Source organism: Triticum urartu, chromosome 4A (assembly GCF_056163025.1).
Source record: "Triticum urartu cultivar PI428250 chromosome 4A, HENAU_Tu73, whole genome shotgun sequence".
Classification (NCBI taxonomy): Eukaryota; Viridiplantae; Streptophyta; class Magnoliopsida; order Poales; family Poaceae; genus Triticum; species Triticum urartu.
The window spans coordinates 256,114,147-256,186,235 of NC_141876.1; the positions used below are offsets into that span (position 1 = coordinate 256,114,147).

General features: G+C 47.3%; 1 pseudogene; it reads left to right on the forward strand.

Moving 5' to 3' along the window:
- Positions 1-14,013: 14,013 nt before the first annotated feature.
- Positions 14,014-26,230, forward strand: LOC125554777 (uncharacterized; annotated as a pseudogene).
- Positions 26,231-72,089: the final 45,859 nt, after the last annotated feature.

Sequence of the window (72,089 nt, forward strand, 5' to 3'; positions counted from 1 at the left end):
AGGCTAGCTTCTAGGGTTTAGCCTCTCTGATCTTGTGGTAGATCAACTCTTGTACTACCCATATCATCAATATTAATCAAGCAGGACGTAGGGTTTTACCTCCATCAAGAGGGCCCGAACCTGGGTAAAACTTCGTGTCCCCTGCCTCCTGTTACCATCCGGCCTAGACGCACAGTTCGGGACCCCCTACCCGAGATCCGCCGGTTTTGACACCGACATTGGTGCTTTCATTGAGAGTTCCTCTGTGCCGTCGCCGTCAGGCCCGATGGCTCCTACGATCATCAATGGCGATGCAGTCCAAGGTGAGACCTTCCTCCCAGGACAGATCTTCGTCTTTGGCGGCTTCCACTGCGGGCCAATTCACTTGGCCATCTAGAGCAGATCGAAAGCTACGCCCCTGGCCGTCAGGTCAGATTCAGAAGTTTAAACTACACGGCTGACATCCGCGGGGACTTGATCTTCGATGGATTCGAACCACTGCCAAGCACGCCGCACTGTCACGACGAGCATGATCTAGCTCTGCCGCCGAACAGAGCCCTGGAGGCCGCACCCGCATCGGCTCCGACCCCTAGTTCGGAGCCGACCGCGCCGATCGAGGATGGGCGGTTGGACGCCACCTCGGGGGCTGCAATCCCAACGGCGGTTGAGCCGAACACCAGCCCCGTACTCTACAAGACTCCTGACTCCATGGAGCCGGATTCTTCTCCGGACTCCGAACCCTCCACACCCCTACCGAGCAACTCCGATTGGGCGCCGATCATGGAGTTCACGGCCGCGGACGTCTTTCAGCACTCGCCTTTCGGCGATATCCTAAAATCACTGAAGTATCTCTCTTTGTTAGGAGAACCCTGGCCGGACTATGGTCAGCAAGGTTGGGGTACGGACGATGAAGAAATTCAAAACCCACCCACCACCCACATGGTAGCCACTGTCGACAACTTAACCGACATGCTCGACTTCGACTTCGAAGACATCGACGGTATGGACACCGATGAAGGAGATGATGAAGAACCAGCGCCCACTAGGCCCTAGAAAGCCACCTCGTCATATGACATATACATGGTGGACACCCCAAAAGAGGGAGAGGGTGATGGAACAGCGGAGGATGACCCCTCCAAGAAACAGCAAAAGCGCCGGCGTCAGCTGCGCCGCTCAAAATCCCGCCAACACAAAAATGGCGATTCCAGCATGAGAGATAATAATACCCTGGAAAGCGCCGAAGAACATCCCCCCGAGCAAGATTTAGCACAGGAGGATGGAGAAACCAGCCCTCATGAGAGAGCGGCCGACACAGAGGTCGAGGACAGTAATTGTATGCCTCCCTCCGAAGACGAGGCAAGCCTCGACGACGACGAATTCACCGTGCCAAAGGATCCCGTCGAACAAGAGCGTTTTCAACGCAGGCTTATGGCCACGGCAATAAGCCTCAAGAAAAAATAGCAACATCTTAAAGCTGATCAAGATTGGCTAGTCGATAGATGGACTGAAGTCCTTGCGGATGAAGAGCATAAACCCGAACGCCCCTCCAAGTGCTACCCGAAGCGCAGGTTGCTACCCCGATTAGAGGAGGAAGCACTCGACGCGGCCGACGGGCCACCTCGTGGCCGCGACAGAGAGGCCTCAAGGCCCTCCACCCAAGCCGCACCCCGTACTAAGGCACAGGAATATGCGCCGGACTTATGAGACATGTTGGAGGACAAGGCAAGGCAAACAAGATCTATCTACGGATCGTGTAGGCGCCCCATGGCTCGAGACGATAACCGTCACGCCGGCCACAAATTCGACAGGGCCGAACATAGTAGACAAAGCTCATTGGAGCTACGTCATGATATCGCCCAATACAGAGGCTCCGCACACCCATTATGCTTCACAGACGAAATAATGGATCATCAAATCCCCCAGGGTTTCAAACCCGTAAACATCGAATCATATGATGGATCAACAGATCCCGCGGTATGGATCGAGGATTATATCCTTCATATCCACATGGCCCGCGGTGATGATTTCCACGCCATCAAATACCTCCCACTCAAGCTTAAAGGACCAGCCCGGCAGTGGCTTAACAGCCTGCCAACAGGGTCAATTAGCTGTTGGGAGGACCTGGAAGCCGCATTCCTCGACAATTTCTAGGGCACTTATGTGCGACCCCCTGACACTGATGACCTAAGCCACGTAATTCAGCAGCCAGATGAATCGGCCAGGCAATTCTGGACACGGGTCCTAACAAAGAAAATTAAATACTCGACTGTCCGGACGCAGAGGCCTTAGCAGCCTTCAAGCATAATATCCGTGACGAGTGGCTTGCCCGGCACCTACGACAAGAGAAGCCGAAATCTATGGCAGCACTCACGGCACTCATGACCCGCTTTTGCGCGGGAGAAGACAGCTGGCTTGCTCGTAGCAACAATATGACCAAGAACCCTGGTCGTTCGGACACCAGGGACATTAGTGGCAGGTCGCGTCGCAACCAACAGAAGCGCCGCATCAACGGCGACAATGCTAAGGATACGGCAGTTAATGCCGGATTCAGAGGCTCTAAATCCAGTCAGCGGAAAAAATCATTCAAAAGGAATCCCAGGGGCCCGTCCAGCTTGGACCGAATACTCGACCGCTTGTGCCAGATACATGGCACCCCCGAAAAGCCGGCCAATCACACCAACAGGGACTGTTGGGTGTTCAAGCAGGCAGGCAGATTAAGCACCAACAATGAAGACAAGGGGTTGCATAGCGATGACGACGAGGAGCCCTGGCCGCCGAACAACAATGGACAGAAGGGTTTTGTAACGCCCTCAATGCGGCTATATCTCCCACGTGTCGAAGCACGACTTAGAGGCATAACCGCATTGAAAGCAATGTCGCAAGTGAGGTAATCTTCACACAACCCATGTAATACATAAGGGAAAGAGATACATAGTTGGCTTACAATCGCCACTTCACACAATTACATGAATAAAGCATTACATCAACCAGATACAATCAAGGTCCGACTACGGAACCAAAATAAAAGAAGAACCCCAAATGCGACAAGGTCCCCGATCGTCCCGACTGGGCTCCACTACTGAACAACTAGAACGAAACAACACAAGGACAAGATCTTCATCGAGCTCCTCCTGAGCAGGGTTGCGTCATCTGTACGGACTCATCGGCACCTACAAGCTGGTTTTGGAAGTATTTGTGAGTCACAGGGACTCGGCAATCTCGCACCCTCGCGATCAAGACTATTTAAGCTTATAGGAAGGGTAAAAGGTATGAGGTGGAGCTGCAGCAAGCGACTAGCATATATGGTGGCTAAAACATACTCAAATGAGAGCGAGAAGAGAAGGCAAAGCACGATCGTGAAACTATGATCAAGAAGTGATCATAGAACAACCTATGTCAAGCATAACTCCAACACCGTGTTCACTTCCCGGACTCCGCCGGAAAGAGACCATCACGGTTACACACGCGGTTGATATATTTTAATTAAGGTCAACTTCAGGTTTTCTACAACCGGACATTAACAAATTCCCATCTGCCCATAACCGCGGGCACGGCTTTCGAAAGTTCAAAACCCTGCAGGGGTGTCCCAACTTAGCCCATCACAAGCTCTCACGGTCAACGAAGGAATAGACCTCCTCCCGAGACGTTCCGATCAGACTCGGTATCCCGGTACAACAAGACATTTCGATAGGGTAAAACTAAACCAGCAACACCGCCCGAATGTGCCGACAAATCCTGATAGGAGCTGCACATATCTCTTTCTCAAGGCACACTCAGATTGTCTTAGGTACGGGTAGGCCAGCCCAGAGTTGCCCCTGGTGGTCACCGGCAGCTGACAGGTTGGACCAACACTCAGAGGAGCACTGGCCCGGGGGGGTAAAATAATGATGACCCTCAGGAGCGCGACTCCCAAGGGAAAAGAAAAGGCTAGGTGGCAAATGGTAAAACCAATGTTGGGCATTGCTGGAAGAGCTTTACTTAAGGCGAACTATCAAGGGGTTCCCATTATTACCCAACCGCGTAAGGAACGCAAAATCTGGGAACATAACACCGATATGACGGAAACTAGGGCGGCAAGAGTGGAACAAAACACCAGGCATAAGGCCGAGCCTTCCACCCTTTACCAAGTGTATAGATGCATTAATTAAATAAGATATATAGTGATATCCCAACAAGTAAACATGTTCCAACAAGGAACGGTATCTCCATGTTCCAACAAGGAACAAACTTCAATCTTCACCTGCAACTAACAACGCTATAAGAGGGGCTGAGCAAAGCGGTAACATAGCCAAACAACGGTTTGCTAGGACATGGTGGGTTAGAGGTTTGACATGGCAATTTGGGAGGCTTGAAAGCAAGTGGTAGGCATCGTAGCATGGCATAGCAAAAGAGCGAGCATCTAGCAAAGCAAAGATAGAAGTGATTTCGAGGGTATGATCATCTTGCCCGAAATCCCGCTAGGAAGAAGAACGCGTCCATGAAGAAGACAAACGGACGTAGACGGACGGTTACTCACAATGCAACTTTATCGGAACTAACCCGAAGAAGCAACACCGGAAAGAAACAAACAATCATAGTAAACAACCAACACAAGAACATGGTATGATATGCGAGATGCGGTATGCGATGCATATGCATGATTGGACAAGGAATGCATGAACCTGGCCTCAACTTGGAAAATCAAGTGTGCCACTGGAAAGATGAGATGAAATCGCTTGAAAACGATGTAAAGATCACCGGAATCGGAGTTATGGTTTGGAAATGGCAAGCAATTCAAATATGGCATCGATCTGTGATTTACAGCAAGTAGCCATCTAAAAGCAACAAGATGAACATGCTACAGCACTCAAACATGACAACAAAATACATGGCAGGGATCCATTCATGATGCTTAACAAAAGTCTAGCACTGAGCTATGGCTAATTCATCCATTAACAGGTTCAAACAAGCATGGCAAAATTGCAAACGGTAAACAGATTTCAGACTTAGTGAAATTAACACAAGCCTGGAATTTCAGATCAGATAGCACTCTTCGGAGCATAAAAACTATATGCTACAGGACGTGAACATGGAAAAGTAAAGCATGGCATGGAACTACTCAAAGATCTTAAAAAAAGTCCCTTAGTGACCTTGAGCCAAAAGGGATCAGAAAATACAATTGCAAGCATGTGAACATGGCAAAAACATAATCAGATTACAGACTTAGTGAAAACTAGAGCATGCTGAAAACAGATATCAAGCAGGCATGTTTACGAGCTCGATGCACTCACTACATAGCAAGGCATGACAATCTAAGCATACACCCATCAAGAATACACAAAATGCAAGCTAGACATGGCAAGAACAATAACATAGCATGCACGGATCAACTACAACATCCTCGGCAAAATCGCTAACAAGTAGACAATCTGCCCAGATTCACGAAGTGGCAAAAGTAGAGCTCGATTGACTCAAGCTAGGGTGCTCCATAAATGGAAACAAAGACATGTATGGATAGAGCACTACAATATGAACAAAACATCCTTACTGATCATCCTCAAAAGAGGCACGGATCACTAGGAAACAACATGAACATATGGCATAATGAGATAAACAGGTCAAGGACTTAGGGGAAATGCTAAGTCCCTGAAATCAGCATTACCAAGTGCCTCAGTTGGCAAGCTTGTGCTAGTCACCACACACATCACAAAAATACATGGGTTGCACCTCTGGAAAGATGACAAAACCCTTAACAAAACATATGTAGGGCTCAGGGGCATATCATGCACACAATAATCATGGCAAAAATGACAAATATCTAAATGGAGCAGCAGATGTGACAATTATCTCAAATAGTACTCTTCCAACAGCATTTCGGGCATCAAGATGAACTCAAATGAAAATGATGCAATGAGATGAAATGATATACCCTCTGAGACGAACATTTTGATATGCTATATGCCCAAATCGGAGCTACGGGTGCGGAGTTATAGCATGATGAAGATGGCACAAAAAATTAGGGTTAGGGAGGCAAAAGTCAACCTCCGAATTCCAGATCCAGATCCAGCACGCGGACCGAGGAGATCGCCGGAGTTTCCTGTAGCCACCGGAGAAGAAGAGGCGGTCGGCGAGGGCGCGGTGGTCACCGGAGCTTCAAGGAGTCGGGGAGCTCGCCGGACGGTGATGTCGGCGGCCGGGCGGAGAGGCGACCATGGCGAGGAGGCGCAGTGGAGGACGGCGGGGTGGCTCGCCGTGGCCGGTGGGCAACTCCGGCGGCGACCGAAGCATGCGGCGGCGCGGGGCACCCGAGGCGGCAGGGGGCGGCCGAGGTGGCAGGGCCGACCAGGCGCGGGGCGGCGGCGCGCGCTTGCGGCGACCGAGCGGTGGCGGAGCGGATCGGGGCCCGGGCGGGCCTGCCCTGGACCCGGCGGGCTGCGGGAGGTGGGAGGCGCGCGGTGGGACAGGTGGCGTTGTCCGGTAGGCTGAGGCAGCGGAGGCGATGACGTGGCACACTCCGATTGGCTGGAGTGATGTGGCCGGCGAGATGGACGCGTCCGCCGGTGGGCGGACATGTCCGGCGGCGCGGAGGAAGTTGGATCTAGGGTTGGACTGCGAGATTTTTCGGGGGAGGCCACATATTTATAGGTAGAGGGAGCTAGGAGAGTCCAAATGAGGTGCGGTTTTCGGCCACGCGATCGTGATCTAACGCTCTAGATGATGGAGAGGGTTTTGGTGGGTTTTGGGCCGAATTTGAGGGGTGTTGGGCTGCAACAAACACGAGGCCTTCTCGGTCCGTCGGTTAACCGTTGGAGCATCAAACGAAGTCCAAATGATACGAAACTTGACAGGCGGTCTACCGGTAGTAAACCAAGGACGCATGGCAAATCTCGGTCCATCCGGAAATGTTTAATCCCCACACGAAAGAAAGGTAGAAATGACCACCGGAGGAGAACGGAGCGCCGGAATGCAAAACGGACAACGGGGAAAATGCTTGGATGCATGAGACGAACACGTATGCAAATGAAATGCACATGATGACATGATATGTAATGCATGACACGCAAGCAATGACAAGGCAACAACAATGAATAACTGGAGGACACGTGGCACATCGGTCACGGGGCGTTACAACACTCCACCACTACGAGAGGATCTCGTCCCGAGATCTAGAATGGCACCAGAGGGACAACGGAAGAGAAAGAGAAGAGGTAAAACTAAGTTGCTTCTTTTACAAGCGACTGAAACCAAAGAACCTTGAAAAGGTTGAGCAAAATGAAAGAAAGAAAGCAACGGAGAAGAGCAAAGTTGAAAGCACTCCGTTAAGAAAGAGGAATAAGAACAAACCGATTCGGGTAGCACTTCGGTTGAAAAGAGATGAAGACTTGATAAAATGAGAGAGCTTGAGCAAAAGGGACACAACACTCCGGTTAAATTGATAAACCAAGAAAAGAATAGGATCCTGACAAGAACAATAAGAAGGTTTGAAGAGAGCAGCAACACAATGCCTCCGGAACAAAAGTAAGAATGGAATGAATGAAGGGAAAAAACAAGAGCACGCTTACAACAAATGCTAGAATAGAATTGTTGGAAAACCAACAATGAAAAGAATAATCTTGATATGGTCTTATCGAATACATCTCAGATTATGAGGTGACAACCTGCCACTCACGGGAAGAAGAATTGAATTGATATGGACAAGGAGACGAGAAAGTATTTCACCGGAAGGATAAAGAAGAGCTTGGGTGAAATATAAACACCATGATAGCAACAATCCTCAGGGAAGGCTTTAGGTGAAACATGACACAAGATAACTCCAACGAAGAGATTGATGGACTTAAAAGACAAAGCATCTCAAACCAAGAATGTGGTATGAAGAACCACCGGAAATAAGGAATTAATCAATTGGATGAACAAGAACAAGAATTATGTTATGCGTATCCTTCACCAATTTAAATTTCATGACAAACAACGGATTTGGCATACTACTTATTCTTGTAGAAAAGTATTAAGATAGATATCGCGCCAACTTGGGAAGGTATAGAACGAACCACCGGAAGGGTTTGGGAGAACGAACGAATTGATATGATAACGAATGACGAGAACTCTTGAACGAACCACCGTAAGAATTAAAATGACCGAAGGGAAGATAAAGGAACACCGGGAAGAATTATGTAATGAACGAGGATACTTGAGAGAATTTAGATACAAGTGAACGAAGGGATCATGAACTGATTAGAGATCACTTGCACTAAGCACCGGTAAGATTTGGAGAACCATAGCTGAAAGCTGAGAATGAATAAATTCTGAGATGATGGGCTCCGGAGAACAAACTGAGAAGACTCTTGTATTACTCCGGATAGGTGAAAAGAATTCTCACGATCAAAACAATTACGAGAGGATGGCAACAAGCTAGAATCACGAATCTTGAAGAGAATGGAGCAAGATTAAAGATAAACTCTTCTTCGGTCTTCAAAAGCTGATAATGACGACGAGAAACACCACCATGAATTGTTGAGATGCTCTGGAATGAAGAAGAATGGAAAAGTTGAAACAACGATGAAAAGAATTTGGAAGATCTTGGAGAGAGGCATTTGATTGATGATAATTCATTCTTACGTCAAACTTCAAAATGAATTTGAAAAGCTCCGGGAAAAATAAGAAGAGTCAGGTAAGATCCTCGGAAAAGACCTGTGGGTTAGGCCACTCAAAAGAAACACAGTTGAGATGATTTAAAGAGAGAGATTGCACCGGTTGAATTAAAATACTTGAATGAGATAACATCCTCGAAAGAGCTTGAACAAATGTAGAGTGGAAACACGAATCTTCGAGATATCTTGACCAGTCCGGAACAATTGAATAGCGAGAAGTGGATGATTACAAGGTGCACCAGTATGATAAAACTTCTGAAACGAGGAAAGGATATGATCAACACCAAAAGCTTGAATTGAATTCATCGAAGATGAAAAGAATGAAGAATGACGAACTTGAAGCTCCATTAGAATCTTCCTGAGAATCACCGGATAAGAACATTGATGGAGAAAAATGGAGAGACTTCATAACCAATAAGATGGATACTTGACTAAGAAAATCCGAGTCCTTGACAAAACAAGGGTGGGTGGGCAGGAAAACAAAGACAATTTGGGATGGATGAAACGAACACCGTTGAGAAGAACTGATAATTGATCTTGCGAATGTTGAAGTGATCGGATCCACTTGAAGAGAAAACACGCCGGTTGAAAAGGATTGACATGACAATCTCGATGATCGAGAAGGATTGGTATCCACATAGAAATATGAGAACACCGTTTGGAAAAGGTATGGAATCAACATTTGACTTCGAAGCAACTCGAATACCACAACTCAAAACAAAACAAAGGATTGGCTTGCAGAATAAGCCGGAACAAACATATGATAGAGATTTCGTTCGAAGTTTTCGTGGTGGGGCCTACACGGGCTCGATCGTACAGCACCATCATGTACAAGGCAGTGCACATGACATACGAAGCGTCCCCAAGTCGGCATAGCCAAGGACTCTTTAAGACACAACGAGACCACTGTAAAACCGACCGTGAATAGGCGGACCACTAGACGTCGAACCCCAATTTCATATCATACATCTGTCGGAAAGATATCCTAAGAACTACTTGAATTCCCACTTATAAACTCCCGAAACTTTCCGGTTATGCAATCAGGTGTTGGGGATACAGGGGAAGCATAATATCTCACCCAAAACTAGCAAATCCTACATCCAGCTGTATCCATCCTTCAACACATAACCAATAAACCTTCGGAAATCATCTACCTCAACCTTCGAAAAGCATCCGTTATACAAGTTATGGCAATACTCCCGAACTCCCGCCCCAGTACTGGGTGGCGTCGAGGTTATCTCACCAACGAACTGCATAGAAGAGATTTTCGATGTCGGCATACTAAACTCAGGTATTCCAGAACTGCAACGATAAAATTATGATGACAACACCTCAGAGCTCAACTCCCCGGGACACTTCCACAAAACCCCTGACAGGAGGCACCAAGACAATGTTCTCGTCATAAAACCATCGGAACAATTCCAAGATACCCGCGTGATCCTAAAAAAATTTAGTGAAATTTGAGAAGAGAAGAGTCAAAACTCTACGTCAGGATGCCTTACCAGAGCGATGAGGAGACTGGGAAGTAAAAAGAATTCCTAAACTCTCCGGTATATAATTCCTAAATGACTCAAAACATTTTTCTAGACACAACTCGGCCGCTAAAAACAATCAAGCAATGGGGGCTCCTATGGTCGGGGAAGGCTCTGATTACCAACTTGTAACGCCCTCGATGCGGCTATATCTCCCACGTGTCGAAGCACGACTTAGAGGCATAACCGCATTGAAAGCAATGTCGCAAGTGAGGTAATCTTCACACAACCCATGTAATACATAAGGGAAAGAGATACATAGTTGGCTTACAATCGCCACTTCACACAATTACATGAATAAAGCATTACATCAATCAGATACAATCAAGGTCCGACTATGGAACCAAAATAAAAGAAGAACCCCAAATGCGACAAGGTCCCCGATCGTCCCGACTGGGCTCCACTACTGAACAACTAGAACGAAACAACACAAGGACAAGATCTTCATCGAGCTCCTCCTGAGCAGGGTTGCGTCATCTGTACGGACTCATCGGCACCTGCAAGCTGGTTTTGGAAGTATCTGTGAGTCACGGGGACTCGGCAATCTCGCACCCTCGCGATCAAGACTATTTAAGCTTATAGGAAGGGTAACAGGTATGAGGTGGAGCTGCAGCAAGCGACTAGCATATATGGTGGCTAAAACATACGCAAATGAGAGCGAGAAGAGAAGGCAAAGCATGATCGTGAAACTATCATCAAGAAGTGATCCTAGAACAACCTACGTCAAGCATAACTCCAACACCGTGTTCACTTCCCGGACTCCACCGGAAAGAGACCATCACGGTTACACACGCGGTTGATATATTTTAATGAAGGTCAACTTCAGGTTTTCTACAACCGGACATTAACAAATTCCATCTGCCCATAACCGCGGGCACGGCTTTCGAAAGTTCAAAACCCTGCAGGGGTGTCCCAACTTAGCCCATCACAAGCTGTCACGGTCAACGAAGGAATAGACCTCCTCCCGAGACGTTCCGATCAGACTCGGTATCCCGGTACAACAAGACATTTCGACAGGGTAAAACTAAACCAGCAACACCGCCCGAATGTGCCGACAAATCCTAATAGGAGCTGCACATATCTCTTTCTCAGGGTACACTCAGATTGTCTTAGGTACGGGTAAGCCAGCCCAGAGTTGCCCCTGGTGGTCACCGGCAGCTGACAGGTTGGACCAACACTCAGAGGAGCACTGGCCCGGGGGGGTAAAATAATGATGACCCTCAGGAGCGCGACTCCCAAGGGAAAAGAAAAGGCTAGGTGGCAAATGGTAAAACCAATGTTGGGCATTGCTGGAAGAGCTTTACTTAAGGCGAACTGTCAAGGGGTTCCCATTATTACCCAATCGCGTAAGGAACGCAAAATCCGGGAACATAACACCAATATGACGGAAACTAGGGCGGCAACAGTGGAACAAAACACCAGGCATAAGGCCGAGCCTTCCACCCTTTAACAAGTGTATAGATGCATTAATTAAATAAGATATATAGTGATATCCCAACGAGTAAACATGTTCCAACAAGGAACGGTATCTCCATGTTCCAACAAGGAACAAACTTCAATCTTCACTTGCAACTAACAACGCTATAAGAGGGGCTGAGCAAAGCGGTAACATAGCCAAACAACGATTTGCTAGGACATGGTGGGTTAGAGGTTTGCCATGGCAATTTGGGAGGCTTGAAAGCAAGTGGTAGGCATCGTAGCATGGCATAGCAAAAGAGCGAGCATCTAGCAAAACAAAGATAGAAGTGATTTCGAGGGTATGATCATCTTGCCTGAAATCCCGCAAGGAAGAAGAACGCATCCATGAAGAAGACAAACGGAACGTAGACGGACGGTTACTCACAATGCAACGTTATTGGAACCAACCCGAAGAAGCAACACCGGAAAGAAACAAACAATCATAGTAAACAACCAACACATGAACATGGTATGATATGCGAGATGCGGTATGCGATGCATATGCATGATTGGACAAGGAATGCATGAACCTGGCCTCAACTTGGAAAACCAAGTGTGCCACTGGAAAGATGAGATGAAATCGCTTGAAAATGATGTAAAGATCACCGGAATCGGAGTTACGGTTTGGAAATGGCAAGCAATTCAAATATGGCATCGATCTGTGATTTACAGCAAGTAGCCATCTAAAAGCAACAAGATGAACATGCTACAGCACTCAAACATGACAACAAAATACATGGCAGGGATCCATTCATGATGCTTAACAAAAGTCTAGCACTGAGCTTTGGCTAATTCATCCATTAACAGGTTCAAACAAGCATGGCAAAATTGCAAATGGTAAAAAGATCTCATACTTAGTGAAATTAACACAAGCCTGGAATTTCAGATCAGATAGCACTCTTCGGAGCATAAAAACTATATGCTACAGGACGTGAACATGGAAAAGTAAAGCATGGCATGGAACTACTCAAAGATCTTAAAAAAGTCCCTTAGTGACCTTGAGCCAAAAGGGATCAGAAAATACAATTGCAAGCATGTGAACATGGCAAAAATATAATCAGATTACAGACTTAGTGAAAACTCAAGCATGCTGAAAACAGATATCAAGCAGGCATGTTTACGAGCTCGATGCACTCACTACAGAGCAAGGCATGACAATCTAAGCATACACCCATCAAGAATACACAAAATGCAAGCTAGACATGGCAAGATCAATAACATAGCATGCACGGATCAACTACAACATCCTCGGCAAAATCGCTAACAAGTAGACAATCTGCCCAGATTCACGAAGTGGCAAAAGTAGAGCTCGATCGACTCAAGATAGGGTGCTTCATAAATGCAAACAAAGACACGGATGGATAGAGCACTACAATATTAACAAAACATCCTTACTGATCATCCTGAAAAGATGCACGAATCACTAGGAAACAACATGAACATATGGCATAATGATATAAACAGGTCAAGGACTTAGGGGAAATGCTAAGTCCCTGAAATCAGCATTACCAAGTGCCTCAGTTGGCAAGCTTGTGCTAGTCACCACACACATCACAAAAATACATGGGTTGCACCTCTGGAAAGATGACAAAACCCTTAACAAAACATATGTAGGGCTCAGGGGCATATCATGCACACAATAATCATGGCAAAAATGACAAATATCTAAATGGAGCAGCAGATCTGACAATTATCTCAAATAGCACTGTTCCAACAGCATTTCGGGCATCAAGATGAACTCAAATGAAAATGATGCAGTGATATGAAATGATGTACTCTTTGAGACGAACATTTTGATATGCTATATGCCCAAATCGGAGCTACGGATGCGGAGTTATAGCATGATGAAGATGGCACAAAAAATTAGGGTTAGGGAGGCAAAAGTCAACCTCCGAATTCCAGATCCAGATCCAGCACGCAGACCGAGGAGATTGCCGGAGTTTCCTGTAGCCACCGGAGAAGAAGAGGCGGCCGGCGAGGGAGCGGTGGTCACCGGAGCTTCAAGGAGTCGGGGAGCTCGTCGGACGGCGAGGTCGGCGGCCTGGCGGAGAGGCGACCGTGGCGAGGAGGCGCGGTGGAGGACGGCGGGGTGGCTCGCCGTGGCCAGTGGGCAACTCCGACGGCGACCGGAGCATGCGGTGGTGCGGGGCGCCCGAGGCGGCACGGGGCGGCCGAGGCGGCAGGGCCGACCAGGCGCGGGGCGGCGGCGCACGCTTGCGGTGACCGAGCGGTGGCGGAGCGGATCGGGGCCCGGGCGGGCCTGCCCTGGGCCCGGCGGGCCGCGGGAGGTGGGAGGCACGCGGTGGGACAGGTGGCGTTGTCCGGTAGGCTGAGGCGGCGGAGGCGATGATGTGGCACACTCCGATTGGCTGGAGTGATGTGGCCGGCGAGATGGACGCGTCCGCCAGTGGGCGGACATGTCCGGCGGCGCGGAGAAAGTTGGATCTAGGGTTGGACTGCGAGATTTTTCGGGGGAGGCCACATATTTATAGGTAGAGGGAGCTAGGAGAGTCCAAATGAGGTGCGGTTTTCGGCCACGCGATCGTGATCGAACGCTCTAGATGATGGAGAGGGTTTTGGTGGGTTTTGGGCCGAATTGGAGGGGTGTTGGGCTGCAACAAACAGGAGGCCTTCTCGGTCCCTCGGTTAACCGTTGGAGCATCAAACGAAGTCCAAATGGTACGAAACTTGACAGGCGGTCTACCGGTAGTAAACCAAGACCGCATGGCAAATCTCGGTCCAATCCGGAAATTTTTAATCCCCACACATGAAAGAAAGGTAGAAATGACCACCGGAATAGAACGGAGCGCCGGAATGCAAAACGGACAACGGGGAAAATGCTTGGATGCATGAGACGAACACGTATGCAAATGAAATGCACATGATGACATGATATGCAATGCATGACACGCAAGCAATGACAAGGCAACAACAACGAATAACTAGAGGACACGTGGCACATCGGTCACGGGGCGTTACAAGTTTTCCCCCACAAGTGCGGACGGTGAACATGATATACGCCACCCACGTCCCCAAGAGGGAGCGGAAGCGCGCGTTAAGGGACGTATATGCGGTAGAGCCAGTCGCCCCAAAGTTCAACCCATGGTCCTTCTGCCCGATCACCTTTGATCGAAGAGACCATCCCACTAGCATCTGTCATGGCGGATTCGCCGCATTGGTTCTTGGCCCAATTATTGACGGATTTCATCTCACTAGAGTCCTTATGGACGGCGGCAGTAGCCTGAACCTGCTTTACCAGGATACAGTGCGGAAAATGGGCATAGATCCCTCGAGAATTAAGCCCACCAAAACGACCTTTAAAGGCGTAATACCAGGTGTAGAGGCCAGCTGTACAGGCTTAGTCACACTTGAAGTGGTTTTCGGATCTCCGGATAATTTCCGAAGCGAGGAGTTAATCTTCGACATAGTCCCGTTCCGCAGTGGCTACCATGCACTGCTCGGGCGAACCGCATTCGCCAAGTTCAATGCGGTCCCGCACTACGCATACCTTAAGCTCAAGATGCCAGGCCCTCGAGGAGTAATTACGGTCAATGGAAACACCAAACGCTCCCTCCGAACGGAGGAGCACACGGCGGCCCTTGCAGCGGAAGTACAAAGCAGCCTCTCCAGGCAGTTCTCCAGTCCGGCCATTAAACGTCCGGACACAGTCAAGCGTGCCCGGAGTAACCTACAACAAGACCGCCTGGCACGTTCCGAGCAGGCGTAGCAATGCGGCCCCAACCCCAACCCCCGCAAAAAGGCGACGCCAGTACTTCGCGTACATAACTACGCCCTAGAAATACCAAGGGCATAGGGGGAGGGGCGCCATCACGGCATGCCCAAAACACGGCTTAAACCGCACCAGGGGCTGCCGACTTTTTTTATACTTTTCTCTTACTTCCAGGACTCTACTCTTTGGAAGGCTTGTTCGGCAGTTCAATTGCCGCACAAACGATGCAAGGACCAGGGAAGCAGACAAGCCATGCCTCATTACGGAAATCCCAGGTGGTCTCTATCACGAGCAGTATACCTGTTTCGCATACTATCCCGCAGCTTGCCCCTGAAGCAGACATGTTAAATAGTCCAACTTTTCGTTTATCACATCACTTGTATCGTTCTGCTTTGATCGCAGCTATTTTAATGACCAATGCATAGCTTTTGTCTATTTTTGCATTACCTTTTTTTAATATATATATATATATATGTTCCTTCATGACATGTTGCACCCGTACACTTTGGTACGGCCAAAATACGCCAGGGGCTTCAGTACCCCTCAACACGGTGTGAGAAGTCCGAACACTTTAACAAGTGCGGCACCCCGAACTTATAGCATTATATGCATCGGCTCCGAATCATGTTTTGGGTCAATAGTTGGGTTTGCCCGGCTCCTATGTTTTGGTGCCTTACGTTCCGCTATAACGGCTAAGGTAGCACTAAGAGAACCACTGCAATTGTGCCCCAGTTGAGCTGGGCCGAGCACCTCAATGGAGAAAGCTAAAACTGACTGTCATGATGAAGCGAGAGTTGGTCGCTGTTCGAGAGGTTTTTTGAGTCCCTAAAGACTTATGCCGCTTCGGGCGAGGAGTCGGCTCTGTCCGGCCAAGGCGTGGATAGCGCCCCGAAATCGGTCTACCGAATACTAGGGGCTTCGCCAACATTTAAAATTATAGAATTCTATGGCTAAGTGAGAGTGTTCATGCATTATAGTCCGATTGCCTCGTTCGTTGGGCTGAGCTCCTCCCTCGAAGGACCCAAATATGGGAAAAAGAGCGCCCAGGTTTATCCCCGAACACCCCAGCACTAGCGGCATGGGGGCAGAAGCCGACGACTCGCCATCTCTTAGTATTGATAAACAGCCGCACAGAAGGTAATATTTTAAATTCAAGCAGCATTGCTTAGCACATATGAACAAGTTTTCAGCGCACAGGATAACACGAGTGGGTTTTACTCAAAAAATACATCCTTGGTACATTCATCCGCAACAAGGCAGGCACCCTTCAGAACATCCTTATAATAATTCTTGGGCTTGCGATGCTTTTTCCCCGGCGGTGGCCCGTCCCTCACAAGCTTCTTCGCATCCAGCTTGCTCCAGTGCACCTTAGCACGGGCAAGGGCCCTACGGGCACCTTCAATGCAGACGGAGCGCTTGATGTCTTCAAGCCTCGAACAGGCCTCCACCAGCCGCCGCACCAGCCCGAAATAGCTCCCAGGCAGAGCCTCTCCAGGCCACAGCCAAACTAGGAGGCCCTTCACGGCCTGTTCAGCCACCTTGTGGAGCTCGACCAGTTGCTTCAGCTGGTCGCTCAGGGGCACGGGGTGTCCGGCCTCAGCGTATTGAGAACAGAACACCTTCTCCGTCGAGCTGCCCTCCTTGGCTCGATAAAATGCGACGGCATCAGATACACTCCGGGGAAGATCTGCGAACGCTCCTGGAGAGCTCCGGATTCGGGTAAGTAACAGGTAACTCACATTTATGTGTTTGCTTTGCATAAAGAATGCCTTACCCACCGCAATCTTCTTCACCTCATCCAACTCCTGGAGGGTCTTCTGGGACTCGGCCTTGGCAGACTTGGCATTTTCTATAGCTGCCGCGAGCTCGGACGCCCGCATCTTCGAGTCAAGCTCCAAACTCTCATGTTTCTTCATGAGAACCTGGAGCTCTTGCCGCACCTTGCCAACCTCATCCTCATACCTCTCCCGCTCGGTGCGCTCCACGGCCGCACTCTTCTCGGCTTCGAGCAGCGCTTGCTTAAGGGTCGCCACCTCAGACGTGGCCCCTACAATAGACATGTTAATCCTGTCATTTTTTGCAATTGCACCTTTTTATATACATTTTCAAACAGGGTATTTCTTACCTTCCTTCTCCTCGAGCTGCTTCTTGGCACGCCCGAGCTCTTGCTCGGACTTCTCGAGACTCTGCTTCAGCACGTCCACTTCCGCAGTCAGTGCGACGGACGCTAGCAGAGAAGCCTGCATACGCATATTGACTCCTTTTGTTAGACTCCTGCGAATTCTTTGATCCTCTATTCGGCTTTTCTTCCCGAACGCCCAACAGAGCATCAGGGGCTACTGTCTATGCGGTAACATTATTTGAACATTCTTTACTTACCTCAAAGCCTGTTAAAAGGCTTGTACAAGCTTCAGTCAGTCCGCTTTCGGCGGACTGAACCTTCTGGATCACCGCACTCATAATAGTGCGGTGCCCCTCGTCGATGGAGGCACCTTGGAGTGCCTCCAACATATTGCCCGGTGCCTCCGGTTGGACGAAGGCCACCGGCACGGTAGGCTTACTCCTCTTGGAAGGAGGTCGCCCACCGGACTCTGGAACCCTTGAAGATTCCGGAGCTGTGTCCGGCCTTAAGCCGGACTTGGAGCCCTGGGGGGTTTCATCCCCTTTACTCCTGGAGTCCGGGAGGTCGCCTTGCGGCGCCTCCAGGACCACCTCCTCCCGGCTTGGAACCTGTTGGGACAACACTTTGGTGTCGTCCGCAGGCCGGGGGGATGAAGCCGTCGGAAGCGAGTTCACCTCCGACGGGTCCAGTGAGCCGCTCGACGATGCGTCGAGCCGGTCTTTGGGTGGGCTGCATAAACATATTCGACATAAGGAAAAGTTGTGCGAAAACGAATACTATGAATTACACCGGTATCCGGACACTTATGATTTCGCCAGGGGCTTGGCCCTGGGCTGCCACTCCTCTTCGTCGTCGTCGGTGTTGGTGGAGCAGTCCGGAGGAAGGGTTTTCCCCTTCTTGGACCCTCCAGCCTCCTCGGAGAGGGCGGCCTTCCTTTTCTTCTCTCCTCCCGCTGGAGGGGGAGGGGTCTCTTCTTCTTCCTCCTCGTCTTCACGAGAGGAAGGGGCTTCGGGACCGTCGGATGACTAATCCGACACCTCCTGGCGCCGGGCACTCTTTCGAGTCCCCATGGCCCTTTTCATGGCCTTCTTCTCCGGCACCACATAGGGCGCCGGAACCAGCAGCTTCGCCAAGCGAGCATCCGCTGGGCCTTCAGGCAGAGGAGCCGGACAGTTGATCTGTCCGGACGTCGCCACCCAATCCTATCAAAGATAAGGGAACTCAGATCCCGCATAGAGTCAAACTATGAAAAACTGATACCCTGTAAAAGGACAAAAACGGCTTACCACATGAGCGTGATGCTGAGTACTGAATCCGCGGTCCTCGGCAGCGGATGTGGGAGCCTCGACGCCCTTGAAAAGCACCCTCCAGGCATCTTCGTACGTCGTGTCAAAGAGCCTGTTTAGAGTTTGATGCTGCGCGGGGTCGAACTCCCACAAGTTGAAGGCCCGTCATTGACACGGGAGGATCAGGCGGATGAGCATAACCTAGACTATGTTGACAAGCTTGAGCTTCTTGTCCACCAGGGTTTGGATGCATGTTTGGAGTCCGGTCAGCTCTCCTTTTTTACCCCACGACAGGCCGGTCTCCTTCCAGGAGGTGAGTCGCGTAGGGGGTCCGGACCGAAACTCGGGGGCTACGACCCATTCGGGGTCGCACGGCTCGGTGATGTAAAACCACCCCGATTGCCACCCCTTCAGGGTCTCCACAAAGGAGCCCTCGAGCCACAGGACGTTGGCCATGTTGCCAACCATGGCACCGCCGCACTCCGCCTGGCTGCCGCACACCACCTTCGGCTTGACGTTGAAGGTCTTTAGCCATAAGCCGAAATGAGGGCGGATGCGGAGGAAAGCCTCGCACACGACGATAAACGCCGAGATGTTGAGGACGAAGTTTGGGGCCAGATCGTGGAAATCCAGGCCGTAGTAGAACATGAGCCCCCGGACAAATGAATGCAGAGGCAAGCCCAGTCCGTGGAGGAAATGAGGGAGGAATACCACCCTCTCATGGGGCCTGGGAGTGGGGATGAGTTTCCCCGTTCCGGGAAGCCGGTGCGCGATGTTGCTAGCCAGATATCTGGCCTTCCTCAGCTTTTTGATATGTCCCTCCGTGACGGAGGAGACAATCCACTTGCCTCCCGCTCTGGACATGACTGGAGAAGGTCGAGGTGGTAGTGCGGACTTGGGCGCTGGAGCTCGAATGTGCAAGAATGGATAGGCAAAGGACGAAGAAGGCGTGGGTGAAAAGGTGGATCCTTATCCCCTTATATGGGTGGGCGCGACTACATGCCCCCACCAGCCTGGTAAAACTTGCTTATCTTCAAGCACCGTAATCAAAGGCACGGTTGGGTTACCCACGCCCGTATTGATGAGAATCCCGGAATAAAGGGACACGGTCTCTGCTTTGACAAGACGTGCCAAGGAAACCGCCTCGCATGACGCGCTGAGGTGGGATAATGAAATGATTTGGATAAAGGCTTGGCCATGGCGTGTCGCACCACGGAATACGTCAGCAGATTAGATTTGTGTTAATATTATTATTCTCTCTATGGCAATATGTGGAAACTTATTTTGCAGAGAAGGACACTATCTTTGTGTTCAAAATCTTCTATGGAGTGCTTGGAGGAGGAACCCGCCTTGCAATGCTAAAGACAATTTGCGCGCCGGACTCGTCATCATTGAAGCCTGGTTCAGGGGCTACTGAGGGAGTCCTGGATTAGGGGGTGTTTGGATAGCCGAATTATACCTTCAGCCGGACTCCTGGACTATGAAGATACAAGATTGAAGACTCTGTCCCGTGTCCAGAAGGGATTTTCCTTGGCGTGGAAGGCAAGCTTGGCGATACGGATGTTCAGATCTCCTACCATTGTAACCGACTCTATGTAACCCTAACCCTATCCGGTGTCTATATAAACCGGAGGGTTCTAGTCCGTAGGACAACATACACATCTACAATCATACCATAGGCTAGCTTCTAGGGTTTAGCCTCTTTGATCTCGTGGTAGATCAACTCTTGTACTACCCATATCACCAATATGAATCAAGCAGGACGTAGGGTTTTACCTCCGTCGAGAGAGCCCGAACCTGGTTAAAACTTCGTGTCCCCTGCCTCCTGTTACCATCTGGTCTACACGCACAGTTCGGGACCCCCTACCCGAGATCCGCCGGTTTTGACACCGACACTTATAGTGATGAGCATTACCGAGAGGTCCCGGAGATACCTCTCTAACAATCAGAGTGACAAATCCTAATCTCGATCTATGCCAACTCAACAAACACCATTGGAGACACCTGTAGAGCATCTTTATAGTCACCCAGTTATGTTGTGATGTTTGATAGCACACTAAATGTTCCTCCGGTATTCGGGAGTTGCATAATCTCATAGTCATAGGAACATGTATAAGTTATGAAGAAAGCAATAGCAACAAACTAAACAATCATCGTGCTAAGGTAACGGATGGGTCAAGTTAATCACATCATTCTCTAATGATGTGATCCTGTTAATCAAATGACAACTCTTTGTCCATGGCTAGGAAACTTAACCATCTTTGATTAACGAGCTAGTCAAGTAGAGGCATACTAGTGACACTCAGTTTGTCTATGTATGCACACATGTACTAAGTTTCCGGTTAATGCAATTCTAGCATGAATAATAAACATTTACCATGATATAAGGAAATATACATAACAACTTTATTATTGCCTCTAGGGCATATTTCCTTCAAACCCATCACCGCCCAGCAAGCCTACGATGGAATTACTCACGCACGGCAAGCATCATGAAATTGGTGATGGAGGAAGGCTGGTGATGATGATTGCAATGATTTCCCCTCTCCGGAGCCCTGAACGGACTCTAGATCCGTCCTCCCGATGAAGAACAGTGGGTAACGGTGGCTCCATATCGTAAAACATGATGAATCCTTCTCCCTGATTTTGTCTTCCCGAATGTGAATATATAGAGTTGGAGTTGAGGTCGGTGGAGGTCCAGGGGACCCACAAGGCAGGGGGGCATGCCCTATGGGGGGCGCCCCCACCCTTGTGGACAGCTGGTGGATCCCCTCTAGTTGATTCTTTCGCCAATATTTTTTATTAATTCAAAAAATATTCTCCGTGAATTTTCAGGTCATTCCGAGAACTTTTATTTCTGCACAAAAATAACACCAAGGTAATTCTGCTCAAAACAACATCAGTCCGGGTTAGTTCCATTCAAATCATGCAAATTAGAGTCCAAAACAAGGGCAAAAGAGTTTGGAAAAGTAGATATGATGGAGACGTATCACGTTTCCACTATACCAAAATCTTTACGTGATGTGCTAGGCCTTCATGATTTGGATGAATGTTCCCTTAATTTTCACTTAGAGGATTCCACTATTAAGAAAGTTTTGATAGAATAAATGATGCGCTTATTCTTGCAAATAGAAATTATGTGCCCATCGATTTCATTTTCCTTTATATTGATTGTTATCGGTCTTTTCCTATAATACTTGGTAGGCCTTTCCTATGTACCATAGGTGTTATTATTGATATGAAAGAAGGTAATACAACATTCCAATTTCCATTAAAGAAAGGAACGGAACACTCCCCTAGAAATAGAATTAAGCCACCATATGAATCTATTACATCGGATTGATCTGATAGGAGATCATTGTATTGAAAATAAAGAGAGAGAGAGAGAGAGAGAGAGAGAGAGAGATAAAGCCATCCAGCTACTGCTATGGACCCGTACGTCCTGTGGGAACTACTCACACATCATCATGTAGGCAGCAAGGTTGATGAAGATGGCCTCCCCAATGGTTTCCCCCTCCTGCAGAGTATCGACAAAGGGCTCCAGATGGGATCATAATAGAACAGAGGCTTGCAGCGGCGGGAGAATTATTTCAGGTCCCACTTCGAGGATTTTGGAATATTAGGAATTTATAGGCCATAAATTAGGGCAAAAGGAGCATCAGGGGGTCAACAAGCTCACCCAACGCGCCTACCACCCAGGGCGTGCCACCAGGGCTTGTGGCCCCCTCGTGTCTTTTGGTCTCTCCCTGAAGCTTCTAGGACCTCTTATATTCTAGAAAAAACCACTGTAAAGTTTCATCGTGTTTGGACTTTGATAGGTATGGTTTTTTTGCAAAACAAAAAACATGCAAAAAAATAGGAACTAACACTAGCTAGGGACTAAGTTAATAGGTTAGTCCATAAAAAACATATGAGATGGCATATAAAGCATAAAAAGCGATAATATAATAGCATGAAACAAAAAAATTATAGATACGTTGGAGATGTATCAACGACCGGGGCCCGGAAGATAAACTCAAAGAAGAAGCATCATCATCTGTCCAAGTGCCGCACCTATGAGGACTAAAAGAACCTGACCTAAACTACTAAGCAAAGCAAAGACACCAGGATTCCACTCCCTACCGCCGGCCGTTGGAGCGGGAGGTAGAGGGGAGGTGAATCTATGGATTCCATGGCGAAGCCTGGAGGGGTTTGCCCTAGCCGCTTAGGTTTTGTGGGAGGAAAATGAGAGGAAGTCACATACAACTCTCATATGATCCTTTGTTTCCTCCCTTTACCATATCACCTTCATGATATTACCGGCGCACTGAGCATACACGCATGGTTTGGTGTAGAGAGGGACCTTCAATAGTGCCTCACCAACATAGTGAGATTAAAGTCATTGAGATATGTAAGTCCCATGTCACATTTCTTCTTTGGCACACACATCCTCCACTGAAAGAACCAATGCATACAAGTATGAGCATCATTGCGTCCCACTATAATTGTGCCATTGTATGTGTTATTCCTTGCACACTCTTTTCAGAATTTTGAAAACTAATATATTTGCTTGCCACCACTTTTAGCAAGATTTCTTTGCAGTCTAAAAACAAAGTGTATTCCTTCCATCCATTCGGCTTTAACATATAGGCCTTGCAAATGTTCAAAGCAGTTACTATGGCCAACTTCTAACATTGTAGGTGAAACCAAGATCTAACACATGGCATATGTTTGCTCCAACTTGAACCTCGTATTGGGTTGAAAAAATATTAGATTTTGCAACCCACACCAGTTGTCCAGAGTAGAATACAGACAATAATCATCTAACGCTTACCATAGTGAAGTTGCATTATCCATGTCTGCCCTTGTTAGAACTAGAGATCATGCTTGCATTTTCTGCTTTATTTTCTTTATTATATACTCCATGTGTCTCAAAATATAAGACTATGGTACAAAACCTTTTCCTTCAAACAAAACCGACCGTAAATTATCTTTTTGACGAGGGGTATATAGAATAGGAGTTTTTGCCACAAAGTTATCACAAGTCGCGCCTTACTCACGTGATCGCACGTGACTTCTATATCGCTAACCTAGTTGCCCCCTATCTCCAAAGCCGGAGGAGCACGAGGAGGATATGGAAGCGTCGGAGGTGGAAGGGGAGGATGTGGTGGTGGGGCAGATGCCAACGTTCATGGTCCCAAAGCACATCAATAAGCGCGCCCTCAAGAACAAGGCCCTCTCCGTCTCCCTCGACAATAAAGCCCTCAAGTACGGTACGCAACCTCCTTCGGTTCTCTGGGCTGTAGCGGCACAGTGCGATTTGTGTTTGCGTGGGCTTTTAATTTTTTCTAACGTGAATCTTGGATCTATAGGGATTTCGTGACTGGGTTTCACAAGAGAAAGAAGAAGAGGAGAAAGGAGGCGCAGAGGATTACGTAGGAGAAGGACAGACGGAAGCGAATAGAGGCTCGCAAGAAGGTGAGAAGCTCTCACACGGCATTCTACTTTTCTGTGTTCTTAGAGCATCTCCAACGGATGGTTTAAATTTTGGTGCCAGTTGTTCCTCTCCATGTGCACCATCATAATCAAAGTAGTATCCTCCCCTTCGGCCCACTCATATTCCTCTTCGGAGGAGGAATCATCCCACAAAGAGAATTCAAATGAACTCATCTACAACACAATACTTTCCATCACAATCGACTCCTACATCGCAATAAAAAACGAAAAAATGAATTATTTTTACCTTAGAGGCTTTTTGCCGAACACATAGTGGGCACCGAAGGAGCAGCGGTCGCCGGCGCAGCTAGGAATGGGCTCAGGGGTGGTGCACCGAAGGAGCAGTGGTCGCCGCTGTAGCTAGGAATGGGCTCAGGGATGGTGCACCGAAGGAGCAGCGATCTTTGTGACGTCGACAAGCTGGGGGTAGCGGCAGGAACCGCCGTCGCCTCGTCGTCTGGCAGCTGAGAGCTCTGAAGGAGTAGTAGCTCTGCGGTGGTAGCGGCGGTCATGTGGGGGTCACGGCGGCCACTAATGGATCTCCAAGGCGAGCACCGGTACTTCGCGGCCATTTCGGGCGGTGGTGGGCGGGGGACGGCCGGAATTGCTGCAAATCGGGCTTCGGTGGATCCTGAACCAGCGACGGCGGCGGGGGTTGTTGCGGGCGTTCGGAGCGACGGGAATGGGCGGTGGAGTGGCGGCTGGGCCGGGGCGGGTGGTGGACTTGCGGCGGTGGCTGCAACGGCGAGATCTAGCCGGAATCGATGTTTGGTGGTGGCGGGGGAAACTTCAGCGTGGCAGTTGCAGTTCACGCAGCTGTGTTTGTGTTTTGAGGAAGCCGGTAGATATTTGCAGCACTTGGGCCAAAATTTGGGGCTACTCAAATTTTTTTGCATCACTAAATAGATCATCTTCTGCTGGAGCTGGTTTTTTGTGCCAAGTGCCCAAATAACAGTTTTTTGGGCACCGCCGCTGTTTTACGTCATCTGTTTGAGATGCTCTTATTATTCTTTGGATGTTTTATTGATTTAGTAATAATTGGTCAAAAGCAAATATTTTCAAGAGAAGGTTGATTGACCATCGTTTCCTCTATTATTATGTGCCCACCGGACTGTAGGATCCTTAGGCGCCAACATTTGGAGAAGTCTAGGAAGAAGTGTATCATCAGAATGAATGAAAAGCTGAATGGTTGTATCCTACATGGGGTGCATTTTTCTTGGGTTAATGCTACCAATAACTGATAGGGATCACTAGTGGAACATTAGGTAAGGGTACTGCAAAGATTTGTTGTGTTGGGTCATTGGGTGGTATGTTGAAGGGAAGATGCCTAGAGCTGTGGAATACACAATGCATTCCTCAGAGCTCGACCATGTGCTTTCTGGTATGGGAAAACATGCAAGAAACCAGTTTTCTCTGTTAGACTGAAGGGTGATTTGATGAAACAGGAATGGTAGGGACAGCACTGAATCTGGGCTTACTGTCATTTCAAGTAGATTATCTAGCGTGTTCCTGTCACATAAATAATATGGACAAGACTTGAAGGGTTTACTGACCAGTTTCATTTTATGTATTTCCAGAGAAAGCAAGAGAAAGAGATTTCTCTATACGATAAAGTCGTGTCATCAAAAAATGCGGATGGTCAAGACGGTGATGGTGATGGTGATGAGATGGATGCAGCTGCTCCTGGTGAGTAAGAGGGATGAGATTAACTTTACAGCAGTTACTGGCATGATGTTTGTTAATCCTATTGTGCCTTATTTGGTGCTTATGTAGAAATCAACACATATGAAGATGGCGGGACTAGAATAACAGTAGTCACCAGTGAAATTACTCATGGAGAGGAGGATGACCAGAAACCCGTGTCAAGGAGCTATGCTAAGAAGAGTTGCGGTGTGGTTAGTGCCAAGAAGCAGCCCAGTTTAGGTGTGAAGAAGAAGCCGCCATCAAAGAGGCAATTCGGCAAAAGCAAGAAGACTAAGAAGGTTAACATGAGTAGACGGAAGAACAAAGGAAAGCATTGACGTTGTGTATGCCTGTGGCTGTGGACGGACGGGCCTGAGTTGCATTTATTTTATTTTAAGATAAAGAAGATAACAAATTTGGTTATGAATTGAGTTCCTGTTGCTGCATTTGTGTTGTTCTGGCAATTTCCTTGTCATGGTAGGACAAAGGCAACAGACGCCTTGGTCGATGCCAGCGAGGGCGCTCCCCTTCAGTACTCTGGCCGATGCTGCACTCTCTCATCGTCTCCTCCCCGACCCTTTCTTCTCCTTCCCCAGCACAGGAGCCTGGGGTCGTTGTCTCGGTCAGTAGTTTGCCTCCACACTATTTTCCCTTCGGTTGCTCTTCTGGATTGAATCATCATCTATTGTTACCCTAGAATACTGGGGAGTCAAAATGTTTTGGCGTTCGCTCTGCTACCTGGTTTGTGTGCTAAACAGCTATTTCCATCAAGAAAAGAAAATCATTGATGCATCAGCCTTATCATGTACTAGTATTTGTCTCAGACCCTCATGTTTCATTCACTGGAAGTTGGCAAGGATCTTACTATATTCTACTCTTGTGTTGATTACATCTTTCTACTTGTGAAATATGTCCTTGAGCTTGTAAGCTGCTTTCAAGAAAAGTTATTGGGTCTAGTACTTGCTTAGAGGTTATGTATGTTGTTGACAACATTTTCACTCGCATGCCATGTCCTGCTCATTGTCGCATTTCAAGAATATATGATAATTTATCCAACCTTTTCCCTGTTGTTCAAATGTATCACACGATTTTGCAAGTCACAAATCTTGTGCACTTTCTCTGGATGTATTATCACCAACTACTTAATAGCCCTATATTGGATTTATAAGTCGCCAACACCAAACAATTTATTGTTTTTTCCGCCTCTTATTCACTAGTAACCTGGAAGATATATTTCCTCCTTCATCCTAGTGAAGAGGCAACTTATTCAAATAAAAAATTTATAAGAATATTTTGCACGACATGAAACAATAAATGTTCTTGCCTCATTCAGGAAAATGTTGTTTTGCGTGTATCGTGATGTATGAATGTTCATGTCTCTGGCACACAAACATACATGAAACTGGACAGCTCCCTAACTAATATGAAACTGCCATTAGCCATAAATTATAAAGTCACTAAATAAGCCAATCTATCACTAGTGCTGAAAAGCCTAGCTATGGCGTGCCAAAAAGAGCCTTAGTGATGTGGACACCCGACACCACCAATATAGCGTCATTCTCAAAAATTAGTGTTGGTGTTGTACCCTACACCAACAATATTTTTGATGGTAATTGTCATGTGGACAATGCCAACACTAATATTCATCAGTTGTAACGTTCCATGTTGTAGTGATGCTAGTAATTTGATTTTAAGATTTGAAATAAAAGTTGTACAACAGCAATCACAACCAAAATGACAACATAATCCAGTTTAAGAACAATAAATAAATCAAATATAAATAGACCCAATAACAACATTTAATTTCAACAATGCACTTATTGATATAGTTCAACAAAATAGGCAAAGTAACACACATGAATGTACAAGTTTAAATAAATAGTGGTGATAATAACATGAGATTTTTCATGCATGCCAACTAGCTAACTAGGACTTTTCTGCAGGCGGAGTCAGGGTCATAGTCCGGAGTAAGTGAACCATCGTCGCTGCCAGCAGGCCTGTAGTAGACCATGATCTCTTCACCATCGTAGTCGAGATAGAACATGGCTCTCTCCCCAGTTTTCATATCGTAAGTAGTTGCAAGGGCTTTCCAACTAGGCAACCGAAATAGGTACGATTTGCCTTGTTGGTGACAAGACAATTGAATTGTTGGGCCATCAGCATCTTCATGAGGGTGCCCTCGAATGTGATGGTGGCATCTACTCAAACACGAAACTACTCTAAGAAGTCACGCCTTGCCCCACAAGGGATGAACCGAGGAAAATTGAAATAAAGAACTAGCTAGTTATCAATTTTGGGCACAACCGTATACATCACATATGAAACTCAACCAGAACATGATGAACTTAAACATACCGTCCTAGTGAGGAAGTCATTAGACAGATTTATGAAGAACTTCTTATCCCTTTGGCACTCACTGAACCACAGGTCTCACATTGGGCATCCATTTACTGCTTTCATCAAGTTGAGAAAAATAAGCATACATAACAGATGCATATTTTTCTGGCTTTGATCATGTATACGTCCTTGAAAAGTAGACCGGCTCCTACTTGCATCTACTATTATTACTCCACACATCGACCGCTATCCAGCGTGCATCTAGTGTATTAAGTTAACAAAAACGGAGTAACGCCTTAAGCAAGATGACATGGTGTAGAGGGATAGATCCAATCAATATGCACAAACCCCATCTTTTTATCCTTAATGGCAACAATACAAATATGTGTCATGTCCCTTTCTGTCATTGGGAATAGGCACCGCAAGATTGAACCCATTACAAAGCACTTCTCCCATCGCAAGAAAAATCAATCTAGTTGGCCAAACCAAATGAATAGATCGGAGAGAAATACTAAGGTATATAATTCATGCATAAAAGAGTTCTGAGAAGACTCAAATAATATTCATAGGGAATCTGATCATAAACCCACAATTCATCGGATCTCGACAAACGCACTACAAAAGAAGATTACATAGGATAGATCTCCAAGAACATCGAGGAGAACATTGTATTGAAGACCAAAGAGAGAGAAAAATACATCTAGCTACTAGCTATGGACCCGTAGCCTGTACATTGCATGGAATAATGCAAGGAATAGAAATGCTTGCTTTGACAAAGGGCAATGTGGTGCTGATTCACTTTCCCAATATATGGAGGACCAAGAAGAGAAGCAAACTAGAGTTGATGATTCACCATGTGCTCGGGAGGAGCAATGGCTTGATCAAGAAAAGGAAGATGGTATTGAAGTAATATTACAATAAGAGCAAGGGGATGATTGTAAGTATAACCAGCTGCAACAATGCCTTCAATATTGCTAGGTCTACTATGCCTGAACCATTCGATAACATGAGTACCCATAATTTGGATTATCTGAAATTAGTAAGACATGTAGAAATGGATGATGGAATATCTCATGTTCATGATTTATATTGTGTCATGCTTGCTAAACCTATTCAAATGAGTTGTCATATCACAAACATTTCTGAAATCACGCATTCAAACTCATTATAAAACCTACACCTACTACTTTAAGTTTAATTTGATTGGAGATTATGGTGTTGGTGGGAAGTTTGTTATGAACAAAATATGCATTTCTTGCAATAGACTTCGAAAACTGAAAGATAATCATGTGGGAAACCATTATGATGTGGATTTTTTTGTCATGTGATAAGAAATTGTATGTTTGCGGTGAATGTCTGATATGTCTCCGACGTATCTATAATTTTTTTATTGTTCCATGCTATTATATTATCAATCTTGGATGTATTATATGCATTATTATGCTATTTTATATCATTTTTGGGACTAACCTATTAACCTAGTGCCTAGTGCCAGTTGTTGTTTTTTCCTTGTTTTTGTCTTTATAGAAAATCAATACCAAATGGAGTCCAAACGAAACGAAACTTTTTGACGACTTTTCTTGAACCACAAGATACCCTAGAAGCTTCGGGAGGAGGCCAGAAGGGCCACGAGATGGCCACAAGCTCGGAGGGCGCGCCCTAGGGGGGTCAAGCTTGTGGGCTCCACGTGGCACTTCCAGTCCTATTTTTCTTCTGTAAATACGCAAATATTCCCCGTAGACCAGAGGGCACACAAAAAATACATTTCCTCCACCGCAAGTTTCTGTCTTCATGAGATCCCATCTGGAGAACCTTTCCGGTAATATGCCGGAGGGGGATTCCACCACGGAGACTTCTACATCAACCTTGTTGCCCTTCCGATGATGTGTGAGTAGTTTACCACAGACCTACGAGTCCATAGCTAATAGCTAGATGTATTCCTCTCTCTCTCTCTTTGGTCTTCAATACAATGTTCTCCTCGATGTTCTTGGAGATCTATCTGACGTAATCTTCTTTTGCGGTGCGTTTGTCGAGATCTGATGAATTGTGGGTTTATGACCAGATTCTCTATGAATATTATTTGAGTCTTCTCTGAACTCTTTTATGCATGAATTATATACCTTAGTATTTCTCTCGGATCTATTGATTTGGTTTGGCCAACTAGATTGATTTCTCTTGCGATGGGAGAGGTGCTTTGTAATGGGTTCAATCTTGCGATGCATATTCCCAATGACAGAAAGGGACATGACACGTATTTGTATTGTTGCCATCAAGGATAAAAAATGAGGTTTGTTTATATTGATTGGATATATCCCTCTACATCATGTCATCTTGCTTAAGACATTACTCTATTCTTGTTAACTTAATACACTAGATCCATGCTGGATAGCGGTCGATGTGTGGAGTAATAGTAGTAGATGCAGGCAGGAGCCGGTCTACATTTTTGCGTTGTTCCTGGCTGCATACTGAAGTAGCATCATCTTGTTGGTCTCCACGAGTTTGTCATCTCTCGCAAGCTCGCTCACCAATGGGTCGAAGAACTGCATCTCGGCATGTTTGTTCTCCTTCTCATCAGCCCTAGTGCATATCCTCATGCCTCCGGCACGAGGAACTTCGCGTACTCACGAAACTCTGGGAAGTTCAGGATCGCCCCTTCCTGAAAGAACTCTACCGCCATGGCATCATAGGCGCGCGCCGCTAACTCCGAGTTGTCCCAATGGCCAAGCTCATGCACGACATTGCCCTTCCTAATGGTGACATCGTACTTATTTCCCTTCGGTCGCACACCAAAAAACTTTGGAGCCATCGGTGACGATGCATATATAACTAACAAGTTAGTAAAAATGGGCATTTAATGAGTACCTGCAAAACCTACACTCTACACTATAATAAACGTACACTACAACTACACTAAAATGATAGTCTACAACTACACTAAATTCTGTCACTACAAATACACTACATATAGAACTACAGTAAAAGTACAGTAGCTAAAATCATATACTATAATCTTATACTAAAATTTTACAGTACTCTTACACACAAAATTTTACATTATTCTTACACAAAAATTGTACACTACAACTACAGAAAAATCTTACACTACAACTACACAAAAATCTACACTACAAATTCTACAGCACAACTATTACAATAAGAATTCTACACTACGATATGGACCTGAAACTTCAGGTTGACCAGCCATGGCCTCTATGGTCTCCCTCTCCGGAGCGTCTTCTTCCTCCTCTGGGTCGCTTGAATCGCCTCCAGCCCAGCCGCCCTTCAGGTCCATTGTCGTCGGCCCGAAGGTGCTGGGCATGGCGTTCAGGCCTATCCCGCAGGGTGGAGCTGTCGGTCCTTCCTGGCCTACTATGGTAGATTCTTCGGCGTGGCGCACCCAGACGGGCCGCCCCCCTCGCAGCCCTGTCTCGCCACCCCACCCACCCGCCACTCGCCGTCATCGCTCTCCAACCGGCATCCTACCCACTACGAAGCCACCCAAGACCAGCATCCCCACAGTCCTCCATGGGTGCTGCTGCAACTGCGGGGAGGAGGGCCACATCTCGGCCAACAGCCGGAACCCCACCAAGTGTGTGCATTGCAGTAGGAGTGGCCACATCGCACGTGGATGCACCAAGCCGCAGAGCCCATCACCAGCGAATGTGGAGGCGCGCGCACCTCCGACGCTGCACCAGCCCGTGCGGCCGCCTTCCCGAATGCAGATTTTGTGAGCTTATGCACCCGGGCCTCACTATCCTAGCACTCCAATGTTGCTTTGAGATCTGTGCTACACAACTACCTTATTCCATGGAATTTTCTCTTTTTTGTTCCTCTCATATAAAACATGTCTTGAACTTCAAACTTTGCAGTACAACATAACTTTGTAACTAGAATATGAGATAAAACTTTCAGATTTTTTTGTCCGACATAAATATGAAAAATAAGATTTTTTTAATCAAACAAATCTCATTTTGTATATTTATGTTGGACCAAAAAATCTGTAAGTTTTATCCCACATTCTACATAGAAAGCTTTGTCGTGCTGCAAAATTGAAATACAAATACATGTTCTATATGAAAAAAACAAAAAAGAGAACATTATTTACACGAATCGTGATGCAAGAATGAGTGGTTGGATAAGGAGTATCCGGATACATAGGCTCTAAAACATGTTTTCGCCGCCTTCCCGCGCTAGCCCGCTGCCTTCATCTTCGCCCCCCGCGCAGCTTCAGGTAGATTTGGGCCGCTTGGCGTCCGGCCTGCCGCCACCACCGCCGAGGCCTCCTCCGCCTGGGGCGGCCAGGCTTGGTCGGTCATGGAGCGAGGTGGTCAGGTCTGAGGCGGAGCCTGCAGTGGCCGGGCCGGGGTTCTCGGTCCCCTTCTCAGGCCATGTGGAGTCCGGTGCGTAGCTACAACAGGTGCTGCTACCAGTGGAGTGGTGCTTTCTGGAGGCCTATGAGGATCTCATACGCATGGAGGAAAACCTTGCGCATGCCGTGGTGGTCACGGTCACTCGAGACAGACAGGAGGTCGATCTCACGTCGGCGGCGGCCCTGCACGCGTAGTTCGGTATTTGCTCGGCGGACATGACTATTCGCCCGTTCTTCCCTAAGGATTTCCTGGTAATCTGCGAGCGCCCGTTCATTAGGTAGTTGATGGTTGACCGTGGACTTGGTGTTCTCTCTCTCTCTCTCTCTCTGCGGCCATGGCTTCTGCAAGGGCAGGCCACCGGTGCCGCCATGCCTTTCTTGGTGCCCTTGGAGCTGCTTGGAGTCCGGACGCATGCATGGACGAGGAGGACTGCGGAGGTGGTTTTGCGGGACCTGGGATTTGTTTCTCAGGTGGCGGACAGGACATCAAGACGATACGACATGGTCGAGTTTCGTGTCTGGCTTCGAACAATCCGGCAAGAATCCGTGGCCGCTGCCTCTTGTTCATCAAGGAGCCAAGGGAAGCCTAGGTGGAGGGCGTGCATAGGGCGCCGTGGTATCCGATCACAATCAACATCCTCGGCGCGCCCATGATGGAGGCTGGCGTCGACGCGTCGGCTCCGCCAGCGCCGCCTATGCCATCGCCGCCATCAGGCGGTGAGGACGATCCTGCTAGGCCTGGCTCGTTGAATGATGGTCAACCGGGTGTGCGGGGGAGGGGTGGATCGACTGGTGACTCTGGTGGTTCCTCTATGTCCTCGTCGGCAGCGCCACCACTAGCGGTGGTGCAGCACCGCGCCATGATCGTGCAGGAGGCCCGGACGATGACATCCTCTGAACCCAGTGTGCCTTGCAGCCGTTGTGCCAACGTCAGGAGTGCACCTTTTGCAGCAGAGGTGGAACAACTTTTGACCGCCCAAAGCAGGATGGGCCAGCCTGATCCTTGACGTCAGCAGTCATCTTGTGGGTCCTGCGCGCTAGTTGGCCACACAGTGGATCCGAGAGCCTCCGGTGGAGAGCGGGGCCCACCTGATTCGGTGAACTTTCCACGGTGGAGGGCCACTCGGCTAGTGTCCAACGACAACATGGGCATGGTGTGGCACAGTGAACAAGATGGCCAAATGGATGGGGACCTGCAGGAACTAGATGGTACTACTAATGTCCAGATTGGCTCACTCAGGCCCCTTCCAATGCTCCACCTTGGACAGGTGCTAAGCCTGCCACATAGGCAAAAATCAGACGTAGCATATTAATTAATAAGGAGAGAGAGCGAATCGGTATCCTCATAAAGAAACGATTCCAGGCGCTCGTACCTAGGCGGAACGCAGTTAATTCGATCCTATGCGCCGTGCACGCCGCTGAACAGACTCGCCTGTTCTCTTTTCCCCGTCTTCCCCTTTGGCCTCCTCCACCCGCTCGCCCTGCGCCGCCGCCCCGGCATAGCCACCTCTTCCTCGCCCCGTGGCGCTGCCACGCCTCTCAGGCGTTGCCTCCATGGACCACCGCCGGCAGAAAGTATCAGGGACCCCCTCGGCTCAGCTCGCCGCCACCGGTAGTTCCTCCGGCCAGTCGCGGGAGAAGATATCTGGGACAACACCAGCGCCCTTGGTTCAGTTCGCCGTTGCTGGTAGCTCCGCCGGCCAGCCACAATCTGCTCGATGGTATTTGTCCTTTCACAAATCAGAATACTTTTTTGTTCTGTATCCTAGTGTGCCTCATGCTTTATCCCTCCCATTCTTGCTTAGATGAGATTTTTCTCTGCATCAGACTTGGGCTGTGGCCAAAATTTGACTGGTAATTGGCCAACAAGACCTGGTTGATTTCAACTCATAATTTTTGTTCGGTTCAGAACGTTCTAATTGATTTCAGAACATACTAGTTCAGCTCATAATACACAATGGTTCAGTTCAGTTTAGTTTGGAGTTACTTGTAGTTGAAAGGAACGTAGTTGATTATACTACATCTAGATACGTCTGTACCAATCATTTTATATAGGATCAAACTGAGTTCAGTTCAGTTTTGAAGTTCTATGAGAAATTGGTTCAGACAGAATAAGATTACGGTGTACAAAATTACTCTGTTTTTAGTAGATGAAGCAAAATTTGCACCGATGCTATCTTGTCATACAAATAATTAGACACAAACTTTTTTTGAGAAATCAAACGCAATTCTGTTTTTATCACTAGAAGTTCATCACTTAACTTTCATGTTATTGTTCTCTGGTTCAGGAATCTAAACAGTGTCGCCCAGCTGTTTTTTTTGTTCGATCTTATTCTGATGTGTACACTTGTTGTCTTGTTTGTTACATGTTTCAGGCCTATGTATAACCATCCACCAGATGATCCTGATGATACAGATCAACAACATGATAGTGATGCCAGAAACACTACATATCCAGCAGAGTATACACACTTGATGAATTCCTAGCCGAGGAGGACCTGCTAGACTCCTTCGCCGAGGATATTGCTGTGGAGTTGAAGGGAACACTTGAGGCTCTTCAAGCAAGAGCACTTAGCAGGAGTGGTCCAAGGATATACATGAATAGACCGCGTGAAGAAGCACATCAACATCTTGTACGAGATTACTTCTGCGACAATCCTCTCTATGGCGCCAAAAAATTTCGGAAATTTCGGACTTCAATAGAGATTTCCGAAATGAGTGACTCATATGAGTATGTAGTCACTGCATCCATTAACTGCATGGATAATATTATATTTTTATTGCCAATGATATTTAGTATCGAAACATAATTCCACTCATACCAAGAGGGTATGTTACATCATAATCGATGTCGGGTCTCTGCGTGAACCCTTTTGCTACAAGGCTCGCTTTCTCACCACCTCATTGACTTTGTTTATGAATGAGAAGTTTTTAATATTCCATACGGAAGATACTTATGAGGAGTAGGTATTACTGCGGTAAATACCACTCGTTTGCATAGCGAGTGCTATTCTTCATTACTTGCTTCCTTTTATGTGAAACCAATATGAATGCAAGAGGCACTCTACCATGGATTTTGGTTCAGGGCCCAAAAGGTTTTAGCAATATTGAGAAGAAATATATGTCGACAAATGTAGTCTTTAGTTTATATGATTATGATGGAATCATTGAAGTTTGTGGATAAAATATTTGTTCCATTTTAACTCCTTGTGATTTCCTTCAACAAATGGAGTCAAGGTGTTTCGATGTACCAGCACCAAAACATTTGTGCACATTTATGCCGGGCTTTGGATTATGAGCATCTAGTGAGGTGTCTTTCTACTTGATGTTGAATTACATTTACTGGTTGAGGATTCGATTTCCTCTGTTTCTGCGGAAGTATATGAGAAGTTATATCTCGTCTTATCAGATTTTCTCCCCCTCTTGCTCTCATTTGGGGAGAAGAGTGGTTTATCAGGTACCTCCACTCTTTCCGATACTTTACTGCAGGAATTTAGAATTTAGTGACACCTTGTCATCAGTAAATGTATGTGGCAGATTTGCAATGTGTTGCAAATATATGATTCTCTAAACTTTCTAGTTCAGATTCTTTGAGTATGTGGATATAAGGATTGAATGTCAATAACATTTCTAATTTATTTCTCCGCATTCTTTGTGGTACTTATCTTCCCCTAATGCCGAAAAATATCCTTATTGCTGATGCAATCAACATACGGGCTATGAATAATTTTGATTGACGGATAAATTGATATTCCTCACATAGATCCCTAATTTTCTGTGAGTGCCCACTGATGTACGTTGGAGTGGTGATATCGGTATGTAACCGAATTATCGCAGATGGGAAATACTTTGTTGATTTCCACATAGTTACTATAAGGGGGAAGTAGTATGATATGCAGTTGGTATGATTTAGATCATACTTACGGTGTGTAAGGCCGTATGTATCCAGCAACAGGCTGGTAAATTTACAATTCTTTAAAAGTGGTCATGTAATTCATTTACTACCTTTGATAAGAAATTTAGTTAAACCATTCTGGGTATGTACATAGGGTACTAAATGCAATCAGAAAATTCTCGTGAAATGAGTTCAATGACATTGTCCATTCAAATGGTTTTATCCTTTGTTCAGGAGAATTTGCTCTTACTATGATAAGTTAAGCAATTTATCGGGTAAGATCATGGTTGTGTGTGATAACACACACTTAAAACATTTTATGAGTGTGTATATGAGTACCATGAAGTGTCTAAATTACCCCAGATAATGGTTCAACATTCCACATATATCTTTTGAATGTGTGCAAGAAAGAATAATTGTGTGACGCCCCCGATTTAATCGTACACTAATCATACACGCAAACGTGTACGATCAAGATCAGGGACCCACGGGAAGATATCACAACACAACTCTACAAATAAAATAAGTCATACAAGCATCATATTACAAGCCAAGGGCCTCGAGGGCTCGAATACATGAGCTCGATCATAGACGAGTCAGCGGAAGCAACAATATCTGAGTACAGACATAAGTTAAACAAGGTTGCCTTAAGAAGGCTAGCACAAACTGGGATACAGATCGAAAGAGGCGCAGGCCTCCTGCCTGGGATCCTCCTAGCTACTCCTGGTCGTCGTCAGCAGGCATCACGTAGTAGTAGGCACCTCCGGTGCAGTAGGAGTCGTCGTCGACGGTGGCCTCTGGCTCCTGGGCTCCAACATCTGGTTGCGACAACCAGATAAAAGGGATAGGGGAAAAGAGGGAGAAAGCAACCGTGAGTACTCATCCAAAGTACTCGCAAGCAAGGAGCTATACTACATATGTATGCAATGGTATCAAATGGAATAAGGGTATCATATGTGGACTGAACTGCAGAAAGCCGGAATAAGAGGGGGATAGCTAGTCCTTTCGAAGACTACACTTCTGGCAGCCTCCGTCTTGCAGCATGTAGAAAAGAGTAGACTGAAGTCCTCCAAGTAACATCGCATAGCATAACCCTAACCGCTGATCCTCCCCTCGTCGCCCTGTGAGAGAGCGATCACCGGTTGTATCTGGCACTTGGAAGGGTGTGTTTTATTAAGTATCTGGTTCTAGTTGTCATAAGGTCAAGGTACAACTCCAAATCGTCCTGTTACCGAAGATCACGGCTATTCGAATAGATTAACTTCCCTGCAGGGGTGCACCACATACCCCAACACGCTCGATCCCATTTGGCCGGACACACTTTCCTGGGTCATGCCCGGCCTCGGAAGATCAACACGTCGCAGCCCCACCTAGACCAACAGAGAGGTCAGCACGCCGGTCTAAACCTAAGCGCCCAGGGGTCTGGGCCCATCGCCCTTAGCACACCTGCACGTTGCGAACGCGGCCGAAAGCAGACCTAGCCTAGTGGCCTTCCAGTCCAATCCGGCGCGCGCCACTCAGTCGCTGACGTCACGAAGGCTTCGGCTGATACCACGACGCCGGGATACCCATAACTACTCCCGCGTAGATGGTTAGTGCGTATAGACCAAATGGCCAGACTCAGATCAAATACCCAGATCTCGTTAAGCGTGTTAAGTATCCGCGAACGTCGACCAGGGCCAGGCCCACCTCTCTCCTAGGTGGTCGGAACCTGCCCTGTCGCTCCGCCTCAAAGATCCACTCGCGGGTGCTCCTCAAGCCGACCCGTCTTTAGTCACCACATGTATCATGTATAAAGTATATAGTATATACCCGTGATCAACTCCCGAGTGATCACGGCCCGATAGTATAGCATGGCAGACGGACAAGGATGTAGGGCCACTGATGATAAACTAGCATCCTATACTAAGCATTAGGATTGCAGGTAAAGGTAACAACAGTAGTAGCAAGGATAGGCTATGCATCAGGATAGGATTAACGGGAAGCAATAACATGCTACACTACTCTAATGCAAGCAGTATAGAGAAGAGTAGGCGATATCTGGTGATCAAAGGGGGGGCTTGCCTGGTTGCTCTGGCAGGAGAGAGGGGTCGTCAACACCGTAGTCGTACGGGGTAGCAGCGGCGTCGGTCTCGGTGTCTAGAGAGAGAAGAGGGGGAAGAAACAATAAATATAATGCAAGCATATGCATAGTGATGCATGACATGACAAGTTACGGCGTTAGAGGTGCCCTAACGCGGTAGTAGGTGATACCGGTGAAGGGGGGAAACATCCGGGAAAGAATCCCCGGTGTTTCGCGTTTTCGGGCAAAGGAGCCGGAGGGGGAAAGTTGTGAGTTGGCTATGCTAGGGATGCGTGGCGGACAAACGGGCTGCGTGTCCGGGTTCGTCTCGTCGTTCTGAGCAACTTTCATGTTGAAAATATTTTAATCCGAGTTACGGATTAAAAGATATGATTTTCTAAAGATTTTCTTAATTTCTGGAATTTAATTAATTATTTAATCCAACATTATCCAGAATAGTAAATGATGACGTCAGCATGACATCAGAGTGATGTCAGCAGTCAACGTTAACCATTGACCTGGTCAACTTGACGTGTGGGTCCAGTGGGACCCACCTGTCATTCTCTGTTTAGGTTAATTAGTGATTAGGTTAATCTAATTATAATTAATTAACTTAATTAATTCCTTAATTAACTTAATTAATTCCTTAATTAATTAATTAATTATTTTTATTATTATAATTTTTTAAAATTCCTTTTTTTTATTAAACGTTCTGGGGCGGGCCCCACATGTCTGTGGCCCCAAGGGCCTAACGGGCACAGGGCGGTGCGAGCATGGGCACCGCCCGAACGGGCATGGGTGCTGGGCGCCCGAGACGGTCTAGGCGCGGCCCGCCGCACGGTGGGAGTGGTAGCGCGCCGGCGAGGTTTTGGGCGGGGCGCCACCGGCCGGAGCAGTGCGGGCGGGGGCATGGGTCAAAGGTGGCGGCGGCGGTGATCGCAGTAGCGCGCGGGAGGCCGCGCGGGGTAGTGGGCGAGGCCGGCACGAGATGCGGGCGCAGGGGAGCAGGGCGCGGGGGCCGGGGTGCCGGAGTTGGCCACGGGCGTAGCAGCGTCGCCGGCGTAGGGGGGGGGTTCGGTGGCCGCAGCGGAGGCGGCAGGGGGGGCTGCGGGCCACGGCAGGGGCGGTGCGCGGGCACGGCGCGGTGAACGCGCATCGGACGCGGCCCGGAGCGCATCAACCGCGGGCGAGATCGGCGGGGACCGCGGCGACGAGTGCGAGCGCGCGAGGGAGAGGGAGGGAGCAAGGCGGGGCTCACGGCGGGGAGCAGGGTTCGTGGCAACGGGGGTCGGGGTGGTGGTCGGAGACGATGGCGTCGACGTAGACGACGCAGACCGATGAGGGAGCGCTCCGGGGAGGAGCTTCGGCGGCGGCGACGTTCGGTCGCGAGGCGGCGGTTGGCGCCGCGAGCCCCGATCCGATCTGGATCGGGGGAAGGGGGCGCGTCGTGGGGAGGGACGCGTGACGGAGCGGAGGAGGGCGGCGAGGTGGCGGCGTACTCGCGTGGGGGGGCGGCGAGCTCCGTCGGCTCCTCTGGATCCCGATCCAGATCGGGAGAGAGGAGGGGGAAGAGCGAGTGGGGGGGGCGAGTGGGTGGCGGCTAGGGTTCCGCTGGGGGTGGGAGGGATAAGGGGAGGGAGTGGCCGGCTGGGCCGGGGGGGCGGCCCGTTCGGTCGGCTGAGGCCAGCTGGGCCACTTGGCCCAGCGGGGGGGGGGGGGCTTTCTCTCTTTTTTTTTAGTTTAGTTTTTTTATTTATTTATTTTCCTTTTCTGTCTTTATTTATTTTAAAATACTTAGGCAGTCTATAAAATTGTGTTTATTACACCATATTGACCTATGTAAAATATGGCATCTCCCGAACACTTTTGTTTTAAATTTTGAAAAACTTTTATTGTTTGCTTTGATTTTGAAATTTGAATTCGAATGGGATTGAATCAACGCGAGGTTTACAACAGTAAGAGTGGTGACGAGGCATCATTAGCAGAGGTTACTGTAGCTTGATTATCTGGGCGTTACAAATCTCCTCCACTACAAGAAATCTCGTCCCGAGATTTAGGAGGTAGGAGGAAACAGTGCAGGGTATTCATCGCGAAGACGATCCTCGCGTTCCCAGGTGGCTTCGTCTTCAGAGTGATTCGACCACTGGACCTTGAGGAATTTGATCGCCTTCTGACGTGTGCGGCGTTCAGCTTGGTCAAGAATGCGGACCGGATGCTCTTTATAAGAGAGGTCCTGTTGCAATTCGAGCACTTCATGATCCACCGCTCGGATTGGATCCTTGAAGCAACGGCGGAGTTGTGACACATGGAACACATCATGAACCTGAGAAAGGTTCGGCGGAAGCTCCAGTTGATATGCCACCTTTCCACGCCTTTCGAGAATAGTGAAGGGACCGATATAGCGAGGAGCTAGCTTGCCCTTGATCCCGAAGCGGTGAGCACCCTTCATTGGGGTAACTCGAAGATAAGCCTTTTCGCCAGGTTGATAGACCATGTCTTGGTGATGACGGTCATACTGACTTTTCTGACGTGACTGAGCAGTCTTGAGATTCTCGCGAATAATGCGAACTTGTTCTTCGGCCTGTTGGATAATATCCGGACCGAAGAGTGGGCGTTCCCCAGTTTCTGACCAGTTCAGAGGGGTTCTACACTTTCGTCCATATAGCACTTCGAAGGGGGACATCTTCAGACTAGCTTGATAGCTATTATTATAAGAGAACTCGGCATATGGCAGAGATTCCTCCCATTTCTTGTCGAATGAGATTACACAAGCTCGAAGCATGTCTTCGAGAACTTGGTTGACACGTTCAACTTGCCCTTGCGACTGAGGATGGAACGCAGTACTGAACGACAGATGAGTCCCCATAGCTTCTTGGAAACTCGCCCAAAACCTTGAAGTGAATAAGCTGCCACGGTCTGAACTGATAACCAGTGGGATACCGTGAAGTGAAACAATTTTGGCCATGTAGAGAGTAGCAAGCTGACTAGCCGTGATTGTCTCTTTGACCGCCAGAAAATGGGCAACTTTGGAAAGCCAGTCAATGACGACAAGAATAGCATCATTACCTTTCTGCGACTTGGGAAAACCAGTGACGAAGTCCATTTCAACATGGTCCCATTTCCATTCAGGAATAGAGATAGGTTGCAGAGTTCCAGCAGGCCTTTGATGCTCTGCTTTGATTCAGCGACAAACGTCACACTCAGCAACATAACGAGCAATGTCCTGCTTCATATTAGACCACCAGAATCTTTGACGAATATCCTGGTACATCTTTGTACTACCAGGATGGATGGACAGAGGCGTATCATGAGCTTCTTGCATAACCCTCTTAGTCTTATCCAGGTTTTTCTTCGAACATGGTACCACTAAACGGCCTTTGAAATACAAGGCGCCATCGTCGGCGATCGTGAAGAATGAGGGCTTTCCCCTTTTGAGGTCGCGCTTAATCTTGAGGACTTCATCGTCACACTTCTGTATCCATTTGATGGTGTCCACAAGATCTGGTTTCGCAACCAGGGTATTGAGAGAACCCTTGGAAACAACATGGAGGTTCCGTTTGGGGAAACCTTCGGGAGGGGGAGCGAGTGATCCCGGAGGAACAATATGGAGGTTCAGCCTTCTAAATTCTTCGGTAAGCGAGGGCTGAATTTTGTGGACCTGGAGGTGGTTGCAGTAAGACTTGCGGCTCAAGGCATCAGCCATTACATTAGCCTTGCCGGGGGTATAGGATATACCCACGTCAAAGTCTGCAACAGTCTCCATCCATCTTTGCTGGCGTAGGTTCAAATCTGGCTGAGTAAACAGATACTTCAGACTTTGATGGTCGGTGAAGATCTCGCAACGATTACCGAGAAGGTAATGTCGCCACTGCTTCAGTGCATGAATGACAGCAGCAAGCTCGAGGTCGTGAACTGGGTAGTTTTCTTCGTGAGGGCGCAATTGACGAGAGGCATAAGCAATCACTCTGCGCTCTTGCATTAGGATACAGCCTAATCCTTGGCGGGAAGCATCGCAGTAAATGACGAAGTCCTTCTCAGTATCAGGTGGAGCAAGCACGGGGGCAGAGGTCAACTTGTCTTTGAGCGCCTGGAAACTTTCCTGACACTTGTCTGTCCAGTCGAACTTGACACCCTTATGCAACAGATTAGTCAGGGGCCTGGCAATCTTGGAGAAGTTCTCGACGAATCGACGGCAATAGCTAGCGAGACAGAGAAAACTTCGGACTTGCTTGACGTTCATCGGAGGAGTCCAATCGAGAATAGCCTGAACTCGTTCAGGGTTGACGGCAATACCATCCTTGGAGATGACATGCCCAAGATAGGTTACTTCGGGGAGCCAGAATTCACACTTGGAATACTTAGCATACAGTTGATGTTCTCGAAGCTTCTCTAGCACAAGACGCAGATGTCCAGCATGTTCTTCCTCGTTCTTGGAAAATACAAGGATATCGTCCAGATAAACCACGACGAACTTGTCGAGGTAATCCATGAATATATAATTCATCAGACGAGAGAAGGTGGCTGGAGCATTCGTTAAGCCGAATGACATGACGGTGTACTCGTATGATCCATACCGAGTCACGAAGGCGGTTTTTGGGATGTCCTTTTCACGAACACGGATCTGGTGGTAACCCAACCTCAAGTCGAGTTTGGAGAACACTGATGAACCAGCCAGTTGATCGTAAAGATCATTGATCCGAGGAAGAGGGTATTTATTCTGGATGGTAGCTTGGTTTATAGGATGGTAGTCTTGGACTAATCGGTTTGTCCCATCCTTCTTCTTAACAAAGAGAGAAGGTGCTCCCCAAGGAGAGCAACTTGGGCGAATGAAACCTTTGACAAGAGATTTGTCGATTTCCTCCTTAAGCTCAATGAGTTCATGCGGCGGCATCTTGTAGGGTCGTTTAGCTATAGGGGTAGTGCCGGGTTTCAAGTCAATGATGAATTCGACAGCCCTAGCAGGAGGAATCCCTGGAAGTTCTTCTGGGAAGACGTCTTGGAATTCACGAACGACGGGAATGTTTTCAATGCCCTCGAGTGGTGCAGCGTTCAACGCATTCAAGGCATAAAGTCGTGCCTCGGCGTTCTGAACTAGATGAGCTTGGTAAGCTATTATTTCGTCAGAAGGGTGTAGCAGATGGACGACCTTAGTGGCGCAAACTATAGAAGCAGTATGCGCTTTCAACCAATCCATTCCCAGAATGAGGTCGATGCTACAGGACTTTAGTACGATGGGGGAGGCAAGGAATTCCAGCCCTTCAATTTCAACGGGGACGTTGTGACTAACCATAGAGGTTTGACACTGGCCCGCAGGAGTGTGTACCACAATCGCAGTGTTCATCTCTTCGTAGTTAATGCCATGCATGAATGCAAACTCAGCTGATATGAATGAATGTGATGCTCCTGTATCAAACAAAACAGATGCTGGTTCTGAATTTACGAGGAGTGTACCCATCACGGTAGCAGGCTGGTCTAGAACTTCATTGAGATCAACATGGTTGGCATGAACACGACCATAAGACTTGGCACTGTTGTTGCGAGGCTGGCTGCTTCCACGGCCAGTTGCTGGAAGGGCCAGTTGACTCTGTTTCTGGTTGCATTCCCTAGCACGGTGCCCTGGTTGTCCACACCTGAAGCACAAACCATTCTCGGGAGTAGGAACAGGAGCTTGGGGTGGTGGAGCTGGAAGCCTTGGCTGCCTAGTTGGAGCCGTAGGCAGACGAGGTGCAGCATAGGACTGCCTTGGGGCAGGTGCATTCGGCTGGTACATGCTGTTGGGAATCCATATCTTGCGCTTCTGGGAGGACGGGCCCGAAGATGAGCCCGTGTCACGGCTGCGCTTGTGAGAGCTCTGGTATTCCTGCAGACCAGTTTCGACATTGATGGCTTTGTTCACCAGAGTGGCGAAATCAGCAAAGTCATGCACTAGAAGTGCGAGTTTGATGTCAGCTTGAAGGCCATCCCGGAACTTCTCCTGTCTGCGTGCATCGGTTGCAATGTCCTCTTCAGCATAGCGGGACAAGTCCAGAAACTCCCGCTGATAAGCTTCCACAGTTTTGTTGCCTTGGGTGAGGTTGCAGAACTCACGCTTCTTCCGGTCCATAACTCCCTGAGGGATGAAGCGAGCACGGAAGGCAGCTTGGAAGTCTAGCCAGGTGATGATTGTTCCAGCTGGCAGAGTACGCCTGTGGCTGTCCCACCATTGAGCTGCGGGTCCCTTCAGGAAGAAGGAAGCAAAGGTGACATAGCTGGCAGGGGCTACATCAGCAGACTCCATCTCATAGGTTATGTCTCGGAGCCAGTCATCAGCATCCAGAGGCTGAGTTGAGCTGCGGTACACAGTTGGGTTCAGGCGCATGAAATCCTGCAGAGTTACTGGGGTTGGCTGCTGGTTCATATTGGGGCGAGGAAACTGAGCCATAATATTCTCCATGAACTGACGATTCAGCTCAAACTGTTGCATCATCCCAGCCATGTACTCAGGTGGTGGTGGGGCGTTGCCACCACGACCACGACCACCTGGTCTAACCATCCTGCTAATATTTAACAGGGGTAGTTCAGCATTGAGGAATCGTAAAAACAAGAATCATTCATGATGAAACATGCACAACGAACGTAGCATGATAGATACTACATAGTAGTCGGCATATCTTACAAAAGAGATCAGCATAGAGTTCGTTACGCGGAGTTCGGTACATAGGCTAAGACATCATAGGCGGCACACAGGCTCGCGGCGAATGCAGCTAACACTAATAAGCAAGTCTACGTCAGTCCCATGCGGTACTGCGGAGGTAGGTGTAGCCTGACAGCTGGTAGTGACGCGAAGGGAAGACCTCCACGCGAGTAGCCTGGGGTCCGCGGATACTCTGGTGCGGAACCCGACGCGCAGGTGGCAGGAGAGGGCCCAATGCAGGAGAGTAGCCTCCCACATCTGGCCAGCCGACGCCCTGGGGCATCACGGTCCGGGCAGGGTAGATCGCAGAACGCGACAGATCACCAGAGCGGACAGAGGGGTGCAACAGTGTCAGAGCACGGTAGAGGTGCTGACGAGTGGTGTACAACTCGTGGCGAAGAGCTCGGTTAGCTCGATCCAGCCCATCAGCATGCAGAACCAGGTTCTGATGGTAGAAGGGCTCTCGGGTGACAGTGGAGTAGGCAGCAGTGTAGTAACCCTCCGCACCAACATCGGATGCGATAGCAATGTGCCTGAAGGGGGAGGTATCCAACTCCTGATACTCTCCACGGAGACGTGTCAGAGCAGCATAAGCAGCATCGTGGACCGCCATATTGATAGTCACTCCAACACCATGAGCAGTGTGCAGCACGGTAGTGGAGTCATACTCCCGAGAGTAGAGGTGGACGATGGCACGGTACTGCTCCTGGTTGAAGTCCTGATACTCCTCATAGACGGTGTACTCAGGGTGCCAGCGATAACCCAGATAGGTCATCATCTCAACCAACACAGCAGGTGACCCTGAGGCACCAATGGCCGTCGTGTGGCGCACGACCTGCCTCGTGGGTTCCATCTGAAAACACAGATGTTTTCACAGAAGTCAAATGACAATGTGGATAATGTTCAAATACAATTCTAAAGAATAACTAGGGCTTATCCAACTTTGGGGTGAATGTCGTAACGGGATCCTAGTGTCAGAGTTAGTAAATTCGTTTAAACCGAGTAGAAGAGAGTTCAGAGTCCCAGAGTAAAGGTCGAGGAGTAAAAGATCCTAGTACCACCCGATGGCGACGTGGGCCCGTAAGGCACACAGCCAAGTTAGTAAAAGTTTTTGCAATGTCTAGACTCGACTTCGGCCAAGGAGTGTGGAAGGGGGGGTTCCTACAGGCAGTCGGCTCTGATACCAACTTGTGACGCCCCCGATTTAATCGTACACTAATCATACACGCAAACGTGTACGATCAAGATCAGGGACCCACGGGAAGATATCACAACACAACTCTACAAATAAAATAAGTCATACAAGCATCATATTACAAGCCAAGGGCCTCGAGGGCTCGAATACATGAGCTCGATCATAGACGAGTCAGCGGAAGCAACAATATCTGAGTACAGACATAAGTTAAACAAGGTTGCCTTAAGAAGGCTAGCACAAACTGGGATACAGATCGAAAGAGGCGCAGGCCTCCTGCCTGGGATCCTCCTAGCTACTCCTGGTCGTCGTCAGCGGGCATCACGTAGTAGTAGGCACCTCCGGTGCAGTAGGAGTCGTCGTCGACGGTGGCCTCTGGCTCCTGGGCTCCAACATCTGGTTGCGACAACCAGATAAAAGGGATAGGGGAAAAGAGGGAGAAAGCAACCGTGAGTACTCATCCAAAGTACTCGCAAGCAAGGAGCTATACTACATATGTATGCAATGGTATCAAATGGAATAAGGGTATCATATGTGGACTGAACTGCAGAAAGCCGGAATAAGAGGGGGATAGCTAGTCCTTTCGAAGACTACGCTTCTGGCAGCCTCCGTCTTGCAGCATGTAGAAAAGAGTAGACTGAAGTCCTCCAAGTAACATCGCATAGCATAACCCTAACCGCTGATCCTCCCCTCGTCGCCCTGTGAGAGAGCGATCACCGGTTGTATCTGGCACTTGGAAGGGTGTGTTTTATTAAGTATCTGGTTCTAGTTGTCATAAGGTCAAGGTACAACTCCAAATCGTCCTGTTACCGAAGATCACGGCTATTCGAATAGATTAACTTCCCTGCAGGGGTGCACCACATACCCCAACACGCTCGATCCCATTTGGCCGGACACACTTTCCTGGGTCATGCCCGGCCTCGGAAGATCAACACGTCGCAGCCCCACCTAGACCAACAGAGAGGTCAGCACGCCGGTCTAAACCTAAGCGCCCAGGGGTCTGGGCCCATCGCCCTTAGCACACCTGCACGTTGCGAACGCGGCCGAAAGCAGACCTAGCCTAGTGGCCTTCCAGTCCAATCCGGCGCGCGCCACTCAGTCGCTGACGTCACGAAGGCTTCGGCTGATACCACGACGCCGGGATACCCATAACTACTCCCGCGTAGATGGTTAGTGCGTATAGACCAAATGGCCAGACTCAGATCAAATACCCAGATCTCGTTAAGCGTGTTAAATATCCGCGAACGTCGACCAGGGCCAGGCCCACCTCTCTCCTAGGTGGTCGGAACCTGCCCTGTCGCTCCGCCTCAAAGATCCACTCGCGGGTGCTCCTCAAGCCGACCCGTCTTTAGTCACCACATGTATCATGTATAAAGTATATAGTATATACCCGTGATCAACTCCCGAGTGATCACGGCCCGATAGTATAGCATGGCAGACGGACAAGGATGTAGGGCCACTGATGATAAACTAGCATCCTATACTAAGCATTAGGATTGCAGGTAAAGGTAACAACAGTAGTAGCAAGGATAGGCTATGCATCAGGATAGGATTAACGGGAAGCAGTAACATGCTACACTACTCTAATGCAAGCAGTATAGAGAAGAGTAGGCGATATCTGGTGATCAAAGGGGGGGGTTGCCTGGTTGCTCTGGCAGGAGAGAGGGGTCGTCAACACCGTAGTCGTACGGGGTAGCAGCGGCGTCGGCCTCGGTGTCTAGAGAGAGAAGAGGGGGAAGAAACAATAAATATAATGCAAGCATATGCATAGTGATGCATGACATGACAAGTTACGGCGTTAGAGGTGCCCTAACGCGGTAGTAGGTGATACCGGTGAAGGGGGGAAACATCCGGGAAAGAATCCCCGGTGTTTCACGTTTTCGGGCAAAGGAGCCGGAGGGGGAAAGTTGCGAGTTGGCTATGCTAGGGAGGCGTGGCGGACAAACGGGCTGCGTGTCCGGGTTCGTCTCGTCGTTCTGAGCAACTTTCATGTTGAAAATATTTTAATCCGAGTTACGGATTAAAAGATATGATTTTCTAAAGATTTTATTAATTTCTGGAATTTAATTAATTATTTAATCCAACATTATCCAGAATAGTAAATGATGACGTCAGCATGACATCAGAGTGATGTCAGCAGTCAACGTTGACCATTGACCTGGTCAACCTGACGTGTGGGTCCAGTGGGACCCACCTGTCATTCTCTGTTTAGGTTAATTAGTGATTAGGTTAATCTAATTATAATTAATTAACTTAATTAATTCCTTAATTAATTATTTTTATTATTATAATTTTTTAAAATTCCTTTTTTTTATTAAACGTTCTGGGGCGGGCCCCACATGTCTGTGGCCCCAAGGGCCTAACGGGCACAGGGCGGTGCGAGCATGGGCACCGCCCGAACGGGCATGGGTGCTGGGCGCCCGAGACGGTCTAGGCGCGGCCCGCCGCACGGTGGGAGTGGTAGCGCGCCGGCGAGGTTTTGGGCGGGGCGCCACCGGCCGGAGCAGTGCGGGCGGGGGCATGGGTCAAAGGTGGCGGCGGCGGTGATCGCAGTAGCGCGCGGGAGGCCGCGCGGGGTAGTGGGCGAGGCCGGCACGAGATGCGGGCGCAGGGGAGCAGGGCGCGGGGGCCGGGGTGCCGGAGTTGGCCACGGGCGTAGCGGCGTCGCCGGCGTAGGGGGGGGGGGGGTTCGGTGGCCGCAGCGGAGGCGGCAGGGGGGGCTGCGGGCCACGGCAGGGGCGGTGCGCGGGCACGGCGCGGTGAACGCGCATCGGACGCGGCCCGGAGCGCATCAACCGCGGGCGAGATCGGCGGGGACCGCGGCGACGAGTGCGAGCGCGCGAGGGAGAGGGAGGGAGCAAGGCGGGGCTCACGGCGGGGAGCAGGGTTCATGGCAACGGGGGTCGGGGTGATGGTCGGAGACGATGGCGTCGACGTAGACGACGCAGACCGACGAGGGAGCGCTCCGGGGAGGAGCTTCTGCGGCGGCGACGTTCGGTCGCGAGGCGGCGGTTGGCGCCGCGAGCCCCGATCCGATCTGGATCGGGGGAAGGGGGCGCGTCGTGGGGAGGGGACGGGGACGCGTGACGGAGCGGAGGAGGGCGGCGAGGTGGCGGCGTACTCGCGTGGGGGGCGGCGAGCTCCGTCGGCTCCTCTGGATCCTGATCCAGATCGGGAGAGAGGAGGGGGAAGAGCGAGTGGGGGGGGGCGAGTGGGTGGCGGCTAGGGTTCCGCTGGGGGTAGGAGGGATAAGGGGAGGGAGTGGCCGGCTGGGCCGGGGGGGCGGCCCGTTCGGTCGGCTGAGGCCAGCTGGGCCACTTGGCCCAGCGGGGGGGGGGGGCTTTCTCTCTTTTTTTTTAGTTTAGTTTTTTTATTTATTTATTTTCCTTTTCTGTCTTTATTTATTTTAAAATACTTAGGCAGTCTATAAAATTGTGTTTATTACACCATATTGACCTATGTAAAATATGGCATCTCCCGAACACTTTTGTTTTAAATTTTGAAAAACTTTTATTGTTTGCTTTGATTTTGAAATTTGAATTCGAATGGGATTGAATCAACGCGAGGTTTACAACAGTAAGAGTGGTGACGAGGCATCATTAGCAGAGGTTACTGTAGCTTGATTATCTGGGCGTTACAAATTGGCTCATTTAGAATTTTAAGGTGAGAGTTCCTTAAAACAGATTTCCCCTATGGCACATGTGGTGCACATATAATTTGATGATATGAGGAATATTTTGCAACTTGTTAAGTTGTGACCAACAGAATTGTCAAATAATTTTCTAATCATCTCCAAACCAGGATGGCTAAGGCTATCAAGCCTAATATTTAATTCATTAATACTTAGAAAATCATTGTGTACGCAACAATATTGAGTACGAATTGAAACATACATACAAATTTATCGAATATTGTATCCAATGGATATGATATTGGACATTTTACTACATGCAGTAGTACAAGTATATGCTAATAATATGTTGGGATAATTAGGAGATTACCCGAGGTCTCCGATATTCTTGAGTGCAAATGAGTTTATCCTCCATTTTCTGTACTAGATTGTGGTCCTCCTTCTGATGAAGATTCTGAGAACAATCCTTTACCAGAATCTGGTTGTTATTTGCAAATTTTCAAATTTATCCCATTGAACTTATTGGCCTTTTAATAACTTTGTGGTGTGGTTCGACCATATGTTTGAGGGTTTGGTAATCATAGGTACAATAGTTATATAACCACACATTTGACAAATTTGAGAGTTGTCTTTTGATCATTTGAAAAATGACAGATTCCTATTAAGAGATAATTCTATCTTTGGTTGTCTATGAGCCTCCACTTTACTTCGAATTCCTCATGGTTCTCTTTTGTGACCACTAACTTGCATAGTATTCTCGGTACTAGCAAGAATTTCGAATAATGGTATAGCACCCATTGGGTGAATATGATGATTTTAAGAAATTTCATGTTTCTTCATCATAAAAATGGTAGTACCATCTTAAGAGGAGGTAAAGTGTATAAGGAATTTTCAACCGGATCTGCATATGAAAATATTTAATCACGGGATCTCAACTTGAAAGTTGATTAAGTGACAGAACTGTGAGCTACGGTAGAGGTGAGGTCTTGAAAAAAACGAATGGGTGATCATTCGCAATGTGTTCATGTCAACATGTATCTCTTAAGGGAAATATTCAAAGTAAATGAATATTCATCCATTATGTACTTAGTTTAAGAACTAAGTGAAGTTGGTGACACATATGAACATACTTAGCTACTAAGAGAATAGCCATGACACATTTTCAGAATGTGGAGTTATAGTGCCACAATGCCATAAATGGGTACAATGACTGATGTCATAAATCATCTTAAAATAAACACTCTCACCTAACAGGAATTTGCATTTACAAATGTCATCCATGTGTTACATGAAAAAGGCTCATGCATTTATTTAATTTACTTTTAGGAGTAAGCGATGATATGGATAGAATGATTTGTTTGAGAACAACCTTTGTCAAGGTGTTCCTTAGTGAACCTGGGTGTATCCTTCAATACAACGCATGTGACGAAGTCATTGCTAACATTCTGGACTTTATTCTCGAGGAAATATGCAACTTTAGAATCACTGGGTATGCATATATTTGCGTAATTCTCTACAACTTATTCAAGCAAAATGAGGCTTGAATAATTGATATTGGTAGATAATACCATTCAACATCTAATGATCATGCATGAATTTACTATGATAGTAAATCATTTTAGTGAACAACAACAATTGCTTCAAAGGAGCAAATTTTGAAATCGCTGATGCTTTATAACCATATGTGTAGACCTCAATTTATAGGATAACACTTTGAAGATAATCACCAATATGGTGTAGATCTCGTAGTAATAGAAACATAGTCTGACTTTTGTCAGTAGATGTTCATAATTCTATTACCTTATGTTATGCTAAATGGGTAAAATCACATTGAAGGTAATCATCTATGAAAGTGACATAATGTAGACCTTACAGTAATAGTGGATAGTCTGCAAAATTTTGCAGTAGATGCCAGTATTACCTTATGATATCTTGAGGTAGTCACATATAATATTAATATTTGGAAGAGTACTATAAAGGTAGTCATCTTGTTAAAATAACAAGATGTAGACCTCATAGTAGTGGTGGATAATCTGTAAATGGTGGAGTAGATACCACCAATACCTTGTGATTCACAAATAACATTTGGGCTAGTCATATTAAGTATGACACTTTATAATTTTTATTAGAATTTCATTATGATTTGCAAGAAATTTGAAAATTTCGGTTGCAAGATCATAGTTGTTGTCATAAATCGCATCTAATGCTAGGGGTAAAGATATAGAAAATGTCTCACATTTCGAAGGAATAAGGTTTGAAATGCTAGCAAAACATTGTTTGCAATAGTATTACTGAGGTAATACATGTAAATGCGAAAATATTTATACTTCAACAATATTTAAAGACCCAAGGTTTTAAAATGGCAAATTTTACATGTTGTAAAATGATGCATAATTATATTTTATGCAATTGAGGAGATTTGTTCTAAGGCCAAGGGCTTAAAATGTATTGTGTATATGAGAACAACCAGAAGTCTAAAATGCTAAAAACAATCAGTATTAGGGCTATGCTATGAAGTCCAAATGAACCAATGGTTAGGTTGTAAACTACAGTAACTCAGTAAGGCAGAGGTCATTACTGGGGCTGTTTTTCATAGTGAAACAAGCCGGAGGGCTTGAATGAGAAATACAGGTCCTCCTTGTTAATGAATAAATTAGGAAGGGCATAAATGCAAATGCGATGAAGGGATAAGGTTTCCCCAATTTCTCCCGTGCAGTACGGTTGGACATTGTTGCATCCGCCGGACCGCCGCCGACCGTGCGCTGTAGTCGCGGATCTTCTGCGGGGAGCCGTGTAAGAGAGGAGAAGGGAGGAGGACCGAGCGTGTGGAGGCGCATCCGTGTCGAGGCCGAAGGCCATGGCTGATTGGACCGCCACCACCATTTGAACAAGCGCGCAGTTCCGCGTCCAATGCAATTTAGAGGTATGAACATGACGAATTAAAGAAATACCATATGGGTGTTGACGATTCTTGGGTTGGATTTTCAATCAATTGACCGTGGATGTCAATTCCCATGTCTGTTCGTCTTTTTCTCTGCCGATGTCTCGCTGATGGAAGGATGTGAACATTCCCAATTCCTGGTCACACAGATTAAACAAGGATCAATCCATTGCAGTTTTCCGCTGCTTACCTTTGTTGACTGAAAACTGTGGCGAATTTCCAGTTTCTATTGTTTTCTTGATTATAATGAATCTGTTTCTTCTCAAGCGTGCGTTTAATCTATTGTTTCCTCTCCCGTAGGAGTTCATGTTGATACACGCTTGTGTCTCTCTTGCCGTGAACAGCGTCATGGCTGCTGATGTTTCTTCGATTTCGATTCCTTTTTGCCTTGTGATGAAAGCACTCGCGCCGCAGAACTGGAGCCGCGGGCGCCGCCAATCCACGCTTTGGTCAAACAACGGACGAAGGCCACGCCACCGTCGCGCCGGTAGGGCGGTCGCTTGCCGGCAGTTGTCCGTTGTCATCTGATTCTGCTCCGGGAGGAGGAGGTATGGGGTCGAGGCCCTCGGTTGTCTCCGTCGGACGCGCGCCTATACATTGCTCGATTGGAGAGCAGCAAGTGCTGATAACGTGTTTTGAGTGAAAAGTAGAAAACAAGAGAGTTGAATGAAAGATGATCCATTGATCTTTATTGATGATAGAAGTGGGCTATTTATACCCAGGCGGAAGTACACATGGTGCTTTGTGGTCAAGTAAACACATAGTTACTTGAGAGCCAAGGAATTACATAGTTGCCTTGAGAGCCAAGGAAGTACATGGTTACTTGAGAACCAAGCAACCTATCTAACAATTAACTTAATCCTAATTAGTTTAATCAATAAGCAACTATTCTATTCTTAACAAGCTTATCAGCAGAGCCCGAGGAGGCCACTTGCCCCGTCCTCATGGGTGGGGACCCATGTACGCCATGCACTCCCGTAGCAATACGTAGCCAAGCAAAATCTCTGTGCATGGAACTAATGCACGCTTTAACTCCAATCCGTTACGCTTTTCCCAGCGACAAGCCTGCTATCACCAAGAAGCACCCTAGGTAGAAGAGGTAGCCAGTCTCTAACCCACGAGGAAGCATTCGGCTGGCCAGAGGAGGGGGCAAGGCTCCAAGGTGTCTAAGCAACAAAATGTGCTCATCTGTAAGCTGTGCCTAGCAAATGAATGGGAGACAATTAGCGATACCGCACTGCAAGCCTATGCGCAGCTGTTTGAGAGACCATTATCTAACACACACATCAAGGCAATCCTTTCCTTGTTTGGTTGGTAGTCGTCGATCTTGCCGGTGTTTGCGGAGGAGGCCCTAGTGGATGCCATGCAGTAGTGCGTAGCTACGGTGGGTGGAGGCGGGTTGCAACATCCCAAATTTTCAATTTGGAATGTTATACATTAGATCATCATTGCATATCATATTTATTGCATTTTGATTGATCCTAGAAATTTCACGCAACTCGAGGACCCTCGGAGAGAGTTGGGGATTTCGTTATTTCATATTTGAGTTGTCTCAAATTTTGAAAATAGGATCATTTGATTTTATTTATTTTATCTTTAATTATTTCTATTATAAAAATTATGAGAGAGGGAATAAAATGACTTTCCCCAAAATAAAAAAATATTGGGGATTTAATAAAAAATCAAATAAGATTTTATTTTGGTTTTATTTGCTATTTTATTTGTATTAGAGAAAAATGCGTGTTTTTCAAAATTGCATTTAGGCCCCAAATAAATGTTCATCCTGTGCGGCTTGATTTTAGAAGCCGGGGAAATTTTATTTCGTAACTTTTGGAGCCCGTTTAATATTTCTTTTGTTTTTTTCTGAGCGTAATTATTTTAAAAAAAAATCCGAACCGACCTTGAGCCGTAATCGGCCAGGACTCCTCCTGGTCGGGCCTTTTTATAGCGCCCCGAGGCCCTGGCCAAGCCCAGCCGCGCCCCACCCGAAAACCCTAAACCTAGCCGCCCGCCGCCGCCGCCGACATCGCCGCCCGCCGGATCCGCCGTCGCCGGAGGTTGTCTCGCCGCCGCCGGTTTTTCTCGAAAAACCGTTTGGTTTTCCGACGGTTTTGTTCGTTTTTTTTTCGTTTCAGTTTTTTTAAATAGATCATTTTTTCCGGTTTATTTAATTAGCGAGGGTTCGTTCATTTTAACGAACGTTCATTGTTTTTCTTTTTCTCGGATTAAATCCGTGATTTTTCTAATCGCGATTTTTGATCCGATTTTCTTTTAGTCTAACTTTTCGCTCGTTTATCGGAATCAGGCGATTCAAGCGCCTGGAGTTTCGTCTTGAAACCCTATTTCCGTTTAACCAACTCAAACAAGTTTTTGCCACTGTAAAAATTGCCTTAGATCCAGAATAGTAAACGAAGCCTGTTTCTTTTGTCGTTTGTCTTTCGTTGCTTCATTCGATTTGATTCTTTTTGCCAACCGGAGTTCTTAAGTTGAACTTTCTGGTTAGATCTCTTATTTGAGTTTTACCTGTGCATTAGTTGAGTACTTATTGTATGATTGTTTGTTTGCGATAGAGTACCCGGAGTGCGCCGCTTGCTACTTCGAATCGTTAGGTTTCCCGGATCATCAGCAAGGCAAGTAACACTTTGATCATGCTTTTCCCTCTACCCAGTTTTATTGCATTAGATCAATCCTCACACATTGCATGATTAGGATCTTATTAAATTGTGGGTTTGGGAAGTAGTTGAGGTAGTACCTATTACCTGTTATTATCAAACCTTTGGGAGTTACTTCTACGTTTGCATATTATGCCATGCTATGCTAGTAGACGTGGATTGGGTGAGTGTATCCATGACAGATGTGAGATGTTAATTAATGGTTTACTTAAGGTGGCAACTTAAATACACATCTGGGTGGATTGAGGCACCTGGGTATTCCAGCGATTGCTTGTTTTTCTTTTGGACCCCCACCCAGGCTCAAAGGGATCATGAGATTATTCATGATAGAAACTTCCATGTGCAGCCACAAGCTATTATGGGCTCTAGCATAGTTGATTAAGTCGTGCGAACTCTTAAAGTGGTAGACTAGCAGACGTAGGGGATGTAGGTTGGTACGGTCTACCCGTTCGTAAGGTGCTAGCGCTTCTGAAAGACTATGTCTCGGTCATCCGTCTTCTCAAACACCATGTAGTGCGAGAAACCAAACGGAGGCGATCGAGTCTTGTGTGGAAAAGTGCGCAAACCTCTGCAGAGTGTATAAACTAATCATGATTAGCCGTGTCCCTGGTTATGGACATCTTGAGTATCTAGTACCTGGATTATCATGTGAATCTCAACATGTTACTCTAAAATTAATTTTGTTGGGTTTTGTTTAATGATGATGCTTAATTGGGATTGAGAATGCTGTCAACCATTCTCAATGTCTAACAACTACCATGATAGTTAAGTAAAATTTATTCCTTTGCAGTAGGGAAAAATTGGCTTTATGCAAAAATGTAACCATAGAGCTTTCCACCAACCAAATATGCATATAGAATAGCCTGTTTCATTCCATTACTCTCTATGTGTTACTTTGACAGCATATTTCATGTGCTGACCCGTTTCGGGCTGCAACGTTAATGTTGCAGACTTTTCAGACGACGATTAAGGAGTTTTAGGTCGTGGTTCTATACTCAGTGATGCCGTTGGAGTTGATGGACTCACTTATCTTAGATGGCCTTAAGCCATATTTATTGTAATAAGTTCTCTTTTGAGACACTCGATGTAATAAGTGTGTGATTGCTACTCAGTTATAAATCCTTCAAGTACTGTGTGGTGTTAGCATTACTGATCCAGGGATGACACCTGAGCATAGAGATTGGACCATTTTAGGTCTGGTCGCTACAAGATGGTATCAGAGCACACGCTGACTGTAGGACACGACCACTAAGCTAAAGACCTAGATCACTACTCACTCTCTTCTCTTTCTGACTTCTCATCTTTTCTACTCTTTTAGGATGGAGGATGTAAGGAACAAGTTCACTCAACCGAATGAAGATACACCCTTTGGACGTCACTTGAAGGAAGTCACTAGATACCCGAACATAGGAGTACCAAGCTTCACCGGAACTTACAACGCCAGTCTACCTGAAGAAGAGCGCTGGATGATTCAAGTTCAAGTTCCAGGAAGGACGTTCATGCCAGTCACTGAGCCCATAGAGTTTTATTTTGATGCACCAACTTCGAGTCTAGGAAAGAGCATGGCAGCTCACATCGCCATGGGACGCATTGGAGAACTCTACCGCAATGATCTCAAGGATACTATCTACCAGATTTGTCGGCGCCGAGATGAGTACTGGGAGATGATCAGCACCAGAAAGGATAGATCAGTTGCAGCTTTTATCCAGGAGTTAAACCAGCACATTCAACGTCAGGAGAACCAGATGTGCGCCGACATGATAGATCTGAAGAAGGCAAGGACAAGAATCAAGGAACTGGAGGAAGAACTCAAGGCTACACGTGAATATTATGAAGAGGAAATCGAAGTATTAGTGGAGAAGAATGACGATCTGATCAAGAAAATCGGAATATTTATGGGAGGCCCTACACCAGTAGAAGAAGACGAAGAACCCAAGGAGATTCACCCGGAAGACTACATCATCATCGACGACACCGACTCGGATCCAGATGATAGCGATGATGACTATGTCGATGAAGCTGGAGCAGATATCATGGAGTCTGCAACCGAAGAATATTTCTAGTAGACCACCCCAACAGTAGTAGTAGTCCACCATGTAAATATAGTAGTCCGGGCACTTTTGCGATAGTTAGATCGATTGTATGCCCTTGTTTGATTGAATGAAGTGAATTGTTTGCTTTTGCCTCATGTGCATATGGGTAGTGTTTTCTCTCTAGACCCCTCTCTATTCTTAAATCTAATCTTTTCTAAACCCACAGATGCCTCTGAGACGTGACCCCAGATTTACCTTCCCACCGGAGCTCACCCAGTTGATCCAGCAGCAGAACACATTGATGCAGTTGCTAGTCCAGAATCAGAATCAAGGGAACAACAACAACAACCCACCACCACCTGTTGATCACTTAGCCCGTTTTCTTAGGCTGAATCGTCGGTGTTTTCCAGTAGCACCTAGCCGATAGTAGCAGACGATTGGCTCCGCAAGACAACAAGGGAGTTGACCACGGCAGGATGCACAGATGCGGAAAAGGTGAAGTTTGCCGCACATCAGCTTGAAGGACCCGCAGCATCATGGTGGGAGAATTTCACAGCCACTTTCCCTGTTGACACTGTCACATGGGACCAGTTTCAGCAGGCTTTCCGTACTGCCCATGTTTCAGCAGGAGCTATGGCCATGAAGAAGCGAGAGTTCGCAATTTGCGCCAAGGAGGACGGACAGTTGGCCAGTATGTGGAGGACTTTAGTAAGTTAGCACGTTATGCCCCAGATGACGTAGCTACGGATGCAGCTAAGCAGGAGAAGTTTCTGGAAGGACTGAATGATGAGTTGAGCATGCAGTTGATGGTAGCAACCTTCAACAACTACCAGGAGTTGGTAGATCGTGCTCTTATGATTGAAGGGAAGTAGCAGCAGATTGAGAATCGCAAGAGGAAGTACGGACAAGGGAAGTATAATTCAGGAGCTCAGCAGAAGCCACGTTTTACCCCTAGACCGGGAGGACATTTTCAGCATACCAATGGAGGAGGTAGCTCGCACAATCACAATCGCACCAAGAATGGTAATGGGAATGGAACAAGCAACGGCCAGAACCACACCAACCCACCAACCCCAGCCAAGAGAGACCTGAGCCAAGTCACTTGTTTCAAGTGCCAGAAGACCGGACATTATGCCAATGAATGTCCTGAATCCCAGAATGGAAATGGCAATGGAAGCTCTGGGAAGAAGTCGAACCCTTTCAATAGGGGACAGGTGAACCACGTTAACATGGAGGAGGTTGAAGAGCAGCCGGATGCAGTAATCGGTAAGTTTTTGGTTAAGTCATTTACTGCACTCGTTCTTTTTGATACCGGTGCATCGCATTCATACATATCAAGGGAATTTGTGGATAAGTATAACCTGCCCACCAAAGTTCTTAGAACACCTATGCTAGTAAGCTCACCAGGAGCGGAGTATGTGGCTAGTAAGGGATGTTTTCAAGTGCCATTGAGTATAGGTAGGCATGTGTTTCCCTCGGATTTGATCATTTTGGAATCAGAAGGTTTGGATGTAATTCTGGGTATGGATTGGTTGTCGATGTATGGAGGAAACATCGATTGCGCCAGTAAGTCAATTTTGCTTACCACCCCAGAAGGGAGAAGGATCAAGTATGTATCCCGGCATGTGCCGAAGAGGACTCAAGTAAATTGTTTAACAGGAGTTGTGCAGGAGGAAGTACCAGTGGTGAAGGATTTCCCTGATGTATTTCCAGAAGAGTTGCCAGGCATGCCGCCGGATAGTGACATTGAGTTTTTGATTGAGCTTTTGCCAAGAACAAGGCCAATATCTAAGAGACCATATAGGATGCCCGCAAAGGATTTGGTGGAGATTAAAAAGCAAATTAAGGAGTTACTGGATAAAGGCTATATTCTCCCAAGTTCTTCACCTTGGGGATCGCCAGTACTTCTAGTGGAGAAGAAGGATGGGTCGTTAAGGATGGTTGTTGATTATCGAGGATTGAATGAAGTAACCATCAAGAACAAGTACCCACTATCGATGATCAACGATCTATTTGATCGATTGCAAGGAGCTAAGGTATTTTCCAAGATTGACCTGCGGTCAGGATACCATCAGTTGAAGATTCGAGAACAGGATATACCTAAGACGGCTTTTACCACCAGGTATGGGCTGTACGAGTATATCGTTATGTCATTTGGTCTAACTAACGCACCTGCATATTTTATGAACATGATGGACAAGGTGTTTATGGAGTTTTTGGATAAGTTCGTCGTAGTGTTCATTGATGATATCCTGGTATATTCGAAGAACGAAGAGGAGCATAAGGAGCATTTGCGTTTGGTACTTGGTAAGCTCAGAGAACATCAGTTGTATGCCAAGTTTAGCAAATGTGAGTTTTGGTTGAAGGAAGTTGGATTTCTCGGACATGTTATATTCGGAGAAGGTATAGCAGTAGATCCCACCAAGGTTGACACTGTGACAAATTGGGAAGCGCCAACGACAGTTGGAGAGATCCGGAGTTTTCTTGGACTTGCAGGATACTACCGGAGATTCATTCAAATTTCTCGAAGATTGCGAAACCTATGACGGAGTTGTTGAAGAAGGATACCAAGTTCATATGGACTGAGGAATGTGAGGCCAGTTTCCAGGAGTTGAAGAAACGTTTGGTTACATCACCCGTGTTGATTTTGCCAGATCAGACCAAGGATTATGAGGTGTATTGCGACGCTTCACGTCGAGGACTTGGAGCAGTGCTTATGCAAGAAGGAAGAGTTGTTTAATATGCCTCACGACAGTTTAAGCCTCATGAGTTGAATTATGCTACGCATGATTTGGAGTTAGCAGCCGTAGTGCATGCATTGAAAACCTGGAGACACTTTCTCATTGGAAACCATTGTGAGGTATACACGGATCACAAGAGTTTGAAGTACATTTTCACGCAAAAGGAGTTGAATCTCAAGCAAAGGAGATGGTTGGAGCTCATCAAGGATTATGACATGAGATTGCATTATCACCCCGGAAAGGCTAACGTAGTAGCTGACGCGTTGAGCCGTAAAAGTCATGTCAACACCTTAATGACGGGAGATTTACCAAGGGAGTTATGTCACACCCTAGCTAGTTCATGCATTAGAGTGATTGCATCATGTTTAATTTTCCCAGAAAGATGAAATGGGGATGACAGAACCCCCAGCACCCCCCCTTGGAACAACTAGGGTTTACTAAAAACTTTTTCAATGAACCTAAAATGCCCTTCTAAAAAGTCCACCCTTTTTGTTTTGGATTAAAACCTTTGACAAAAATGGTGAACATTTTTCTGAGACATCCTAAGGTCATTGGATTAATCCATATAGTATTTGCATTTGGGCATTTAAATGCTATAAAATAATTTAAATGCCCAAATAATCCTGAAAGTAATTTTAGGCTGTTGAGAATTTTTCCAAATGTGCCTCTGATTATTTCTAGGGTTTTTCTAAATGAAATAGTATTTTTACTATTCCAAAACACAAGACAGGATAAATAAAAACAAAAAAAGAGAGAAAAGGACTAACCTGGCTAACCCCCCCCCCAGCCGGCCCACCTGGCAGCCCAGCACTGTACTGGCCCATGGCCAGTCAGCTGCTTCCTCTCGCCAGGTAGGCAGGCAGGAGGTGAGCGCCAATGTGCTTGGGCTCGCCACGGCGCCACCTGCTTGCCGCCCACGCCCCTGGACGGCCTGGACAACCTCCACGTCGTCGCCTCGACCCTGCAGACCTCTCCATTCACCCCCTGCCCTCTCCCTCGCCCTCTCCCACCATGGCCGACTCCTCTGCCGCCGCACCATCGCCATAGCCCCGCCCTCCATCATCCTCGCGTAGCGCCGTCGTGTCCACAAGCTCCGTCGCCGTCGACTACGTCGAGCAAGCCGAGCCCCGAGCGCTCGCCCGCTCTAGAACCGCCCTGACCTCGTCTTCCCCAACTCCGGCCACCGGAGATCCCCTTCACCGTCCTCGCCGCATCAGCTCGCCCCCGACCCCGCTGACTTCCTCGTCGAGACCCCCGTGAGCTCAGCCATCTCCCCATCCTCTCTGTTTCCTCTTTTGCACTCCGTAGCGACTGCACCATGCTCACCCGCATGCGCCACCGCCCGCGCTCATCACCGGCGATGCTCCGGTGACCATTTGGTCCCGGGCATGCCCCCAACACACTCCCCGCATCATGTAGAAGCCCCGTAGCACCTCGCCGTGCTCGTTTGCGCACCACAGCATCATTCCCACCTGCACTCGAGCTTCGGCCGCCGCCAAGCTCGTCGCCGGCGCCACTCCGGCCACCCCCCCGGCCGCGCCACCACCCTGGTTGGATGCGGACGAGCGTCCGTGTCCCATAGCTGTGCTCCGCGCGCCGAACGGCGCCCTGTAGGTGAATCCCGCGCTGCTCCGCCACGTCTGGCCTCGCCGGCGGCTAAACGCCGGCGAGTTTGACCCTGTTTGACCCCATGTGGGCCCAGGTTGACCTTCCCTGAGTCACTGACGTGTGGGCCATGCCCCTGTCTAATTAGAATTAGTTTAGTTAACACTAACTATTTTAGTTAACAGGTTGACTCACTGACATGTGGGCCCAGGGCCTAACTAACCTAGTTTAGTGCTAACGAAACACTAACTAACTCTGTTAGTTAGTTGTGACACTGACATATGGGGCCCACCAGTCCGGTTTGACCTGGGCTGGCGCCTTTGACCTGCTGACATCACGCTGACGCCAGGCTGACGTAGTAAATCCTTTTCTGGATTTATTCTTATATAGGAAATTCTAGAAAATAACCAAAACTTCTAAAAATCATAGAAAATAATCTATAACTCAGATTGAAAAGATTTATATATGAAATTTGATCAGAAAAATTCAATCTTTCCATCTGTAATGGTTCCATGCATGACAAAACACTTTAACCTTGCTGTTTAGGTGAAACAAGCTAATACACTTATAATGCATAAGAACTTAAGCTTCTATTTGAATCTTTGATTCAAATGGACCCATTTCAACTTGTTTCACATTGCATTAGGCAGGACACCTCATATTGCCATGTCATAGCATGCATCATATTGTTGCATATTGCCATGTGATGATTGTGTTCTGTGGTGTCCTTCGTGGTAGGTTCTGCCTCCGAGGATAATTCCGAGTATCCAGCTGAAGGGCAGTACCCTACTACCACTCCATCAGGCAAGCAGCCCCATTGATCATATCGATACAATCCCATGTTCTTGCTTCTGCTCTCACTTACTGCATTAAGACAACAACGTTTCAAACTGCTGTGTGCTACGGTAGTTGAAACCTATCCTCTGCATGACCTGTCATTGCCACAGTAACTAGATGAAACCCACTAGCATGTGTAGGAGTTGATTGAGCCATGTATGTGTTTCCTACCTTGCTATGTCTGCTATGCTTAGAGTTGAGTCAGGTCTGGTTCATCTGGGTGATGGGCTAGAGTGAAGTGATTATGTTGGTAATGTGAGAGATGTGTTGAACATGATTTGGTAAAGGTATCGATGAGAGGCCATGTAGGAGTACATGGTGGGTAGTTTCATTGAGGCCGTCCCTAAGAACTGAGATCTGTATGTGTGATTTAAGAATCAGATACTACCATGCATTGGGATCCTTAATTGACCCTCTCGGCTTCTTAATCACCCTAGTACTCTGTCTAGGAGTTGCAACTATTTTCTGGTGTTTATAGGTTATGTGTTGGCGGCCGTGCGTAGCGCTGACCCTAGGGGTGAGCTATGATGCGGTAGATACACCGTGGCCGGGTATGCCGGGCGCCCGTTTGGCGTCTCGGGACCCTGTTCACATCGCTCGGGGCCGTATGTGGAAACCTCGGCCGGACTCCCTGCAGATGGAACCTGGATAGGCGATAAACCTGAACTAGAGACTTGAGTGTTTAGGTAGGTCGTGGACGACACCCTCGTTGGGCTTCCGCTTGAAGGTTGCCGAGTACATGTCGTGTAAACGACGGTAAGTGGTGAGAGCGTGTATGAAGAAGTACACCCCTGCAGGGTTAACATCATCTATTCGAATAGCCGCGTCCGCGGTAAAGGACTGCTTGGTTGCCTATACAGTTCATAGATAACTTGAAGTGGATACTCTAAAACTCGCAAGATAAGCATGAGTGCTATGGATGGCCTTCTCGTAGGGAGACGGGAGAGGATCCATAGTGGTGTATTGATATGGTGAATATGTGGACTCTTGTGCGCCACCTCAAAAGAGTTGCTTGTAGTCGTAGTTCAGGTTAGCCACTGAGTCAAAGCTGGCTTGCTGCAGTTAAACTCCACTACCCCTTTGTTGATACCGATGCATATGTAGTTAGTTCTGATGTAAGTCTTGCTGGGTACATTTGTACTCACGTTTGCTTAATTTATGTTTTGCAGACAGACTTCAGTCTCGCTAGTAGTTTCGTGTGGACTTCGATGTTTAGCTTGATACCTCAGCTACGATCTTGTGCCCTCGGCAGGATCTGGTAGATAGTCAGGCTTCTTAGCCTTTTTCATTTGTAGATGTTTGTACTCAGACATGTTAAGCTTCCGCATGTGCTTTGATTTGTATGCTATGATTGTTGGGTCATGAGACCCATGTTTGTAATATCTCGCTCCTCGGAGCCTAATGAATAAATACTTGAGTCGTAGAGTTATGTTGTGATGCCATGTTGTATTTACACATATCGAGCATATTGTGTATGATTGAAATGCTTGGTATGTGTGGGACCCGACAATCTAGTTGTTTGTCCTTGGCAGCCTCCCTTATGGGGAAATGTAGTCTAGTGCTTCCATGAGCCATAGTAGTCCGCTACAGCCCGGTTCACCGGAGTCCTGCTAGCCCAGCACTACTGCTCAGGACACTTAACTGGCCGGCATGTGTTTCACTTCGTTCCTGTGTCCGTCCCTTCGGGGAAATGTCACGCGATGACATCCGGAGTCCTACCTAGCCTGCTACAGCCCGGGTTCCCGGAGTCCTGTTAGCCCAGTGCTACAGCCCGGATTCACACGCTGCTGACCGACATGCTCGATGTGATTCATGTATGCCTGTCCCCATAGGTTGGTGCCGCTTTGGGTTCACGACTAGCCATGTTGGCCCGGGTTCTCTGTCATATGGATGCTAGCGACACTATCATATACGTGAGCCAAAAGGCGCAAACAGTCCCGGGCCATGGTAAGATGACACCTGTGGGAATACCGTGCATGAGGCCGCAAAGTGATATGAGGTGTTACCGGCTAGATCGATGTGACTTGGAATCGGGGTCCTGACAGCTTTGGTATTAGAGCCTGACTGCCTGTAGGATTATCAAGCCAAGCTGGTCGAAGTTGACTCTAGAAATTCTTTAGTTATATAAGGGAATTGATTGTGGAAGGGAACGTAAGGCTCTTTTACTCCTTTACCTTATGCCCTCTGATCTGAGCCATTATCTTCTCATTCTACGTGGGTTAAGGACTAGGCTCTCTTCTCTCTATCAGGTTCACGTGTTACTAATCCGTAGTAGCTTATAGGATTGTTGTTACAAGCCTCAATACAGTTTCTACTACTTTTAGTATGTTGTCAGTTGAACCAGAACCTGGATATGATGTTGTTGAGTGGTATTGCAAACTGTTGTGGATGACTCAAATCTTTTTCTGAGCATTTACAGCCGTTATGCTGTCCGATTTCCCCTAGAAAATTCTAATGCCTTTGCATTGTTCTGTGCTTTCAGATGGCCACCCATTCCCAGAACCAAGTGGTTCGTCTGACCCGGTGCCTCGATGTACCCGGTCACATGGCCATGTTGGTTCGAGTGATGGTCGAGTCAGGCTATCGGTGGTATCCGGAATATACCATCGAGGAGCAGTTCTGAGACTTCAACCAGAGCCAGTACCTTTGTACCGTCAGGATATATCCCTCTTACCCTGGAGCCACTGAACCCCTTCACTGTTCCTATGTACTTGGGGTCACTATTGAGATGTCTGTGCAGGATGCATCTTACTCAATGATGACTATCATTCGAGCCAGGACTGCCTTGCATCAGAACACCGAATTCCGTTACATGCCAGCCTCACTCCCTGGAGCACAGGGGTACTATCAGGCTTTGTACTATGACTCTACACATGAGGAGTCACTACTCCGCACCACTGCCGAGATGCTCGAGGATAAGGACCGCAAAAATTGAGCCTTGCGTATGGAGCTTTTCCACACTCGTTCTGATCATTGGGCCACTTTGACTCGGTTTGCACCTGCCAGAACCGTACCTTATGGTTTGAAGACCGTGTTTATGTGCCTAATGATTCGGAGATCAGGAAGTTGATTCTGCAAGAGGCCCACGATTCACCGTATTCGATTCACCCAGGAAATACCAAGATGTATTTGGATTTGAAGGATATTTTCTGGTGGACTGGAATGAAGAAGGATATTGTTGAATATGTAGCAGTTTGTGATGTTTGTCAGAGAGTAAAGGCAGAGCATCAGAAGCCAGCAGGATTGCTACAACCATTGCCGATACACGAATGGAAGTGGGATAAGCTAGGCATGGATTTTATTACAGGATTGCCCAGAACACGTTCAGGCTATGACTCGATATGGGTTGTAGTCGATCATTTGACAAAGGTAGCTCATTTCATTCCAGTGAAGACTACCTATACTAGTGCAAAGTTGGCAAAGATATATATGACCAGAATCGTTTGTCTGCATGGAGTTCCAAGGAGCAAAGTATCAGATAGAGGAACCCAATTTACCTCCAAGTTCTAGAATCAGTTGCATGAAATTTTGGGTACCAAGCTAGAATTCAGTACAGCTTACCACCCGCAGACAGATGGACAGACTGAGAGAGTCAATCAGATTTTGGAGGATATGCTAAGAGCTTGTGCGCTAGATTACGGATCTAGCTGGGACGAGAATTTGCCGTATGCAGAGTTCTCTTACAACAACAGCTATCAATCCAGTTTGAAGATGGCCCCTTTCGAAGCCTTGTACGGAAGAAGGTGCGGGACCCCATTGTCTTGGGATGAAGTTGGAGACCGCCTGTTGTTTGGACCGGATCTGATAAAGGAGTCTGAACAGAAGGTGAAATTGATTCGCGATAAGCTCAAGGTAGCCCAATCCAGGCAGAAGAGTTATGCAGATTCTAAACGCAAGGAGACCGTTTACGTCGGAGACCGAGTTTATCTTCAAGTATCACCACTTCGAGGAGTTAAGCGCTTTGGAGTTAAAGGAAAGTTAGCGCCCCATTTTGTAGGCCCATACAAAGTTTTGGAGTGTATGGGAGAGGTAGCCTATAAGTTGGAAATGCCCGAAGGATTGTCAGGAGTTCACGACGTGTTCCACGTTTCCCAGTTGAAGAAGTGCAACGCAGAGATGGCTGATATACCGCTGAGAGATACGGTACCACTGGAAGCAATTCAGTTGGACAGTGATTTGACCTATGAGGAGAAACCCATTAAGATTTTAGAGTATGCCAGTCGAGTCACCCGCAGTAAGGTTATCAAGTTTTGCAAGGTTCAGTGGAGTCACCACACGGAGGATGAAGCCACCTGGGAGCGAGAGGAAGATTTGCTGAAGGACCACCCTCACCTATTTTCTAGCCAACCCGAATCTCGAGGGCGAGATTCATCTTAAGGGGGTAGGTTTGTAACATCCCAAATTTTCAATTTGGAATGTTATACACTAGATCATCGTTGCATATCATATTTATTGCATTTTGGTTGATCCTAGAAATTTCACGCAACTCAAGGACCCTCGGAGAGAGTTGGGGATTTCGTTATTTTCATATTTGAGTTGTCTCAAATTTTGAAAATAGGATCATTAGATTTTATTTATTTTATCTTCAATTATTTCTATTATAAAAATTATGAGAGAGGGAATAAAATGACTTTCCAAAAAATAAAGAAATATTGGGGATTTAATAAAAAATTAAATAAGATTTTATTTTGGTTTTATTTGCTATTTTATTTGTATTAGGGAAAAATGCGCGTTTTTCAAAATTGCATTTAGGCACCAAATAAATGTTCATCCTGTGCGGCTTGATTTTAGAAGACGGGGAAATTTTATTTCGGGATTTTTGGAGTCCGTTTAGTATTTCTTTTGTTTTTTTCGAGCGTAATTATTTAAAAAAAAGTCCGAACCGACCTTGGGCCGTAACCGTCCAGGACTCCTCCTGGCCGGGCCTTTTTATAGCGCCCCGAGGACCCGGCCAAGCCCAGCCGCGCCCCACCTGAAAAGCCTAACCCTAGCCGCCCGCCGCCGCCGCGCCGCCCCGCCGCCGCCCGTGTCGCGCCGCCCCGCCGCCGCCCGCCCGCGCCGCCGCCGGCGGCATCGCCGCCCGCCGGATCCGCCGCCGCCGGAGGTTGTCTCGCCGCCGCCGGTTTTTCTTGAAAAACCGTTCGGTTTTCCGACGATTTTGTTCATTTTTTTAGTTTCGGTTTTTCTAAATAGATCGATTTTTCCGGTTTATTTAATTAGCGAGTGTTCGTCCGTTCATTCGTTTTAACGAACGTTCATCATTTTTCTTTTTCTCGGATTAAATCCGTGATTTTTCTGATCGCGATTTCTGATCCGATTTTCGTTTTAGTCTAACTTTTCGCTCGTTTATCGGAATCAGACGATTCAAGCGCCTGGAGTTTGGTCTCGAAACCCTCTTTCCGTTTAACCAACTCAAACAAGTTTTTTCCACTGTAAAAATTGCCTTAGATCTAGAATAGTAAATGAAGCATGTTTCTTTTGCCGTTTGTCTTTCGTTGCTTTGTTCGATTTGATTCTTTTCGCCAACCGGAGTTCTTAAGTTGAACTTTCTGGTTAGATCTCTTATTTGAGTTTTACCTGTGCATTAGTTGAGTACTTATTGTATGCTTGTTTGTTTGCGATAGAGTACCCGGAGTGCGCCGCTTGGTACTTCGAATCACTAGGTTTCCCGGATCATCAGCAAGGCAAGTAACACTTTAATCATGTTTTTCCCTCTACCCAGTTTTATTGCATTAGATCAATCCTCACACATTGCATGATTAGGATCTTATTAAATTATGGGTTTGGGAAGTAGTTGAGGTAGTACCTATTATCTGTGATTGCTACACGTGGTGGAATCTTGTTGGCTTGGGATGCGTCAGTGGTACATTTGTCAAATCCTCACTACACAGAATACACCCTCACGGCTCTGGTACGGCCGGTGGAGGGGCCTCATTGGTGGATTACCGGAGTATATGGGCCGCAACACAATCATGAAAAGCTAATGTTATTGCAAGAGTTGGTAGACATTCAGGAGTTGCATGATGGGCCGTGGATGGTAGCAGGAGACTTCAACCTCCTAGTCAACCAAGAAGACAAGAGTAACGGCAGGATAAACCGAAGGATGATGGCCGCTTCCGAACCAAGCTCAACTTGTTGGAACTTAATGACATATACCTAAACGGCCGTTGCTACACATGGTCTAATGAGAGAGCGAGAACAACACGGGAGAAGGTGGACCATTTCTTATGTACTACGTCCTGGGAGGACCTACACCCAACATGCTGTCTCACGGTGGTAGGCTCGGCTGTGTTGAACCAATGTCCGCTTCTGCTTGACCTTAATGCGGACTTGTGTAGTGGGAGACGATTCAAGTTTGAGGCCTTCTGGACAAAGGCCGATGGGTTTATGGAAACTGTTGTGGAGGCCTGGGGTTCGGTGCCTCGCAAGGGGAATCCATACATGGTCCTGGATAAAAAATTGCGGGCCATGGCGTAAAGCCTAAAAATGTGGAGCGACCGGTGGATTGTTAATGTGAAACTATAGATTGCAGTTACATCTGGGGTCATCTTTCGGTTGGATAAGGCAATGGACATGAGAGACCTCTCGGAGCAGGAGAGGGAACTACACAGAATATTGAAACAATAATTGATGGGCTTATGTTCATTGGAGAGGTCCATTGCGCATCAGCGATCCGGGATTCTATACTATAGGGAAGGGTACGGCAACACGAGACTATTCCATCAAAGTGTGTGCCACTAGCAACGTAGAAACATGACCACAACATTGACGAATGTCACTACAATTTCCACGAGCCATGAGGAATCGCGAGCATGGTAGATGAATACTATAAGGAGTTGCTAGGCATGGCTCCAAACCGGGCGAATTCCATCAATCTGGACATCCTTGAGCTCCCATGCTAGGACATGCCTGGGTTGGATATTGCATTCAATGAGGAAGAGGTGAAGAAGATAGTGAAGTCAATGCCCATGGACAAACTCCGGGATCGGATGGGTTCACCACCCGCTTTTAAGTGACATGGTGGGAAATAATAAAGGAGGACATCATGGCTGCATTCGATTCCTTTTTTGTGAAGACATGAGGGGGTTGCATGTGATCAACAAGGCCATCGTTACCCTGCTGCCAAAGGTGGACTGAGCTATTGATGTGAAAGACTTCAGGCCAGTCAGCTTGGCCCATGGAGCCATTAATTTTTTGATAAAGTGCTCTCATCGAGGTTGGTAGTCGAGCTACCGGGGCTGGTTGGTAAGCATCAGTGTGCCTTTGTGAGGAGCCACTCCATCCATGACGACTACATGCTTGTCCAAGGTACAGCAAGAAGACTTCATGCACTGAAAGAATCGACTGTCATGCTGAAGCTTGATATATCAAAGGCTTTTGACTCGGTTCAGTGGCCCTTTATTATGGAAGTGATGTGATGCATGGGCTTTAGTGCAGGGTGGATCGACTAGATATGTGGCCTAATTGCCACCTCTTCTACACGAGTAATGGTCAATGGCATGCCCGACGAGCCTACCTACAATTTCCAAGGCCTGCGGCAAGGTGATCCAGTCTCACCAATGGTCTTCATTCTCACAATGGAACTGCTATAGAGAATGTTCGACCTGGCAGTACAGTGAGGCACCCTATCTCCACTAGCATCGTGGGGCCTAACTCAGAGAGTTTCTATGTTTGTTGATGACGTCATGATTTTTTATGAATCCTAATGAAGGAGACCTCATTACTTGTGCATCATTTTTGACACTTTTTGGCGAAGCTTTAGGTCTTAGAGTTAATCTAGCAAAGAGCAGGACACTACCAATTTTGTGCAGCACGGAAACTATGGAGAAAGTGACACAAATTCTAGGGTGCAAGAGGGTATGTTTCCTTGCAAAATTTTTGGACTCCCGCTCACTATACAAAAGAAAACAACTGTGCAGCTTGTGGGACTGGTGGATCAGCTAGCGCGGTGTCTCCCAGGGTGGATGGCTGCAATCATGCCGATGAGTGGTCGAATGGTTCTTGTTCAATCCGTGCTCTGTGCGATCCCTATGCACGCGATGATGGCACTTGACATACAATAGAAAACTATCACGGCCATGAACAAAATATACACAGGATTCTTATGGTGTGCTAAAGATCACGCATCCGACGGCCAGTGCAGAGTGGCTTGGGAGGCCGTTTGCTCGCTGATACATCTCCAACGTATCTACAATTTTTGATTCTTCCATGCTATTATATTATCCATCTTGAATGTTTTATATGCATTATTATGCTATTTTATATTTTTTGGGACAACCTATTAACCTAGTGCCCGGTGCCAGTTGCTGTTTTTCCTTATTTTTATCTTCTACTGAAAATCAATACCAAACGGAACAAATATTTTTGACGATTTTTCTTGGACTAGAAGACAACCACAAAGCTTCAGGAGGAGGCCAGAGGAGCCATGAGTTGGCCACAAGCCAGGAGGGCGCGCCCTAGGGGGGCACCCTAGGGCTTGCCGGCCCCTCGGGACTCTCCTAACCCTAATTCCAGCTCCATAAATACCCAAATATTCCCCGTATACCAGAGGGCACACCAAAAATACTTTTCCGCGGTCGCACGCTTCTGTTCTCATGAGATCCCATCTTGGGGCCTTTTCCGGTACACTGTTGGAAGGGGATTTGATCACAGAGGGCCTCTACACCAACCTTGCTGCCCTTCCGATGATGTGTGAGTAGTTTACCATGGACCTAAGGGTCCATAGCTAGTAGTTAGATGGCTTCCTCTCTCTCTTTCTCTCTCTCTCTCTCTTTGATCTTCAATACAATGTTCTCCTCAGTGTTCTTGGAGATCTATTCGTTGTAATCTTCTTTTGCAGGGCATTTGTTGAGATCTGATGAATTGTGGATTTATGATTAGATTATCTATGAATATTATCTGAGTCTTCTCTGAACTCTTTTATGCATGACTAATATAGCTTTGTATTTCTCTCTGATCTATTGGTTTGGTTTGGCCAACTATATTGATCTTTCTTGCAATGGGAGAGGTGCTTGGTTTTGGGTTCAATCTTGCGGTGTCCTCACCCACTGACAGAAGGGGTAGCGAGGCACACATTGTATTGTTTCCATTAAGGATAAAAAGATGGGGTTTTTACCATATTGATTGGATTTACCCCTCCACATCATGTCATCTTGCTTCAGGCGTTATTCCGTTCTTGTTAACTTAATACACTAGATGCATGTTGGATA